Genomic DNA, 72089 nt, shown 5'->3' on the forward strand with positions numbered 1-72089 from the left:
TCAGTTGAGATATTAGTAGTTGGATTGTAAACAGGCCATAAGACTTAATGAGAGCAGAGTAATTCTCACCGTGACTCCCCAAGATGAGCAGTACTTCCCACGTTTTACAAAGAAAAGCCCGACACTCAGAGAGTGAGTAACCTTGGCCAAAGTCACATAGCAATTAGGGGGCAGAAGGAATAAGTGCGTCTTTGGGAAATATTCTCAGAGTATTCAGGTGTTTCCCCCAGCCTTCTCTAGACCATTGTTCTAAGGGATTCAGAGTCAAAATCTGTAGATGAGTTTCCTTCCTCAGAGTTTGGATTCAGGGTTTTCTATTCCTGAAGGGGTTTAGGGAGCTTTGTATTAGACTTGCCATAAATGATAACAAACGCTCCTTCACCAATCTCTCATGCAATATCCTCAGAACAACCCCATCTGAGGCCACTATTGCAGATCTGGGTCATTTTTATAAAAAGGTAGAGGAGATTCACGTGATTCCAGAGCCCTGGGGAGACACTGATAAATGTACTTCCTTCTTCATCCCAGAAAAGTGAAACTTCTTGTTTCTCAGCTGGCCACAGGGCATAAATGCCCACATATCTGTCGGGTAGTCTGACTGTGCCGGTAATTTATGGAGCATCTGTCCATAAAGGTGAGTGCTCAGAAGAACCAGCAGACATCATGAATGTCAACGTGCTGCTCAAAGTGTTGTTAAACTGTGCTGATGGCCTGAAAGTTCTCAGGGTTTAAAATCCTATGACAGCAACAGTGAATATTTACTGAGCATCTATTACAGGCTGGATACTCTGCTAGAAATGGGATTTAAGAGTAAATAATATAACATGTCTACCTTCAATGACCTTAAAACTAGAAGAAGCTTCTAAAAAATAAATAGAAAGATTTTGGGAGGTGGCATCCTAGAGACACTTGAAACAGGGACACACAGGAGGACACTGTGCTGCGGGGAGGGTCAGGCCAGGCTTCCCAGGGAGGTGCCATCTAAGCTGACATCTGCAAGGGTGAACTGAGGTGAGCCCAGTGAAGGGAGAGAGGCCCTAGGGAGTGTATTCTGTGCCACAGGCAGATCAGGCAAGGGCCAGTAGTAAGAATGATCGTGCTATTTTTAGGTACCTAAATGTACTAATAATTCATGTGGCTGAATCATACAGCCCCAGGGAAGAGGCAGGGGTGTATCATGAGAAGACAGCTCCTAATCTTTCTTTTCTAGAATGAGTAATTTAATGTTGACTTGAGGTTTCAGAGACAGAAGCTTTGTCAATGCTAAGAGAATATCGGAGTTGGCAGGGGCTTTACATCTAATCCAATCCTCTTATTTAGCAGATGAGGAGACTGAAGTTCAAAGAAGTTTGGTGACTTACCCAAGGTCTCCAGCAGCTTTGTACAAGTATATGACACCCCTGGATGGGAAGAATATTCATTGTCACTGAGAGTACTTTTTTCAGATCCAGGAATAGCATTCATGGGACACAAATTAAAGTGGCAAAAGGAATATTTATAAACAATTCAACAAATCACACCAGAAATCAGTGACCCTCAAGTGTTAGGGTTTTTTAGGGTAATTGTCTAGTTCAAAGTGCATTCTAGACAGAAAGGTAGACTAGTAAAGCACATACCATTTCCCCTAACACATGAGGTGCTTTTGTAGGTTATGGTCTGCTTTCCATGAGTGTAAGTTCATTTTAAGAACATGCTTTCAGAGGAAATGTTCTTAGCCTTAATACCATTCATCAGTGTGACAGGTATCCAGCAAGCCAGATGAAAGGTAAGCCTTGACATGACACCTGAAATGGAAGGGAACCAGCAAGGCCCTGTCGGTGCCTTCCTGAATGGAAGGGAACCAGCAAAGCCTTCCATGCTAGCCCGTACAGATACTTACCCTGTTACCCTCTCTTCCTCCCAACTGCAGTAAGAATTAATGATTATATACTATCTCTTATCCCCGGAGCTCTAAGGGATTTACTAACATTACAGTGCTTGCTTTGCTTGATTCCTTTCTAATTAGCCATGGAAAATGTCAGTTCTTATTGCTCAAGAAAATTACTGCCCTTCTCAATGTCAGGCCCCCCACACAGCTTAATTCATCATTCTCAAGCCAAGAGAGGGAGCTGCCTACATCAGAGGGGTGAACTGAGACAGAAACAAGGGAGGGACTTTGTCAGGCCCCCAGGACACTCTGTGGCTGAGTTGGCAATGTTTACAGAAGGCTCTGACTCCCCAGTGAGCAGCACGCTGCAAATGCTCCTGAGTTCAAGGAGGCTCACCCAGCAGCCTGCTGTCTCTGGCTGGCAGTGGTGTACTGTAGGTATTATAGCTTGAAATCATGAGTTTCCTGCAAACCACCTTGTGATGGTCCATGGGTGTCATGCTATAGGTCGTATGCACATGTGTGTGAAGTGCGTGTGTTGTTTAGCGTTAGTTAACAAGGCAAGTCAGCCAACAGAGGGATACCTCACTGTGATCTCACTTATAGGGTGTCCAAACAGTTAGAGAAAATAGATTACTTCTGTAGGAAAATCAGCATTTTCTACTCTACTCCATCATTTTCACAAGCATCTAGTTTTGGAGCTAAACTCAGACTGCCTCACATTCTAGGGAAAGGGGGTGAGATGGTACATTTTGAAGATAGAATTCTTAGGTTCAAAGTTCAGGTACTCCATTCTCTGGCTGTGTGACCTTGGATAATTAGTTAATTTTTCTCTACCAAACAGTTTTCCCATTGCTAAAATGTATATGGTCCCATGTCAAAGGGTTGTTGTGGGGATTAAATGAGATAATGAACACAAAAAAGTTTAGTAGTGTCCAGCACCCGCCATACAGATGGCAGCCTTTCCTATGCATACCCGGAAAGCCTTATACAGGCTTTAAAACTAATACCTGTTGCTGCTCTGTGCTTGCTCTGAGAGTTAAGCCAAGTAACTCTTTGAGTTTGTAAAAAGAACAGGATTTTTGTCTTTATTATGGTAATGAGGATTTTTTTTTTTTTTTTAGGGGACTTTTGACCTGGAGCCTGGCAAAAACAATATTTATTCTCTCAGGCCCTTTGCTACTAATAACTTCCCCCTTCCCTTGCTGCTTTTGTATTTCCTTTTTCTTTTCCTGATCTCTTTCAAGTAAGATATTTATATGATTATTTGTATCATATCAGTATCAGAGTTTCATGGAGAATCCCCATTAGCATTTGGTATCAAAACTAACATCTCCTTGTTCTATATAAAATATATTTATTATGTGACTAATACTTTTCAAGTGTTTTATAGGTGTTGACATATTTAATTTCTCACAACAATCATATGAAGTAGAAACAATGAATTCTCCCATTTTTCAGAGGAGAAAACAGACTCATTAATTAATTTGCTTCCATTATACCACCCTGTCTTTCCAGGTCAGAACCTATGGCAAGAACTAAGCTGTGAAGTGCTCTGTTTGGGAGACGTGGTGAGGTGAAGAGAGAGGCCAGGTTCAGCACATGTGGTCCCTGGGAACTTGACTTCTCTGGAATGCCTGCTAGGACAAGAGTGTGCTTTGGAGCTGACTGGAAGGAATGTCCATCTCTCATCCCCTGTTGGTTGAGGTGCCCTCTTCTCTCAAGAGCTCACTCCCCCTCATGGCCAGTTTTGTTACACAAGTTCCTCCACATGGAGGCTGCTCAGGAAGGCAACATGGTGCTACTCCATCCATGAGAAAATGTCGAGAGGCATCTTGGGGTAGGTGGGGTGCCACCATGCGGAGAAGAGGGCGGGTGAGAGGAAGTGAGAAGGCTGGCAAGGATTCCATGGATACCCTCAGCTGTCACTAGAAGGATGACTGTCCATGCATCACCCCCATGGGAGAACCCACTCAAACCCAGATCATTTTGTTTTGTAGGGATGCCATAACAAATTACCACAAACCTGGTGGCTTACAACATACATTTACCTGCTCACTGTTCTGGAGACTGGAAGTCCAAAATGAAAATGTTATTGAGTTCACACTTCTGCCAAAGGCTCGAGGCAAGAATCCTTCCTTGCCTCTTCCTGGCTCCTAGAAATCCTCAGAGTTCCTTGGCTTGTGGACACTCCCTCCAATCTCTGCCTCCCTCTTTATTTCATCCTTTCCTTTCTGTCCCTGTTCTGTTGTCCTCTCCTTTTATAAGGACACCTGTCATTGGCCCATAGGCCCAGCCTGAATCCGGGAGGATCTTGAGATTTCTTAACGAATTACATGTGCAAAGATCTTTATTCCAAACAAGATAACATTCTGAGTTTCTCAGAAATCTTGCAAGGACACTATTTAACCCACCACATGAGGCCTTAGGAAACCATCAGTAATATTGGCTATAGTGAAATAAACAGATTAAGTATGCTGTAGCTTCAGAGAGAACAATGACAATTTGGTGCCTCTGTAAGATATCGGATCAAAATTCTTAAAATCGAAATATCTCAGGATACATTAATAATTGATAATGTCAATAGCTACTAAAGACTGTGAATTATAGTGCATTTACCTGGGGATGTCCAACTGAAATTATCTGTCTGATCTAGCCATTCTGTCACAAAAATAGATACACATTGATGTAGAAGCCGTCTAAGTAGGTTACAGACACGTATGTACACACACATACACAGATCTGTAAAGAGAGAGAGAATAACTTCAATGCTTGATCGTAACCAAAAGGCTGAGAAGTGACTGAGAGAATAAGTTTTACATGATATTACTTATTATATTTATATTGCTGAAAAGACCAGAAGTTCTTTGCATTTTTGTGCAGTTGGAGGCTATTCTTTTGATGGCACTTATTGGTTACCTTGGTTTACAAAGCACAGCACTTTTTGCAGTTTTGCCTCTTCATGCCAGGAAATTCTACTTTTTCCCTAAAGCCATCTCATTTTACATTGTGCTACACAGTGTGCTGAGTGTGCTGTGCATTACTGTTCATTGTCTCTATAAAGTCAACAGCCAGAAGGCCATTTATTTCAATTCTTGCTTCTGTGCCTAACAAAACCATTTGCTAAGAGAAAATGTAAATTGAGAGAGGATAAGTGGAAAGTGCATTTACTTCATTGATGTGGGTCTATTTCAACGTATCGATGCAAGAAAACATTGATGCAACATCTGCAATCAATACACCAGTCCCTCTGTTGGGCTCTAGGGGTTATTGTGGTAAACCCAATGGTCACGTCACCTACTTTCAGAGGGCTTGTCATCTAGCTTAAAGCAGCTGCTTGGATATCCTGGGGTCAGCTGTCCACCAGTGATAATTCACAAAAACCATACTTTCTGAACTACATCTTGATCTGAATTTCATGCCTTGGGAGGCATCAAATAAACAGAATTCACCTCTTCCTCCTGAAGGTCTGTATTCATAGGTCAAAAGACTAAATGTGACCTCAGGGGTCATTTGGTCTAATTTCCTAATTTCAATCAAGGCACCTGACGAATATTTATTGAATGTACACAAAGTAACAGACACTACACTATGCCCTGAAGAAGAAACAGTGTGTACAATCAGGCGCAGGACTGGCCCTGATAGAACTTACAGTGCAGTGTGGGGAGTCAGCTGGTAGCCAACAACTACACAAATAAAGAATTGCGTTTGTGCTAAGGGCTATGAAGGAGGTCTCTGCTGTACCATGAGAGTGTGGGATAGGGATTTTCTGAGTCAGGGAGGTTAGGGAAACTTCCCCAGAACCTAGCTTGAAGCAAAGATATAACCCTAGCTTGAAGCAAAGAAGGGTTGTAGGGAGGAAGGAAGAGAACTTCCAGGCAGAAGAATCCAGCAAGTTCATTATGGACTTCTGTTTTCCAGGTGGTTTCTCTAGACCTACAATGGTCTAAGAATGGGAACCAACAGTCTGCACTTTATTTTTTCAAGCTTCTTAGGTGACTCTGATGCAATCTTGAGAGCACAAGGTTTGTATTCAAGCAGACCCTCTCCACCAGCTGGGTGACCTTGGGCAAGTTTCTCTCTAAGCATCAATTGACCTCATTTATAAAATTGGGCTGGCATGTCTTTCAAGGAATATAATGATGACATTCAATATAATGAGTGTGACAGTGTTTGCCATGTTTAGACATCCTGACATAACCATGCAGATTGGCCAGATCTCATTTTTCTTCCCTTAGGAAGATGTCCAGGAACAGGGAATTGTGTGGCTTCCTGGGAAGCCTGGCACTCACGTGGGGATAAATCAGAGGGATTCACGGTGTATGTGCAGGCTAATATTTACCTCAGACTTCCCGAAGGGAAAGGTTTGCAAAGGTGTTTGGACAGAATAGTGTGAGCATTGAGGGCAGAGAAATGGGGATTGGAAGCAGTGCTGGCCTCACGGTGAAGAAGCATGGGGCTGCTTCTCAACATCCCACAGCTGGGGAGGACATTCTTCTCCCCATGAGTAGCTGAGCACCACAATTAGCTGGAGACAAATGTCCAGTGCTGGGGACAGTACATTGTTTAGGACCTTCCCTATATCAAAATTAGCCAGTTATCCCCTATATCACTCAGGTCCTGGCAGGAAACAGGTGCATCTTTCGCAGCCGGAGAGAATTAATAAACAGAGGTATGAGCAGGGCTACCTGTGGACATCCCAAGCCAGCTACTCCTATGAACCACTGTGACAACACCCCTCTAGTCTTGAAGTGACAGGGTGAGGGAGTGAGGTTACAGGAACTCAGCAGAAACATTCGCCTTGGCAGAGGGACCAGCCAACACAAGCCAAGGTTCTAGGGACAGACACCTGGCCACTGTCAGCCAGGGCTTGGAAGGTAGGGTGCCAGGGAAATTCACATTTTGACCCCTCTCCTCTCATCTTTCCATATTCTGCTACTACCTTTCATTGGCCAAGGCAGTAATCAGAGGGCAAGAGAGCACACTAGGGGCGGGGCGCCTGTAGCTCACTGGTTAGGGCTGGTGGTTTCAAACCCAGCCCGGGCCTCCTAAACGAAAAAAAAAAAAAAAAAAAGAAAGAAAGAAAAAAAAAAGCTGGGCTTTGTGGTGGGCACCTGTAGTCCCAGCTGCTAGGTAGGCTGAGGCAAGAGAAAAGCTTGAGCCCAGGAGTTTGAGGTTGCTGTAAGCTAGACACCATGGCACTCTACCAGGGGCAACATACCCTGTCTTATTTTAAGGTGTGCTCCCAAAGACGCGCTAGGTCCTATTTTCAGGGGACGTCTTATCTTTCCGGTAAGTAGGTCTTATTTTCGGAGGATGTCTTATTTTCAGGGAAACGGGGTCGTTAGACTCTGTCTCAAAAAAAAAGAAAAAAAAGAGAGAGAGAAAGAGAGAGCACATTAGGGCAGTGCATAAAGCCTCCCAACACACAATGCAGGAAAGGGAAAAGGTCTGAAAAGTACATGGAAAATATGTAGCACATCATCTTGTAAAACAATGTCACATCGTTTTCAATCTGAGTTTCTGTTCTGCACACTTTACATTTAATTTTCATGCTGAAGGAATTGCAATGTGACTGTTTCATGCCTGTCTGTGTGAGTGCGCACATAACACACACACACACACACACGCGCGCGCACCCCTGCAGGGCTCTAGCTCCACCACAGCACAAACGCTGCAGCCCCACCTTACTGCTTCTGTTTCGGTGAAGCCGGCCCCCTGCCATAGAGAGCTGTATTATTTTGGTAGCTGTTAATATTGCAGCATTTAGAGAAGCTGGGGTCGAAAATAGCACTAATTAGTGTGCAGTGTGCTCAGCTCCAGGCTGCCACAGGGCGGGGAGGAAGGCCGAGCTGCCGCCCTTGCTGCGGTTCTCTGTTCTGCTCTGTCACTGTCAGTGTGGGCGGCTGTGGCAGGAGAAAGGAGGTGGGCTTGTTGAAAGTGGAGCGCTTGGCCACAGAGCTGGGGACATGGCAGCAGAGACATGCCTGCTTCTGCCTCAGATAGGGGAAGCATACAAAATCAGAAACATTCTCGGGAAATAAATGCACACCCAAGCCTGTGGTTCTGGGCATTGGTGTGCATGAAAGTCAGTCAGGAGGGCTTGTTTAAAAGGCAGGCTCCCAGGCCGCACCTCAGGATTCCACTCCGCGGGGCCGACGGGGCTCGGGAACCTGCCTGCAGCACACGCCTCTGTGACTGATGTAAGAGGTCTGTGGACCTCCAATGCATCAGACTTCTGAGTAGGCGTGTTTCCAGAGCTGGGAGAGACAGTAGGCTATTAGGTGATGAGTTCATCATCTGAAGCAACACAGAGTGATTGTTATCTTAGTTAAAGAGCAAGCCAGGGGTATTCAGAGGAAACAGCAAACAGAAACAGAGCTAGATGTTTTCAGTGTTTGTTGACCACTCTCCTGTCATCTTCAGAGAAATTTCTGTTCAAGTCTCTTGCCCATTTAGAAAAAGGGTCATTTGCTCTTTTCTGGTTGATTAGTTTGAGTTCTCTGTAGATTCTAATTATCATGCCTTTGTCAGATTCATAACATGCAAAAATGTTCTCCCATTCTGAAGGTACCCTTAGCTGTGCAAAAGCTTTTTAGCTTGATCAAATCCCAGCTATTTATTTTTGGTGTTGCTGCAATTGCCAGAAGGATCTTCCTTGTAAAATCTTTTCCCAGGCCAATATTTTCTTTTTTTTCTTTCTTTTTTTTTTCCAGGGCTGTGTTTGAACCCACCACCTCTGGCATATGAGACCAACGCCCTACTCCTTTGAGCCACTGGTTCCATCCCCCCAGGCCAATATTTTCAAGCATTTTCCCCACACTCTCTTCTAGAATTTTTATTGTTTCATGTCTTAAATGCTCATTGTCTTTAATCATTAGAGAAATGGAAGTCAAAAATCCTCTCAGATATTACCAAACTCCAGTAAGATTAACCCACATCACCAAGTCCTAAATCTGCAGATGCTGACATAGATGTGGAGAGAAGGGAACACTTGGATTGGGATCCAATCCAATCTTTGTGGAAAGAAGTATGGAGAATTCTCAAAGAACTGAAAGTTGACCTTCCATTTGATCCTGCAATCCCATTACTAGATATCTAACCAGAAGAATAAAAATTATTTTACCACAACAATATTTGCACCAGAATGTTTATTGCAGCTCAATTCACAATTGAAGCCAAGTCATGGAAGCAATCCAAATGCCCATCAACCCATGAATGGATTAACAAACTGTGACATATGTATACCATGGAATACTATTCAGCCATTAAAAAGATGGAGACTTTACATTTCTTATGTTTACCTGGATGGAGATGAAACACATTCTTCTCAGTAAAGTATCTCAGTAAAGGAAAAGAAAATCCAATGTACTCAATACCAATATGAAACCAATGTATAAACAATTATATACCCACATGAACAATAAAACACAAATATATTCTAGCAAGAGGGAAGGGTGAGGAAGAGGGAGGAGGGCTATCGGAGGAGGGAGGGAAATAGGCAGGATCTCACGTAATGTGCACAATTCAAGGATGTTCAGCACACCCCCTGGGTGAAGGGCTCTTCTACAACTTGAACTTTACCTTGAAAGTGAGAACAATATAACCTAAAAATTTGTACCCTCAAACTAATTTGAAATAAAAAAAAGAAATGGGGCTAGAAGACAATGCCAGCAGAGATGATGGAAACACTGTCTTCTCTGCAGGGGGAAGTTACTGTCAGAGAGACTACTCCTTCTGCTAAAGCCAGGCCTCTGACCTTGATCTCAGGATGGTTGGAGGGAAGGGATTGGCAATTATGTATGAACTGGCAAAGCATAGTAGAATGGGCCATCTTGCTTCCCAAAAGGAATTGTTCCTTACAGGACACGTTCACCAAATCACTTGATGCCAAACCCTCTAAGAAATCTGACAACACTCCCTGGAATTGACTGTCAGAGCAATGTGGGTGGTGCTTCAAGTTCCTTGATTTGGAACTGGGGGACATAGGCTCCCATTCAGGGTCTGGTATCGGATCTTTCTGTAACTTTGGACATCATTCTATCCCTCGAAGCCTCCATTTCCAAATTGCTAAAAATAGAGATAAGGAAGCCAGTGTTGCTATCTTTATCAATGCAAAGAAGGACTGAGATGTGCTGAAACCCTGCAAATGCAGAAGACTGGATATTTATCAAGTGCCTCTACCTGCAGACTGTGTGGTTTGTATACATCTTGCACAGTGGTGTGCAAATCACTTTTACCCATTTCGTAAATTTCAGGTTTAAGAACTTATAAAGCCAATTTCTTTCTTTTTTTTTTTTTTTACCAGAGTAATATATTTTTTTTTACTTTTTTTTTTCTTTTTCCATCTTTTTTTTTTTTTATTGTTGGGGATTCATTGAGGGTACAGTAAGCCAGGTTAGGAAATTGAGCTTGCAATTATATTGCTTAAGTGCTTTCTGATTAAATTTTTTTCTTTCTTTTCCCTCATGTGTATTCATATGTCCCCAATGGGGCCTTTTTTTTTTTTTTTTTGCAGTTTTGGCTGGGGTTGAACCCGCCACCCCCAGTATATGGGACCGGTGCCCTACTCCTTGAGCCACAGGTGCTGCCCTCCCAGTGGGACCTTTTATTTAGCATGTTCTCCAGTAGACCATGAGCTCCAGGTTGTAATAAGTATTCTGATCTCTGTTGAGCATATAATGTATTTACTAAAGCAATATTTCCAGCAATCTACGCTTACATTTCTGAGCTCCATTCATCCTCATAGGTCCCAGAACACTAATTAGGCACTGAGACCCATAAACTTCCTCCCATGATCGTCTGGGAGCTAGCCTGGCTTGGCACCACTGCCCCCACTCCTACCCAAGGCACAACCCTGGCTCCCATGCTCACAGAGGCCTCCTTCTCCACATGGCAACTCCTCCGTTTGCCTGCAGCTCTCAGCCTTTTGAATTCTTTTCCACTCTGCCTTTAGTGCTTAGCCTGTTATCCTGAGACTTCTTTCTACAAACTCACTCTCAGGGACCTCTGCCATCTACACTCATCCATGTGGTAATGGGACCCCGGAGAGTGGAGAAACCACATCCTCCCAGCTTTGTTCATTCCCTAACCCTCCAGTCATCATCTTCACAAGAATGCTCTTCTGCCCTGCAGAGCCCTGGGGGTGCTCATTACTCTGGATCGCCCCTCTAAGTCCAGTTGCTCATGTTTCTCTAAGGTTGCCAAGACAACCTACATTTGTATCAAGCTTTCCAAATTACAAAGGCTTTGCAAGATTATTATTTAAGATGATTCTCAGGACAATCTTATGGTGAGTGACAAGTATTATGATTATCTCCCATTTTTCAGATGATAAAATAGAGGCTATAGGTTTTGTCTAATTCAGTGGTCTCAACCAGAGATCTGCCCCGCCACCCCCAGGGGACATTTGGCAACATCTGGAACATTTTTGATTGTCATAATGAAGGGACAGAAGATCCTGATGGCATCAACCAGACAAAGGTCAGAAATTCTGATCGACACCATATAATAGACAGGACAGCCTCCACAGCTAAGAACTGTCTGACCCAAGACATCAATACTGCAGTGCCAAGGTTGAGAAACCCCAGTCTGAGGTCATTTAGCTTACTTGCATAACTAGGATTCTAACCCAGATATTTGGATGCCAGGAGTCCTTGCTCTTCTTGGGACCATCTGCCACTGCTCTGCCACCTTGCCATGACCATCAAGTCTCCTTTGTGTAAAAATTGGGGCACGCTACCAGTGATCTCTGAGCCTCATTTTCCTCATCCATAGAGTGGTTATCCTAAAACCGTTAGAAAATTATTTGGCCTGGGCAGCGCCTGTGGCTCAGTGAGTAGGGCGCCGGCCCCATATGCCGAGGGCGGAGGGTTCAAACCCAGCCCCAGCCAAACTGCAACAAAAAAATAGCCGGGTGCTGTGGTGGGTGCCTGTAGTCCCAGCTGCTCGGGAGGCTGAGGCAAGAGAATCGCTTAAGCCCATGAGTTGGAGGTTGCTGTGAGCTGTGTAAGGCCACGGCACTCTACCGAGGGCCATAAAGTGAGACTCTGTCTCTACAAAAAAAAAAAATAATAAATAAATAAATAAATAAATAAATAAAAGAAAATTATTTGGTCTTTCACATGTGAAGCACACATGAGAGTCCTAGCACACAGCAGGTGCACCTTCTACTCTTCCCAATCTTCTCTCTTCTCTTTCCTCAACTTGGACCCCTGCTCTTTCTCCTCTGCCTCCAATATAAGCACTTTTAACCTCACTGGTGGACATAGGGGCTAACCCCAAACAGCATAAGAGTGGGTTCCATTGAAGATCTTAGCACAGCAATGGATCGGGCAAAAGGCAGCAAGCTTGAGGAAGAGGAGGGCAGCCTGGGCAAGCTGAGAGTATTCAAGAGCTTTCTCAGTGAAACAGTGAAACTGGCAAATAGTCTTTTTGGAGGGAAACCATCAATGCTTCAGCAGACACTTGCTGGGGAGGTCATGACAGTATGTATGTCAAGGTTCTGTACTTTAGCCACACAGAGCCACAGCCACACCTCATTATACAAAAGAGGTAAAAGGGAAAAAAAAGACACTGTGCAGAAAAGAATCCTTCAGCAATTCCCGGTCTGTATTTTAGGCTAAGCATCCAGTCACGTGGGGGTACGAGCCAATCCAAGCACTAAAAGGAGCATTGCCCTCTGCTCTCTCAGCAGCTCTTCGTGGGACCCAGATCATATCCAGAACTCTCCAATAGATGCAGGTCTGTCCAGGGTGACCCCCCTGGGTCCATACCACTCCCTCTCAAATATACACGAGGAGCCACCTCAATGTGTAAAAGTAACTCTGAGGAATTAGTTGATTCTAAGGTCATTCTAGGGGCTCTCCATTAAAATTGAATAAAGCAGTATATTCAGAATCTCTCAAGAAGGGATTGTGTGTCTGAGAAAGCTACCAGATAGGAGTGGATCCATGTTGCAAGAGTGTCACCACCATGGCTGTGGATTTCCACACCCTTCAGAGGAACCCGGACTGAATAACAAGTGTTGGCGAAAAGATGGGGAAGATACTGGAACCCTCCTACATTGCAGGTGGGAGTATAAGATGGCAAAACTTCTTGGGAAACAGTTGGTATTTCATCAAAAGATGGAACATAGTTACCATAAAGCCCAGAAATTTCACTCCTGTGTATATACCCAAGAGAAATGAAATCATACACAAAAATTTGTACGTGATTGTTCGTAGCAATATTGCTCAGATAAGCTAAAAGGTGGAAACAACCCAAGTGCCTGTCAATTTATGATTGTATAAATAGAATGTGACATATTGTTAGACAATATAAAGAAATCAAGTTTGAATATATGATACATGCTAAAACGTGGACGTACCTTGAAAACATTACAGTAAGAAGCCAGTCACAAAAGATCGCATAGTGAATGATTACATTTGCGTGGAATGCCCAGAACAGACAAATCCGTGGAGACAGAAAATAAATTAATTTCTGTCTAGAGCTAAAGCATTGAAGGGAAATGAAAGTGACTGCGAATGTGCTCAGGGTTTCTTGTTGAGTCACTAAAATGTTCTAAAACTGATTGAGGTCTTAGTTGTATAACTCCGTGAATATACTAATTTAAGATACATATTTATTATATACCTTAAATCAGCAGTTCTCAACCTGTGGGTCATGACCCACAGGAACTGTATTAAAGGGCCGCGGCATTAGGAAGTTTGAGAACCACTGCCTTAGATGGTGGATTGTATGTATGGAATGACATCTCAATAAAGCTAAAGAAGAAGGAAGAGGAAGAGGAGGAGAGGAAGGAGAGAGAAAGAGAAAGAATAAGAGAAAGAAGGAAAAGAAGAATCATCCAGGCTTTTTAAGGCTCTTTGCCAAAGTCTCTCCAAAATATCTCAAGTCTGTTATCTACTAGGAGATGACAGAGCTCAGTGGTTTATCGTGTGACCTCCAGAATCAAAATTAGTGAGTTAAATAGGCTTCTTAATAAGTAACTCCTAGGATTTGGGTAGCGTGTTCTGAAGTATCAACCATGTAATAATTCTGACCTTGCTGTCAGGTCACCTGGAGGACTTGCTAAACCACACATTGCTGGGCCCCACCCAGAGTGTCTGATTCAGTGGAATGGGGCCAGAGGATTTGCATTTCTACAAGTCCCCAGGTGATCCTGATGCTTCTAGTCCCAGAACCACACTCTGAAGACCACTGTTCCAATGCTCAGTTCTTTCAACTCCCAAGGGCCTATCAAGCACACTTTGCAAATAAGTGATGTGTGCATGTTAATATAAATAACTTTATATATGTTATTATTTGGCAATGATTAATAAATGTTGAGTTAGAGTTAGTAACTGCAGTGTTGAAATGATGGAAGGGATTGCAGGATAGAAATCAGAAGATCTGGGGTCATATCCTTCCATCTGTAAGAATTTGGGCCCAAATGCTCCTTGACCACAGTGTCCTTGTCTGTGAAAAGTGAATCCCAATAGTGCCTCACTAATATATGTTATAAAACCATGAGGAGGACACATGGTAACCTAGTTGAAAACATTTGGTAAATGCATTACATGTACATACATACCTGTATGTACATGTAATGCCTGCTCTTAATGCCATTCTTAATGCCTGCTCATGGAAGCCATTGTCTGCCAGCCCACCCACAGCTCTCTGGAAGCTCTCAGCAGTTTCTGGGATCCCCCGAGACACTTTATGAGTAAGGTTACTTCCAGCTCTAAGTAACAGGAATCTATGCGCAAACTGGCCTACAGTATAAACACTTTTACTTTTGCTCATTAAAGGGAGTCCAGCTGTGGTAGCTGTAAGAACAGTGAGGTCTGCAGAAAATAGGGATCAGTCGGGGCCTGGAAATTGTTGGGAAATAAGTAAATAATAAAAATGATCTGCCTTGTCTCTAGGAGCTCTCTAATGTTTAAAAGTACCCGCAAGTCATGCCCAGAATTCAGGTGCAACTTATGAGCATGAGGATGATAAATTGAACAAAACTCTCGAGGGTATTGGTTCTCAGTCCCATCTACAGGTGAGAATTCTCTGCGGAAGTTTTAAGGGACCACCGTCGTCTGAGCCCTGCTCAGATGCTTCTGATCCTATTGGTCCAGACACTGGTGGTTTGCAAAATTCCCAGGTAATTCTTACATGCTAAAAATGTCGAAAACAATTGCTCCAGAATATCATAAATCAGAGCAATCACTCTAAACCGGGAACACTGGGAAGTTAGGGAGAGACCTGGTGGGAGAATATGGTGCTAAGTACAAAACTGAGACTCACATAGCTGTTCAGCCCACAACCTCTCTCTCTTTCTTCAGTAAACTTTATCATCAGAGCAAATCATATGCCCCAAACACACACTCACAGTTGCCTTATTCCCATGTGTCACTTTCTTTCTCCTTCTAGGCTGCCTTGATGTTCAGTCTAGACTTAATGCCATCTGGCAAATGTGCTTTAGGTTGGGCAAAGGATGGGATTTATAGTATGATTTTTCTCTGGCTCTGCAATCTTTGGAGAAGAGGCTCTCAAACATAGATATGAGTAAGAATCATCTGGAAAACTTTTTAAAATATAGATACCTGGGCACCCCCTGTGAGGTTATGATTTAGTAGATCTGAGATGGAGCCAATGAGTCTACATTCTAGCAAGTTTCACAGGGGGCTTCAGACATAATTGGTCTACAATCACAATTTTGAGAAACTAAGGCAGCTCTGATGAGAAATGAGAAATACTGTGTGCTTAAAAGATGCCCAAAGGTTTCAAAAGATTTGAATAACCAGATCACTAAAGAATACATTATGGGTAATAGACCTAGGAAAAGATGTTCAAAACGATTATGTATTAGGGAAATGAAAACCAAAGCTACATTGAAATATCAATACACATCTCTTAGAATGGCTAAAATTAAAATAAGAAACAGCAGTTTTCTGGCCAGGATACATGATGGTGCCACCACTTTGGAAATCAGTTGGGCAATTTCTTTTAAAGTGAAAAGAACATTATCATAGAATGCAACGATCCTGCTCCTAAGAATTCACCCAAAGGAAATAAAAATTTGATCATACAAAAACCTATATATAGACGTTTCTATCAAATTTATTCACACTTTTACAAAATTCATTATACACAGTGGATTTTCAAAAACTGAAAACAGCTCAATTGTCCTTCTACTGATAAATGTATACATAATCTGTGGGGCATCCATACTGTGGAATATTACTCAACAAGGAACAAGATATTGACACATACAACAACATGGATAAATCTCAAAAGCATTATGCTGAGTGAAAGAAGGACACAAAGGCTGCATGTCGTCTGATTTCATGTATTTAATGTTCTGGGGAAGGAAAAACCACAGGAACAGAAAGTAGATCAGTAACTACAGGGGTTGGGTGTTGTGGGTACCAGGTGAGGTTTGGGATTGATAGACACATTCTATGTCTCTTGGTTATGGTGCTGGTCACACTACTGCATGTTAACCATTTAAAAGGGTGGGTTTTATTATAGGTAAACTGTACTTCAACATGAAGGAAAAAGTACCAAAGGTCAAAAAGTGTGTTTATTCAGTGTATTAAACCCACTAACACTTTTGAGAGGAGAGCACAGTTTCTAGATGTGGCTCTTTCCAATTTCAGCATCTCAGGAGGATGCTGAAGTGTAGAGATAATGTCCGACTTACCTCTCCATGGGCCACTGCACTTCCCTATGCAACTTAAGAAGAGCCCCACACATTGGTACAACCATGCTTATACTCAAGGGTTAAAAGATGTTGGGCTGAGAAATGAAAAGAAACCAGACGTTCAGGCTTACAGAAATCTAAATGACTCTGTCCCTGCATTCTATGCTTTTGGTGTTTTGAAATCACTGTCTGGATATTTGCATGGCTCTGGAAGGCTAGTTTGGAGAATAAATATAGGGGTTTGCTCATAGTGGAGTGGAATGGGACAGAAAGGGGTGAGGCACGGAGATAAGGGAAAAATGTGCCACTAATCAGCTATTTCCAAGGGAATGTTTCTAAAGGAGCTGAAGCAGTTGACTTTTTTGCAACCTAGCTGCAAAGTGGTTCTTTCTCCAGGGAGTTGCTTCGACTTAACATGTTCTTTGCGTATTCCTAGAATTCCACCTTAAAACAAGCTGAACGTCCTTATGGTTGATATCTCAGCACGGAAAAAGTTTTGCTTAAGCAATGACACACTGCAGTTGGATCCTGCTCACCCACATCTGGAAGCCACATGTCAGAGGCAGTATAAAACAGTCAGCCCAGCAGGACATTTTTTGCCATAAGCCCAGGCAGCATGGACCTCACTCTTCTGTGGGTACTTCTGCCCCTGGTCACCGTGGCCTGGGGCCAGTACGGTGACTATGGGTACCCGTACCAGCAGTACCATGACTACAGCGATGACGGGTGGGTGAATCTGAACCGGCAGGGCTTCAGCTTCCAGTGTCCCCACGGGCAGGTGGTGGTGGCCGTGAGGAGTATCTTCAACAAGAAGGAAGGTTCTGACAGACAATGGAACTACGCCTGCATGCCCACGCCCCACACCCTCGGGGAACCCTCGGAGTGCTGGTGGGAGGAGATCAACCGTGCTGGCATGGAATGGTAAGAGCAGCCTCTCACTTGGGCTGGGAACTTCTCTGTGGATCCCTCCCTCTGGGGACCGCTTGACTCTCACAATATCAGCACCTAAAGCCTGGGCATATCCTACCCCAACCTTACCGTGGCATGCGTGTGGGGGTTGGGGGGAGGCAGGTCTGCTGCAGAGCCTATGATGTTACAGGACAAAATTCCAGACTGGGGAGGGTCCATGGAAGGTAGGCTTCTTTTTAGTTCTGTTCCTTCCAGAACCAAACCTACTTGCCCTCAGTTTGGGCAGGGTTTGGTGTGGGTCTGTGCCAAGTTTACTAGACTGCCAATAGGTAAGTCCAGAAATTGAAAGTAAGAAACTTTACAGCCATTGACTTTGCTGTGCCATTTGAGTGACATTTTCATTTCATGGCAATGTATTTTTACTGTTTTACAAATATATTGTCCCACAATAGTTTGGGGGGAAAAATGATCATTTGGGTCCTCAGCACATATAAGTTTGAGACATATTGATTTAGAGCAAAGTGAATGAGGGAGAGGGGACAAAGAAATTGAAGCAGAGGGAAATGAAATGAAATAGCTCTCGGCTTCCTGGATTAAATGTGTTTTCACCATTATGAGTACTGAGGTTCTTCTCTTCGTCTGAATTTAAAGTGGGTTTTGTGGCTGGAAAATATTTGACTGAAGGCTTTTAGAGAGGGGTGCTGTCCTCTTCTGACAGCACTCCGTCCTAGTCAGTGCATGGAATGGGTCATGGAATTGCTTTTCTCTGTGGGACGTGACTGATGCAGCAGTCCCAGCCCCAAGTCATGGTCAGGAGCCCATCCCAGTAGCCACTGACCACTAGGCCAGTTATTCATAGTAGCCTAGATGGAGCCAGACCAGGGGAGTCAACGGAGGGGGCAGTTGACCCCAGGGAAGGCAGGCCCAAGAGGGGCAGACCCAGCTGGCAGGCTGCCACATGTGTTCTGTGTAGAATGAGCCAGAAGACAGAGGCATTCCGCAGGCACTCAGTATACTGGAGTTAGGGAGTGGTCAAGCATAACCCCCCAGGTTCACACAACCAGATGATGATGAGAATCGAAAAGGAAAAGGTGCTGGTGGGTTGGGGAGACAGGCAAGAGAGGGGGCTGCCAGGTAACCAAGCAGCTGCCATTACTGAGCCCTGACTCTGGGCTGGGACCAAGCTCAGTGCTTTATGTGGATTATCTTATTTAATGCTCAAAACGAAACTACATGTCATTGTATAGGTAGATAAACTGGGGTCTAGAGACCAGATGCTTCCTTAGCCAGAAAACTGAGATTTGGGTCCAGAAAGGCTTTGCTCCAAAGAGTTTACAGTTAGCCACAGTGCTGTGCTCCTGAGTGCCTGCTGCCTCCACCCAGCATGGGTTCCCACCCCAAAGCCGAGCAGGGCCAGGACCACAGGACCAGACTCAGGACAGATCTTCATCAGGGACAGGGTGGGAATCTGCAAGATCACAACAGAAGACCAGCCCCGGGGACCAGCTTGGTTACAATGGCCGGGCTGGGGCCCAGCCAGCTGCTGGAAGGTATAGGGAGAGGACTCACATGGTTGCTGCAAGTGGGGGAACCAATGCTGTGGAGGCTGCTTGGACAGGAGGCCATTCTCACCCACCCCTCTGCCTCTGGCAAACAGATTTAATTATCCAAAACCCCTCCTGCCAGATGGCTGACTCCAAGACCAGGCTCACCTTGAGGACAGTCTCTGGTGACTCTGCATGGCTGGACCCATTGTCCAGCATGTAAGGTAGAAATGACCTGCTTATGACTGGTCCTCCAGTCCTCCCATCTCAGGGACCATCACATACATGGGTGGACTCCCCTTCTAACACCCCATTTTCAGAGCACAGTAAGATAGCACTCAGCAACTCTCAACAGCTAGAGGACAAGCCCTGGGGTCCTGGTTCTAATGACAACTTGTGGTATCCCTTTGGCCAAGGTGCTCAACCCTCCAGGCTCCTCCCTCATCTGGGAAATGAGCAAAGTGACATTTCACCCATGAAAACACACTTGGCTTTTCCTTATGTTCTGTTAATATTTGTGTTCATCCCTGCTAGGGAGGGAAGCCAGACGATGATGAGTTTTAAACTTGCCGACTTGTGATTGGTTGGTCATGAACTCCCAAACTACTTAGAGAAAAGCAAAAGATTCAGAAGAAGGTGAACTAACACAGTTTTGTTTGGTCCGTAAGAGTCAAGTGAAGAGCTGACAGGCAAGATGGCTCTTCCACCTCCTCTTTTTCTGCATTTTTGGAAATGAGCATCCAGTGTTTTTTTTTCCCTTTCATCCTTTATTGCCTCCTTCCTCCCCTCCACTTACCTCAGGCTTGAAAACTCAAAAATATGCAAACAGCTTCTTCACAATAGCACTCTCCTACCCCAGGACTGACCCCCATTACCCCAGATGCACTTTGGTTTTTTTTTTGTTTGTTTGTTTATTGTTGGGGATTCATTGAGGGTACAACAAACCAGATTACACTCATTGCATTTGTTAGGCAAAGTCCCTCTTGCAATCATGTCTTGCCCCCAAAAGGTGTGGCACACACCAAGGCCCCACCTCTCTCCCTCCTTCCCTCTCTCTGCTCTTCCTTTCTCCACCCCTCCCTCCTTTCTCTCGCTGCTCTCCCCTTCCCCCACCCCCACCATGACCTTAATTGTTATTAATTGTCCTCGTATCAAAATTGAGTACATAGGATTCATGCTTCTCCATTCTTGTGATGCTTTACTAAGAATAATGTCTTCCACTTCCATCCAGGTTAATACAAGGGATGTAAAGTCTCCCTTTTTTTAATGGCTGAATAGTATTCCATGGTATACATATACCACAGCTTGTTAATCCATTCCTGGGTTGGTGGGCATTTAGGCTGTTTCCACATTTTGGCGATTGTAAATTGAGCTGCAATAAACAGTCTAGTACAAGTGTCCTTATGATAAAAGGATGTTTTTCCTTCTGGGTAGATGCCCAGTAATGGGATTGCAGGATCAAATGGGAGGTCTAGCATGAGTTCTTTGAGGGTTCTCCATACTTCCTTCCAAAAAGGTTGTATTAGTTTGCAGTCCCACCAGCAGTGTAAAAGTGTTCCCTTCTCTCCACATCCATGCCAGCATCTGCAGTTTTGAGATTTTGTGATGTGGACCATTCTCTCTGGGGTTAGATGGTATCTCAGGGTGGTTTTGATTTGCATTTCTCTAATAGATAGGGATGATGAACATTTTTTCATATGTTACCCCAGATGCACTCTGTAATTAATTGTGACTTCGGACTCTAATCTCAGTGAAAAATCTTGAGGGAAAGAATTGTTCACAGGTCAGGGAATGATTACATCCTCCTGTTGGCTGCAGGCTGTTGTGGTATCCCTTTGGCCAAGGTGCTTGGCCAAAAGAGCTGTTGATATCTTGTGGGAAAGAGGGGGAAAGAGCTGTTGATATCTTGTGCAATTTGGCTGCCTTGTATAAACAAATTAGCTTTCAGATTTATTTTGAAAGAGGGGAGGAGCATTGAACACAGACTTGACAGCAGCATCTAGGATCTGCTGAAGAAACTTATAATTGAGGCATTGTCTTTAAAGGTGCTGCCATGATAACTGAGTGGCTTGTAATGCTGGGTATCACTGATTCTCCATTGAAAATTACCTCTTTGGGTGCCAGATTCTGAAGCATGCTGGCCTGAGCCACTGGGACTGTCAGGACGCTCTACCTGGGGCCCCAGGGAGTGGCATTTTGCCATGTCTGGCATATGTGGGTTGGCATAGGCTGCAGGACATTGGGTCCTGTGTGGAACAAGATGAAGCTGGAATTTTCTAGTGAGACTGAGCTGTGGTGTGCTGGAATCAGGAAACACGGGTTCACAGCTCCTGCATCTATCATGATGCTATGGGAGAAAGTGTAGGCAAGAGAACGCTAAAGCAAATTCAAGTCCACACCAAATGCCTGGTGCATCACGCGCAATCAGTAAAGGTTTAATGAACCTGGAACTGATGTGCCTTATATGGAGCAAGGCAGCTTTGCACAGTTTGAATTCAGAGGAAGAGTGTTCTGTTTATTGGCACCTGCTTTTCACCCTGGGCTTCAGACAATCCCAAGGAGACATTTTGTATTACACTGGCACTGATAAATTCACCCAGGACAAGCCATGTGATGGAAAAGAGGAGAAGGGAAAATTATGGCACAAGCCATGCTAGCAGCAAGGAAAATTCAAAGCTGCATAGGTTGGTTGGGAACTCAGTTTTCCATCATCTGAGTATTTCCAGAATCCACCCAAGACCACTCTGTAGAGTACAGAGCAATCATTCTGATCCATGCTTCTGAGTGTGTAGTGGGCACAGTGCCTACCTCCTCTGAGAGGCGTTCCAGGGCTACCTCCTCCAAACCAACATCTCCGTTCTCTCCTCTTCCAACCTGCCTTATTTCCTACAGCACACTGGTCACTGCCTGGTTTATATTTGTTTGTTGTTTGTCTCCCTCACCAAAATATAAACTGCAGTGGCTTTGTCTCACTCTCCACTGTCTGCCCGATGCCTGGACTAGTGCCGGCACATAGCAGACCCCCAATAAATATGTGGTGAAACATTAACTCAGACTAGTTAGTGCTATAGGCAGTCCAAATGCCAGCCCGTGTCCCCACCACCCTCAATAAAGAAGCCTACATATTTTCCCATGGGGGAAGCCATTTTGCTTACATCTTTAATTCTTAATATTTCAACAGCACATGTCATATGAGTTTGGGGTTTAACACTATTAGTCACATCTCATTTTGGTTGTGTTTACCAACACACAGCATGATCTTTATAGATTTCCTAAGGATCTCTAGGACATGCACAGGGGGTAGGTAGTGATGCATTTTTGTTACCAAAATGCATGAAGTCTATCAGGTTTCCATTCTCTCAGTAATTTTAATGCCTCAAATAAACTTAAGAGATTAAATGGTAAATTCTTTATTTCAAAAAACATGAGGACTAAATGCTACACATTATCTGGTTTGGATCCTAGAACAGAAAGAGAACAGTTGTGGAAAAAGTGATAAAATCCAAATAAAGTTTGTGGTTTAGTGATGTACCAATGTTACTTTCTTAGTGTCCATGAACATGCCTGAGTTATGAAACATTAGAGGAAGCTGGGTGAAGGGTATCCATGAATCTCAAGTATTTTCTTTACCATTCTTCTATAAATATAAAATCACTTTGAATTTAAAAGGTCAAGAAACAAACGTAGGAATGCAGGACAAACAGACCGTAACAGAATCCAAGAATCCCAGTACTGGAAGGATTCCCAGTGTAATCTAGAGCAAACTCCTGACATCGTAGTTTAGGAATTAAGGCCAAGAGAATGGAGCAATTAAAAAAAACTACAGAAATAATTGTAGTAATTATAGGTTCTATGACCTAACCTTAACTGAATTCATGAGGCGATTTATCATTTATAGTGTAGTCCTTATTTATACTTACAATTGCTCATTCATTCACTACCAAAAACCTATTATCACAAACTTTCCCAGACTCTTGGAATATAAAGAAGAATAGAATATTATCTATGCCCTTGAGTTACTCGAAGTCTAATCTTATCTGATCTTTGCTATAATCAGGTGTTAGCTGTTACCTCTTTCTTACATAAGGAGAATTGCCCACGCATTGCTGGTGGATGGCAGAGGCAGAACACAAGCCGGTCAGCCCGATGCCACAGTGCTGCAGGCGATATGAAATGTGGGTGACATTTTTGTTCTTAGAGAAGGCTGTAGTGATTGCTGACCTAAAGAAGATATCAGATCCACGTAAGAATGGCTTCTGAGGGCAAGAAGGCTGAGTGTGGGAGGACGCGGTTGTGGCAGATCTAGGACTCTCGCCAGCTTCCCCTCTAGACCACTCTCCTAAGTGCCAGGAATCAAGTGTCCAGGGGAACTTGCACTTTGCAAAAATGGCTGAGTTGTTTTCTAAAAATGGCAAAAGCTCATTCCTCCTGGCAGGGGATCTGCTTCTGTCTGGATACCTTTGTAATCAATAAGAGGTTCCCACAGAGTTAGGATATCTTCGTGTGTGTGTGTGTGTGTGTGTGTGTGTGTGTGTGTGTTTGAGTAATAAAGTTTATGAACTCTAGAGTCAGAATAATCCTAAAAATGCATTCCCACTACTATCTTTATACACATCCTCTCAACTCTCAAATCCTCAGTTTCTACATCTATGAAAATAATGTTCCAGAGCTGTTGTGAGATTAGATGAAATGATATATGTACATTACTTGCCTTATGTCCTCAGGAATTACATAACTTAACCTGTGTTACTTTATGTATAAAATGGTGATGGTGGTGAGAATTTGATTACTTGAGCCCATTTCATAGAATTGTTTTGATGATTAAAACAGTTAAGGTGTGGGCAGTGCTAAGCATAAGGCCTGGCGCATGGGAGGTCCTTGATAAAGGTTGTTTGTCATCACTTATTCATCACTACTCTGTGGAAACTGAGACTTCTGGAGGTAAATATCATACAGATGGTAAATTACAAAGGAGGAGATTAAAATCCAAACTGTTAGATTCCAGAACCTCTGATACGTATAATTTTGCTTTTGGAATATATAATTCATTTACAGTCTATAAATGTTACATGTATGTTGTGAATGTATTGAATACTTGTCACATTTTAATAGACACTGAGATAAGAGATGTGCGATCTCTTGGCTAAAAAATGTTGCAATAGCTGTCGTTCATGAACACACAACCAACGTGCCCTGATGCCCACACAGCTCACACAATCCCTGCTTGGCCTGGAATTGCTCTCAAGATATACTTACATCTCACAGGATAATCTGGATCTTCTCAGAGGCCTTTGGCGTAATCTCTTCTGCCTACATTATTCCAAAATGAGTAGCCCAAGAAGGAAGGGAGAGAGGAGATGGGGGGTGGGGAGGATGGTTGGAGGGAGGATGGTGGGACCACACCTACGGTGCATCTTACAAGGGTACATGTGAAATTTACTAAATGTAGAATATAAATGTCTTAACACAGTAACTAAGAAAATGCCATGAAGGTTATGTTAACCAATTTGATGGAAGTATTTCAAACTGTATATAAAACCAGCACATTGTACCCCATAATTGCATGAATGTACACAGCTATGATTTAATAAAAATGTTTTTAAAAAATGAGTAAAGAATTTGCATTTTGTAGAAGTGCTTTCCTTCTGTCCTGTGCTAGGTTTTTCTATCTAGAGAGGCTGTTCGGCAAGTCACGTCTGCCTCATCTTAAAGCTTTGCGGAGAGAATACCAGACTCACAACCTAGGAATGAAGAAAACAGCAGAATGTGACACAGATGCAGGCAGGAAGACAGCAGATCGCATGCACCTCAGCACTATTTAGAGACCATTCCTATCCCCACCACTGCGGCAGGAGGATTCCAGATCACGTTAGCACCTAGCATAGAGTAGGTTCTAATGAGTATTTGTTGAAAGACTTAATGAAGATTCTAAAATTCCATGGACCATGTTACACATGCTTGATAACAACTCAAAAATCATTCTGGGGGAATTAAATTAACAAAAGTCAATGCTTTATTATAAAAGAATGAAATTATTTCGGTACAGTGTTAAGTCCTCATCCATCTTTGGGGAAGGGAAATGAACTTGGGGGAGTTAAGAAACTATGCCACACAGAGTTAGCCACCGGTCTAGACCATGAGCAAAACTTCTCTTGGCTCATCTCTGCGGTGGAGTTGGAGACTGCATAATAGCTCTTGAAGCACACCTGTGTGTATGGAGCTGAGAAGAAAAAGACCAGCATAACCAACCCATCCATTATGTATTTAATGGAATTTTAAGAGCTCTTGACAGAAGAGGCACTGCCTCTCTTTACCCTATTCTACACCCAACTCAATCCCAACTCACTAAGAGTTTGGACTTTCCGTAAGTTTGGACAGAGACCAGCAGGGACTGCAAGGAGAAACTGAAACTTCATAGAGTTCACAAACAAAACCAGATGCTCACACACCTTCCAATTTTGGCTTCCGTCCTTCTGCCCATCCAACAGCTTTGGACTTGATGAAGAATAAAAACAACAACAGGGAGAACGCCTGGCTGGAGTATTGATCAGAGCTGAAGGAAAATCTCAGAGATTTATGTGCTCCCTAAGAGTCTTTGAAGCTTTGGCTTCAAATCTCAGTTGGGCTTCCAGCTCTTCCAGTTACTATCTTGGCCAAGAGGTTTTCAGGACTACTTCACTGAGTCCACACATGTCCTCATGACTTAGGCCAGGCTCCACAAAGCATAGTAAGGTCAGGTGTCTGCTGATCCCTCAATAAGGGCTCTACTTCCACCCCACCCTCAACCACATCCTGTTTCTTCTGTGTTTTGCCATTGCAGACACAGGAAAAGGTTTTCTGTATTTGCTTTCAGGGTGATGACCCTGAGAGAAATCATTTTCCAAAGTCTACTTTCTCAGAGAAGATTCATAAATGTTGTTGTTAGAGGAGGGATAACTGCCTTGTGATTTTCTTTCTGGAAAGTTTCTAGTGTCAGGGGGAGCAGGGCTAAGAGTGCTCCAGTTTGTGAAACTAAAATTGAGCCTCAGCCTTCAAAGAGATGATAAGAAAAAAGTATGTCTTCTCAGGTAGAAAGGAGAGAGTCTCTCAAGCAGGGTACTGGTGCCCTCATGTTCTAAGGAAATGTTTCCATGGTGTCTGTTCTGATGCCTCAGCTTGGGTCATGTCACACAGTTCGCCAGGAAACTCACCATCCATGGACCATTCAGGAATGACAACCTGGTGCTGTGAAGTGAGTCAGAGCCTCAGCCATGGTTTTTTACCACTAACTATCTCTTTTTAACTTGAGTTTGAGTGATTTTAGCAATGCAGGTCTTTCTAGCTTCCTCAATACCAACCCATTCAGAGGCTGCTTCTCTGCTCACCTGCCTGGCTCCTCCCACTGTGGGCCATGATTAAGTGAGTCTTATTAAATAAGAAGCTTCTTAAAAAGATAGTTAAAAATGAGATAAACAGAGAAGAGGAATGTTCAAAAGTGTATTCATTTTGCACTCTCCTCAGGGGGCGGCAATGTTCCAAGGGAGAAGGGGGAAGTAGGAAGATGGATCACTGACCCAAGTTCCACAAAAACTACATGGTGGGAGTTTCAGGGCCCTTCACAGATTTGAGAGATGGGTTCTTTAAAAGTTAATTCTGCCTCTGCTAATGAGAGTTTGGGGGGCCAGGCACTTGCTCATGTTTTCTTCCATTAAACATTTGCTGGACAACAGTGTCAGGCAGTGCAGGGAATACAAAATGAAGATTAAGTGATTCTTTTTCCCTCAAGGATTTTACCTCTTACCAGGAGTGCTAAGACAAAATAAACTACCTGTGCTACAACGTGGGTTGCTATGACAGCCAACCTCAGTGAGCTTTGTTTTGGGGAGATGACAGGTCAGGGAGTGCATGTGAATCACCCAGCCTTTCACTTACTGGAGGCAGGAGAGCCAAGGGGCAGCTCTCACAAAGTGTGCTCACAATTGCCATGTAGACTTAATGAAAGTGTAAGGATGACAATAAGGAATTAGACCACACCTATGGAGCACATTGCAAGTGCAGGTTGGATCTATCCTGTGTAGAACACAAATGTCCTAATGCTATAACTGGGTAAATGAGGTGAAAGCTATGTTGATTAGTATGATGTAAGCACTCCAATTTATACAAATAATCAACACATTGAAAATGGCATAAATGTATTTATGATCTATGTACAAAAGACTTAATAAAAAAATGAAAAAAGACTATTATAGGAATTTTATATGTGTTATCCTGTTTAGTCCTCACAATAAGTTTAATAATAAGTATATGCTATTCCCATTGTATAAATGAAGAAACTGAGGCCCTTAGAGGGTAGGAAGCCTGCCCAAGATGACACAGCTAAGAGCAGCGGAGCACCCATCCAGCAGCATAGTCCCTACTCTTAACCACTCTGCTGTCTGCTTCCCACAGTAGAAAAGCATACCCCTATAAAGATCCAGTTCTAGAAGGAATGATTTCATACTATCAAACTCCCAAGCAGGTTCACTCTACCAAAATGGGAAGGCGATCAAATCACAGCTGGAAGGAGAGAGTTATGCTTGGTTATCTAACTTTCATTGTATGTTCTTAGGCTCCGAGCCTGTAGGGCCCAAATAATCTTCACAGAGTGGCATTATCTGAGGTGGTGTATGTGAAAGTGACACACACATTTCCCATATGGGGGGCAGTGGGGCCAGCTGCTGGCCAAGAGCTGGCAGAGAATTCGTGGAACTTGGATGCCTTCAGAACTGGTACTCCATGAAACAGGTCAGCTTATCTTCCCACATTTATTTTTACTTAGGGAAACTTACCACCAGTGTACAAGACAAACCAAAACAGTGGAACAACAGCTCCAGGGAAACCACAGCCCTGCTCAGTGCTGAAAGAACTCCCATTTAGAGGAAGAAGGAATTTTAGTGATGGTGAGAGGGGAAGACACAGAGGGTACTAGCTTGCTGGTCCTTCTCTCTTTGGACCTGTATAAGCATTGCTTGTTGCTCTTAGAACTTCATACTAAAATTACCTCTCACCCACAATACTAGACATTGAGATATAATAGATCACTGTGGAAGATCGGCTCCCAAAGCCACCTTTCCACCATTCTATGACCCTAGTTCATTCTAGTTCTGTGTCTTCCTGAAATGTGCCAGGCATTTACAAAGTGGTAATACTCCTGATGAGAAGCAAACAAAGGTAAAGCAAAGAAGTTAGATCATCAAGGGCCAGAGGCCTCAATTTACATCTTAATTTGTACTATGCATCTCCTATAGCTGAGTTATAAGCCCTGAGAATAGAGAATTCAAGCTAATTTGGATAGTTGACTGAATCCAAGCCCACCGCTCAGTCCTTCTATCAACACAATAGCAAAGCAAGTGGTGCGGAAGAGTAGTGTAGTTGCTGAATAAATAAATACTTGCATATTTGCCAAATACATGCATGAATGAATAAATGAATAATAACTGGCTAAAAAGGATGAATGACTTCCAACCCAAGACATGAAGTGTATTTAATATCTCATTTTGTCAGATCCACAAGTTCATCTTCAGCCATGGAAAAGAATAAATGAAATCCAGTTGCTGATGGTATTATAGTTTGTGTATTAGCGAGTTCTCTTTTACCAGTTAGAAAGGTACTTGTTCTTATTTTATTCATTATATTTTCTAAACACTTACCTTTACTTGGAAAACAGAGTGTGTTCCTGTAGCGGCCAGGCTGAGTCACACAGACAACTGCTTTCTCTTCCCACTTATGACAGGGGCAGAGTCAAAGGCTGGGGCAGATTGGAACTGCAAAAAATAGAGATAGCTAAAGATCTATTCTGGAAGAGCCTCTAAAGATCTCATTCCACATAAGGTGAGAACCCACTGTGTCAGGTAGAAAACAGCATCCTCATCATCAAAGCAAAATACGGCAAGCCTGAAGGGACATGGGACCCTGGGCTTTGGGGCGGGAATGGGAGAACGTAGCACAAGACATGGAATACAAGAAGAAACAATTGTGCTGTTCTAAAGTAACGCTTAGGAATGAGCTGTGCAAACTGGCAACAGCAAAGGTCGGATGAAAGAGTAAAAGTTCTTTCTAGTTTGTGAACTAGAGTGGAGAAATTATTGTATTTGAAGAGTTCAGGTAAGACAGGAAAGGGACCCTGAAAGGGAGTAGAGGAGTTTGAGTGGCCTGTAGCAAATCTATAAGAAGTGCTGCCATGGTTGGGACCCTCCATCAGCAGTGGGAATGGAATGTTGAGAAAAACACACCCTGGTTTGTGGGGAGCTTAGGGCTGGATTCCTGGATAAGTAGTGAGAATCGGTGATGTGTTCCCAGCTTTCCCATTGGATTGCCTGAACGGATCATGGTACCCATTGGGACTCTGCGTGCTGTGTAGGGGCAGAACAAATGGTCCTCCTTATGTTCCATGTCCAAGGGCTCTGCTTTTAAGCAGAAGAAATGTTTATTTGAAGTCTGCCAATGTCTTGTATTTCTCTTCATCTTCTTTTTTTTAATTTTATTTTTATTTTGTATTAAGTCATAAACACAGAGATCACGTATACATTGATGCCTTTATGGGGTACAATGTGCTGATTTTATATACAATTAGGAATGCTTACATCAAACTAGTTAATATAGCTTTCACCTCATTTACTTAATTATTGTGTTAAGACATTTATACTCTATACATAATAGATTTGACATGTACCCTTGCAATATGAACCATAGGAATGGTCCTACTGTTTACCCTCCCTCCATCGAATCTGCCCCCTCCCCTCCATTTCCCTTTTCTTCCCTCCTTTATCTTGGGCTATAGTTGTGATTTATCTTTCTTATGAAAGTGTGAGTAGTTATAAATTGGTTTTATAATTCATCTATTTATTTTTAATTCAAGTAAAAATGAATGACATGATCTTTCATTTGAAATGTCATGAAGAATACCATCCTGTGTTTGTAAAATTTTACATGTAAAATTCTATATGCATCCATTCATTCATTCCTCCATCTAACTGTGTATCCATGGAGGTAAGTGAGGAGCAGGGTTCCCCAAACTTCCTTCAGTAGAAAGGTACTGAACCGTTTGGATTTCAATGGTGAGCATATGACATCTTTACAAATATAACAGAGACTTAATAATTTGCATAAAAATGGAATAATTTGTTAAGCGTTCAGTTCAGTGAAAGAATGTGAAACTGGCAGGAGGAGCCTTGGAAAAGGATCTGTTTATGTGTCATCGTCCCCAGGTTCCCAGGAGCTGTTCTCTTGTCCTCAGGTACCAGACGTGCTCCAACAATGGACTGGTGGCAGGGTTCCAGAGCCGCTACTTCGAGTCAGTGCTGGACCGGGAGTGGCAATTTTACTGCTGTCGCTACAGCAAGAGGTGCCCATATTCCTGCTGGTGAGTCTGGTGGCTGAACCCCATCGCTTGAGATTCCTGGGCTGGCGCGGAGCCTTAGGGAGTGACCTGGTCCACGTTTCTGGCTTCAGATAAGCCTGAGCTGTCACAGACAAGGCTGGAAGGCAGCAGCTAACCTACAGAAGAGAATGAGGAAACAGATGAGTTGTAAGAATGCTCACACTGAGAAGGCCCTTACACATTACCCAACCCAAAGCTCTCGTATTCTTTTGGCAAAAAAAGGAAACAAAACAATTAAGCGGGCAGTGAGTGATCAGCCCAAAGTCACCCCGCTATTTCAGGGAAGGCCAAGTCTTGAGCTGGGACCTGCGACTCCTCTCCCAGCTCTTTTCCTCTTCCTTCTCCCCTGCTACCTTCTCATCACATCCACAGCTGGCCCTATTCAGGAATCTATCTCCCTACCATCTCTCTTTGAGAGAAACGAATCCTGTCATGAGTCAGTATATATTAATACACAGAAAAAAAAAAAAAGATGTTGCTGTTTCCTGGATCGATTTGAAATTCCAGCTAGTAATAATTTGTTTCTTTCCCTCTCCCACGGTTGATGCCAAATATCTCCTGACCTAACCTGCCAGTTGGCTAAGAGAATGTGTATATACTATTTATTTACTTTGATAACTTACACTGAGCGTTGATAACACAACTTGTCCCAGGTTTTTTTGGTCTGTAAACCAACCAGGTGTTTCTGGGTTGGGCAGAGGAATCCAGAAGTCTCACTGGAAGGCTGGCTCAGGCACGTGACTTGTCTCTGTACAGTGGGGCTTGGAAGGACAGCCTGGGGGTTATGCTTACTCTCTGAAATTAGTGTTACTGCACAGATGCCCAAGTGTGGCATGACGTCTCTAGGGACAGACAGCTCCAAAAGCTTATCAGTTTTCTTTGGAAAAAAGAAGTCAGACATTATCTATAGCTGTGTGAGGGAGTAGGGACTTTCTTCTCAGCTCTTTAAAACTGTTCCCATAATCTTGGGGGTGGGACACAAGTATAACAGGGACTTGATCTAACAAATGCAATCAGTGCAACCTAATTCCTTGTACCCTCAATGAACCCCAAACAATAAATAAATATTAAAAAGAACAAAAAACCCTGCTTCCATAAGGCAGATCTTACTGTGCCCTGGCGAGTGAATAGGCCGGGCTAGGGTTCATAAAAAGATCTCCCATGATGAGGAAGATGGAAGGGACACTGGTATAGTCAACAAGAGGCAAGAAACTTGAGTTCCAGCCTCTGTGCTGGCCCCGCCTCACCTCCCTCTGCTCCTCTCCTCCTCTTCTGTCCCCTCCCTGCTGTCACTGTGCTGGCTCTAAGGAGTCACTTTATTTACTTCTCTGCAGAAACTGAAGTACATCACTTCAGTGATGGCCACCTTTTCTGAGTGAGTCTCCGAGGTTTTATAAATCTGACAAAAACACTAGACTTCATCATCACAGGGGAACTGTACTTAAACTTGTTTATACAAAAGTTTGCAGGGAATTTCACAAGTCCCTACACTCCCCAAAGGCTATTCACCGACACACTGCCAAGAACCCCTGGATCACAAGTTGAAACTCCCAGGAGTAGATCTTTGAGTTTCTCTTAACTCCAAAGGCACATTTGCAAAAGTCAATCAGATGCCAGAACTGTTTTCAAAGAGAAGATGAAGGTTCCAAGGAAGAGTGAACCCCCAGGGAAGGGGAGAGTAGGTAGGCACCTGCCTGCTGTGACTTGGGCTTGTCCCAGGCTTCCCTTCCCAGTCTGCTAACAGAAGGGCTTTTCCTACAAAGAAACCAGTCTCTCATTTTTTTTAAAGCCATTAAAAGCCAGTTAAAATGTAAATAAGTCAACTGAAAGAGCTAGTACTTGGTGAATCCATTTGCCACCTTAGCAAGACATTCCCTGCATCAGGCTCTGAAGGAACGCATGGGGCTGGGGTGTAGAGGAGTGTGTTCAGGGGCGGGAGAGGGAGTGGGCGCAAGTGGAGACAGCTTGAGAGGACCACAGCAGGCAGGGTGGGGAGGCTGGGCCCCCTGCAGGTGTTTGGCCTGTCCCCTGGCCCTTAGATGCCTCCGCTACAGTACTTGTGCTTCATTAGACTACCTGTGTACTGTTGTCCCACTCGCCCAGGACTGTGAGCATCTGGAGGATACAAAACTCATTCCCCTTTGGACCCCTGTCACTGGCATAGTGCTCAGAGCATAGCTGTCTTCTCAATAGCTGTTGCATGAATGCTCAAATGAGTGATTCTGGAGGGTGTGCAGAATAAAAGAAAATGCTCCAGAAAACATAATTTTCTTACTAAAAAAATGTTTTTAGGGGCAGTACCTGTGGCTCAAAGGAGTAGGGTGCCAGCCCCATATGCCAGAGGTGGCAGCCCCTACCAAACCCAGCCCCTACCAAATACTGCAAAAAAAAAAAAAAAAAAAATTGTTTTTAATCTCTCTCCACCAGCCTCACCCCTCTGCCTCTAAGCTATATCCACGCAGAGATCTTTGTACTGGTAAATGTCAAGCAATTTAAATAATGCTAGGCACACAGCAGGCACGCACTAACATTTGTTGGGTGAATGAATAACTTCAGCCGACTTCCCAACTTCCCGGTTCAGTTGTAAAGATGAAATAAGATAACACAGGCCTGGCAGGACCACTGGCTGATCACACAGAGCTGGCCCATCTAGAAGCTGAGTCCCCTTCACCCTCTTAGCTGCAGGACAAACTCAGTCTAGTCTCCTCACGAACTAACTGGCCTTTCAAAGGCAGACTCTGCCCAAGGTCAACCCATCATGGGTCAGATAGCCTTGTAGGCAGCAGAACTTGAAACTGGAGTTTGTTACACTGAGGAATAAGACACAGGCAATCTCTTGGGGGTGCACTGAATCATTCTTCCCACTAAAGGAGGAGTGAAGAGGACAGCTATGTTCTTTATTACAGCCAGGCCAGGGGGCTCTGGAGGACAGCCTCCCACGTCTGCGGCTGTGCCAGGTCATGGCTGGCCACCAGACTTCTGTTTGTCTTTTCTCCAAACAGGGAAAGGACAGGGAGTGGGCTTAGGGCCTAAGACTTTAGGGGACAAGGCAGGCAAGAAACTGAGGCTCATGGGTTTTAGAAAAGTTGTCAAACAGCAGAGATAGGGGTAGAATAAAAGGGAAAACATCTAAATCTTGCATATACCCTGGATTTCTGTGATCCATGTCAACACTCAGAGCATCACTGCTTGAAGCCTATCCTGTTTACTTGGATGCCAAGGGCTGAAAAAGACAGAATATTTGTGTCTCAAGTTCCACTGCTGTTCCAATGATGTCCCAGCCGTCCAGTGGTCACACAGGAGCTGGTTCCAGGCTACTTCCCCACAAATGCTGAATATCCTCACACTCACATACTTCAAAAATGACTTCTCAAGTTCCCTTTGATGCAGCTCACCAACCTAAGATGCTAAGAATTCAATGATAATGGTAATCTCCAGATAGGAATAATGTCCCAAGGTTAAAGATTGACAAGTAAAGATCAGCAAATTTTCTTGAGTTGCTGGAGACATCCGGGCTCTAGTAGCAAAATTTACCCCAAGTCTTGGTCTGCAATGGTCTCCCCACACCCACTGGCACTTCCACCCACATGCTCCTCACCCCTCTTCACCCCATCCCACCATTCAGACACAGTGCAGCGGTCAGTGGAACCAAGTAGGGCAAGGGAAGAAAACTACTCAGAAAGACATGGCAAGTTGACTTTGAAGCAAGTCTTGCTGAAGTATACTGGCTCTATGTCCGAGAGAGTGCTGAGAGCTACAGTGGTTATCAGAAGAAATGCTACTTTTTCAAAGAAAACCTTGGGGAAGCAGCAAAATGAGATTGCAGTATGCATCAGGGCACACGATGTATGAATCACTATCCCACTGTGTGTCTAGACATTTTAGTAGCATCTCTAAATTGCCTGAGTCATGACATAATATTATATGTCTTTCTACCTTGAACAAAGTTTTTAGAGCAGTGTTTTTCGATCTTTTTTATCTCTTGGCACACTTGAATCTGTAGTTAAACTTCCACAGTGCACTTAAACTATGTTCATAAAAAAAAGAGAGAGCAAAAAACACATATATACTTACTGTGCTTTGAACTTCTTTTGAAAATTATTTACTTAATGATCTTTAAAATTTTTCACAACACACCTGAGATCCACTCACAGCTCACCAGTTGAAAAGTCACTGTTCTTAGAGTGTCAAGTAGGTCTTATTTCTTTAGCCGCTTAAGCCTGGCACAGAGCAGATGCTTAATAAATTTGTCGAATCAGTAACTGAGTATTGAAGGCCCCTAGGAACAGTAATGATGGTGAACACTGACGTGGATGTGATGAAGTTTTACAGTGGACAAAGACTTTCTTCATGGCTTGCTCTATTTTATTCACTTCTTTTAACAGCCCTGCAGAGTGAAGTGAGAACTGTTTTCCCACACCTTCCCACAGTGAAATGCTGATAACCCTCCTTCAAAACCTTCCCTTGCTTCACCTTAAGTAGCTTGAATTACCTTCTGAGAAGCTGGACGTTTGTGGGTGGGGACCACAGTCCTCCCTTCCCACTTTGAAAGCTGTTCTGCAATACGGAGCCTGACTCTGTTTTGAACTAGCTGAGTGATCACCTAGCATCTCTGTGCTTAAGAGTGTTTAGGGATTCAGAAATACGACCACTCTCGACTGGAAAAATCAAATCTTCTAGCCAATTCCCCAAGGACTGTGGGATTTATTTGTTTGGTGGAAACCAAGGTGCAGCTTTGATTTCATTTTGTGCAGTTTCTTGTTGCAGATTACAGCATCCCTGAACTCTGGCAAGAAAACAAATTCCTGATAGATGTGGACATGTCTGTTACAAAATAGTCCCCACTGGATGGGATGAATATATAAATTTGACACATGTTTATTTGTATGTGAGGGTTTGAGTTCTTGATCTAGTGGTCCGCAAACCACAAACACATGTCACTGAAGTAGCCGCAACTCTTCAGAGACTGTTTGTAATAATTCCCTCCACTCCAAACAGCTCACAGATGCACGCTGCACACAAGTCTCCTGTCCACACACAGACTACGTGTCCCAGGCGGAGCTAATGGTTTTGAGTTGAGCAACTACAACAGGACCTCCATGGTGACCACCTCCCTACACTGACCACCTCCTTAAGTTGACCTAATTTCCATGGTCCACACATGCACCACATGTATGTATCAGTACAGCAGGCCTCGTTTCTGATGTTGACTACCTCTGTATGTTGACCAGTTGGTGACAGTCCCTTGGGTGGTTCCGTGATCTTTCCTTTTCTAAATAATTGTTCTGTAGATCCATGGCCTTTCATTAGCTTCAGTAGATAACATGAATATATTTGGACCAGAAACATAAAGAATCGACTTAGATGACTTTTCTGTTATCTTCCACCCTAAGATTCTATGATGCTCAGACTTTGCCCTCTTCACTGCCTACCTCCCACTCCTGTGCTCCAATCATAAGCCTGAGAGTGGTTTTTCTTCATTTTTGGTTAGCTCTAGTTAACAACAACAACAGTATTAGTTAGTGAGAACTTTCTTTTCCTCTCACCAAACACCCAGACAAAGCTAATCTTTAACTCCTGTTCTCATTTTTCAGATTTTAATGCAAAGTGGGGAGTGCTAGCATGACTACTTCCCATAATGTTGTGTCAGGGGCAGGAACAAGCTCACGGGGCCCTGCGTTGCCCGAGTCTGTCCCGTGCCACCCCTGCATGGATGGCCTCCTGCAGCACAGCGCCCAGAGGTCTGGCAAGATGGGCAGCTTCTCTCTGAGCAAACTGGAAACCATTGTTATACTAGGACTGCATGTTACATTTTAAAACCCTTCCCAATCCAATTTTTCTGCCACCCACATACTCTCCAATGCTTATTTATTTGGGCGGGAATGAGATTGGTGGATTACTTGTCATCATCCTACAGTGTTAAAAGGGAAAAACATAAATAAGAACTCACTTGATGATTTTATTATCTCTTTCAGGCTATCTACAATAATGAAAGTGTTTTCATTTATTTTTGTTTATAATTTTTTTGAGTGTGACACTTCATGAAGCAGTCTCCAGGATGAAGGCCAGACTTCCTCTTGCCTGTCTCACAGTAGAAAACGGTTTCTCTCCTTCCAGCTTTCTCATTTATTCTGCTGTGAACCATGTAATCCTTGGTTGATTTTTTTTTTTTTTTTTTTTGCAGTTTTTGGCTGGGGCTGGGTTTGAACCCACCACCTCCAGCATATGGGACCAGTGCCCTACTCCTTTGAGCCACAGGCACCGCCCTGATTTTTTTTTTTCATTTTGCGTTATAAAATGCATCTGTCATTTCTTCAGGTGTCAGAAGATGACAGTCTTCCCCTCTTTCTTGCATTTCTGTTCCTCACATTGTTCACAAGCTGAATGATGAGATTTCTCCTCTAAGAAAGGTGTGTCTGCGCCTTCTCCCCACTCTCCTCATCTAATGAGTAAAGGATGAAGCAGTTCATAACTGCAACATCCATCAGCCAAGCCAGGAGAATAATTTTTTCCACCATTGGTAGGACCTCCTTGTAAATCAGTACTGATCAGCTCTGTCCACTCTTTCCATAACAGCAGCTGTGACTCCCTTTACGTAATCCTAAAATAACTGTCGGGTTTTCAAATTGAACAGGCTGTTTCTTCCTATAACCAGTGATCAACACTGTTTGAGGGCCAAAGAATGTGCTCAGCATTGTCACTACCTCTTGTCACAGAATGAGAGGCACATAAAAAGAGAAAGAAATGCATTGGATATCTTCTGATATCACAGTGGAAGGAATGACTCATTCCTTATGGAAAATCATTATGTCAGATGAGGTCTGACAGGATTGGTCTTGCATTGGCTTTAGATGCTTCTGTGATCAACCAACAACCATTGCCTTGTATTACATGACACAGAAATCCCTCCTTTTGGCAAAGAGCAGCCCCTCTGAACTTCAGCAAAATCAATCATGCTTTTCATCAACTGGAGTGGCTGTTGTAATTACTGTGCCCTATTTATATGTAATTTACACATTTATGGCAGGTCTTCCATATCTGCAGTTTCCTCATCTGAGAGTTCAACCAATGATGGGTAGAAAATATTTTGGGAAAAAAACACAACAATAAAAAAATACAATATGCCAAGTGATTACATAACATGTACATTGTATGAGTAATCTAGAAGTGTTTTAAAACATACGAGAGGATATGTGCAAGTCATCGGCAAATACTACGCCATTTTTTATAAGGAACTTGAACGTCTGCAGACTTGGGTATTCCTGGAACCAATACTTTATGGAAACTATTGGACAACTATATTTATTACCTGCATAAGGGGGATTCCTTCCTCCCTGTGCTAAAAACTTCAAAAGCAGAAATTTCAACAACGTGGCTGGTTGTCTGACTATTAGTTAACCCAAGACCAGACTATACTAACTACCTAAAACAAAAGTACACCACTCAATTCCAGACAAGATCTGTTGCTTCATTCAATCTAATCTGCTTTCCTCTATTGGATTCTACAGGCAATCATTCAGTCCTTCATTCATTAATTCATTTAATCAGTCACTCAGTCGGTGATACAAATGAATGTAAGTACACAATTCATAGATTTCAGTTCTTGATGATGATGAAATTTGTTTCTTGACACCTGCTACCCACTCATTTAATATTCAAACACAGAAGTTATGTTACTATTACACAGGTGAGGAGCTGTGACTTCCTTTAAAGTTCCAAACATATCTGCATTCCCCAAATCCCATGCTCTTTCCACAGGACTGAGCTGTCTCTCTGTCTAGGTGAGAAAATAAGACTTGAATGGGTGAAGCATTAGATAGCAGTACGGTAGCACCCAGCAGCTAAAACAGAGAAGAAAGCTAGTTGGTGAGGAGATCCAAAGGTGGCGTCATCCCACAGCCATGCAGGCAGAGGGTGATCATCAAGTAACAGAGCTGGTGAAAGCCAACAGGAGTCAAACCCTAGGCTTGGATTGGAGACTCAGTTCCAAGAGAACAATTTGAAAAATCTCCAGGGACTTTCCTCTTCTAATTTAAGCCACAGATATCCTTGAAACTTTTGTGGTGTTGTGGTACATATCTGAAGTGTTTGAAATATAAACCCCCAAATGGCACAAGAAGACAGTTGGCATGAGTATTTGGCATTCTTTCTCACACCCCCAAAAGCCCCAGGACTCAGGCCCTCTATGCAGAGAAGGGCACTTGGGTGATTACAGAGGTCCCGCTTGGGCATTCCCCAGCTTGTGGGGGAAGACACCAGGGTGTCCGTCATAACTGCATTGGGAAGTTATTTTTCTGTCTTTGCAAAACTAACGCAAACAGGGTTTTTTTTTCTTTTTTTTAATTTTTATTAAATCATAGCTGTGTACATTAATATGATCATGGGGCACCATACACTTGGTTCATAGATCGTTTGACACATTTTCATCACACTAGTTAACATAGCTTTCATAGCATTTTCTTAGTTATTTTGCTGAGACCTTTACATTCCACATTTACTAGGATTCACATATACCCTTGTAAGATGCACCGCAGGTGTAATCCCATTAATCCCCCTCCCTCTACCTACCTCCCCCCTCCCTCCCCTCCCTTTCCCCCTTCTCCCTATTCTTAGGTTGTAACTGGGTTATAGCTTTCATGTGAAGGTCCTACATTAGTTTCATAATAAGGGTGAGTACATTGGGTACTTTTTCTTCCGTTCTTGAGACACTTTACTAAGATGCAGAACCTGTTAACAATGTCAGGACATTGGCCAAGTAATCTAATCTGAAATATTCTCATTTCTTGTAGTTTACCTAGGAAAGCATTATGCAAAGAGAATGGTCATGAACAGACTGGGTTAATTTAAGAAACATCTCGACCATTTGTCAGTAAGAAAGGAATATCATCTTTTTGGCTAAATATGGAATGTAAGACAACCTCAATACATCAAGTCTGCAAATGCTGAGTCTCTGCCTGCTGCCCATTTCTGAACTAGATCATTGAAGGCATAGTCTATGCCATGTGCCAACTAGCCCTCAAAAGGCTCTCTGTATTTGCCATTGCAGTAAAATAAGATGTTAAACAGCCTTCTCTTATTTTAATCAAAACCTAAATATGTAGTGCTGACATGTAATAGTATGTCAGAATAGGATGTCTCTAGAATAAGGTGTTAATTGGGTAGAAAAAATGAGAGTAAAGCAGAATTAGGTATAGAACCACCAGAAGCTTCTCTAAGATGTTGTCTGAGCATGGGCTGAGCTCTAAAGAATGATGTGGAAGACATTCAAATTTTATTCTTATTTGGAAAAAGCTAAAATATGGCTTCCTCAGGGACTCCACTTTGCTCTGTTAACGTCTAAGTGCTCGAGTTTTCCTCCAGTTTTTATGGTACAGTCTGTGGCTTATGCTTTTTCTGGTGCCTCCACAAAGTGAGATAAGGTGACACTTGATGACTTGGGGCCATGAGCCAAAGCTGCATTTGTCCTTGAGCACACCAGCAGGAGCAAAAGCCCTGAAAATGATCCTCCAAGAGGATGCCAAATAATCCAGTTGTCCTAATTGCCTGCAAGTGAGACCGAGACGTAACAAACAGATCTTGGTGCTATGGAGTCTGACTGTGTCCAACTGCTTAGTGATTAATAAGGCCTAGCAGAGGTGGGTTTTCACAGAATCTTATACTGAGTCACTTCAGTTGAGAAATGAGTCAAACCTTCTCATTTAACTATTAAAAACCTAGTCAGTTCTCAGTCAAACCTCCAACAAGAAGTAAAATTGACCACCTTACGTAACTAAATTGTATCCCCTTTTGAAAATGGATGCAATAGCATGGATCTGGGCTCAGCTCTGTGACATCTGTCAGGAGCAGCTCAGTCTGGGCTACTGTATTGGTCAGTAAACCTTCCCTGAGTCTAATTGGATCCTCTGATCATTACAGTGCTTTAAGAATCTTGGATGAGCAAACAGTATATCAATCTTATAAGTCTCTTTAGTTTAAACTGGTTTTCTTCAGATTATAACTAAGATTTTTTTTTCCATTACATTCAATCTCAGTTGACCCAAGAAGCTGCTCAAGTGGCTTTATGTCATCAACTTTTTACTTAGCTTTGCAACAACTCTCTCTCTCTTCTTGACAGCAGAAAGGGTTTTGTGATGGGAGAAATTGTAACCCAATGGTCATTCATCCAAAAGTGACAGGAGGAATGAGCCAGCGCATGCACACACATACATACAGAGGAGTTTTTTGAAAGGGGATTATAAAATCCTTCTAGAAACACTTTAAAAACCTCATTACAGGGCAGCGCCTGTGGCTCAGAGGAGTAGGGTGCCGGCCCCATGTACCAGAGGTGGCGGGTTCAAACCCAGCCCAGGCCAAAAACAAACAAACAAAAAAACTCATTTCAAGGAATTGAATAAACGTGCCTTCCTGACCTGCCCTCCCCTTCTTCTTTCCAAGCTGAAGGCTGTTTGAGCAATCCAATTGGTCTAAGAATGTGTGGCAATGCTCAGTATGAAGGGTGCTTTGCCAAAAAGCTGCTTGAAGTGACCCAGTAATTCACAAGGAAGCTGGAACTACACTAAACTTCCCCCACCTGGCCTCAGAAAGCCCAGAGCCGCAGCTTATGGAGCCCTGATTACTCTCTTTCCTCTTTTAGTTTCCTGAGAAGTCCCTATGCCCCTAGCTCAATGGGTTTACTTCTGAAAGTTCAAATTATTGTTTTCTCTCTGACTAGCTGTTACTGGGGCTGTCATTTATTAAGACATTTTGTGTGATTGCATGTATGAGTGTGTATGTGAGAGTGTGTGTGTGTGAGTGTGTGTGTGAGTGCATGTGTGAGTGTATGTGAGAGTGTGTGTGTGTGAGTGTGTGTCAGAATGCATGTGTGAGTGTGTGTGTGAGGGGGTATGTCATCAAGACTTAAATGCAGCCCCATCTATCTGGTTCTCAAATACAATGAATTCTGGGCCCAAATGACACAGTAATTTTCACTATGGATAGTGTTTGGGTGGTTGACTCTCTACCAGTAATTGGAGCCATTTCTCTCTCCGTATTTTTAGTTTCCCAAAGTAGGGGAGATTTCCATCAAGATCCAACCTCTTTCCCTATACCCCTTAATTCAGAGTTCTGTAAGAAAGTTTCTCAAGGCTCTATAACTTAATCTCATGGTTTATAACAAAAATAAAAAAAAAAAAAACTACAACAATCAAAATCAAACAAAACCAAACTTGGCTTGGACCAAGATGAAAATTAAAACCTGGGCATGTACTTTCCTGCTCCAGGACATTCTAGAAATTTACCAAACAGCAGTCCTCCACAAAAAGGCTTCCCAGACAATGTGTCCAGTTGAGTAGGTAGCCTCTGTCTGGTAACTACCAAAAATAAAGCAATAGTTAAAGAAAGCATTAGATAACCTTTTCCTTCTCTGAAGCTCAAAAATTCTTAAATTTTTTTTGCAAACGTTTCTTTCCCACTTTATTCCAAATGTATTTGACTATCCAAGCATTCTGAAGGCAGACAAGACTAGTCAATAAAAACTTAAAAAGTAAAAATGTAGCCTGAATATTTCCAAACAGTTTGGGAGATAGGATTTAGCCTAATGTAATAGTGCTATATAAGATTCTGCCTTAGCAGAAATAAAAACATTTGGTACCCTCCATTCCACTCAATCTCTTGTGATCCTAATTTGTGTTATTCATTTCCTCGTCACATTTCTCTTTCCTCCAGTAAACTTCATTAGTACATTTCTTATTAAAATCCTCATGGACCACGAATAAGTGGGATTCAAATGAGGCCCTATTGGGTCCATTTATGAGACATTTACCTAACCTTTTTATTAGAAAGAGGAAGTCCCGCTTCTGCATCTCTTTAGCAGCACAAAATAGGTTTCTAAAATATCAGAGCCTATTTCACCTCAAAAAAAACATTAAGCAAAAATGCATACATGCAGCATGCTCAAGGTTAAGCTTGGCATCCTGATAGAGCATAATAATGTCTTAAGACAAGGTAAGTTAGGGCCAGGCCAAGTGAATAATGTGGGAAAAGGAATGGTCATGAGCCAAGTGGTCTAACCACAGATCTTTCTGCATGTAAGAACTGAGATCCTTTGAGGGGACCTTCCTATTTATTAATCAACCTTTTCAAGATTTCATGACAATCTTAAGAGAAAGATCATCCGTCTGCAGAGGGGGAAGATCTTTCTAACATCAATATACAATGACCTGGTAAATCCAGATCAGGCAAAATTACGGGCACTCACTAACTGGTTGTTTCCAGAGACACCTTAGGGTGCAAGTAAAGACTTGGATGACCTATTTGGTGATGAAAGGACTATTTCAATCCAGAAGATCTCTAGTGGCAAAGCTCTGTGAACACTGGGAAATTCTAGATTTCTCCTAGGGTAGACCACAGTGCATTTACTCACATGGAGACCCAGGATTGATTCACTCTTTGGAGAGACAGAATAAAAAGGAGGAGAAGAAACAAAATATCTCCTAATGATTCGACACCTGCCATGTATCAGTATGTCACACATGTTTTTATTACTTCCAAGGACAAACCTGTAGATAGCTTTTATTCTTCTGTACATCAGGAAACTGAGATTAAGTGACTCTCCACTATTTATTAATTCTTCAAGTATTTATTATGTATCAAGAACTATTTTAGGTACCAGTAAACAATGGAAAACAAGGCAAAAACTCTACATTTTAATTTAATATTTTTAGGCACTTTAAAAATTGTGACTCACCAGAAGAAGTATTTATTAAACTAATGCACAGTATGTACAGTTTATAAATACATACACATATATATTGTATTTAAAACAAGATAAATTATACACATAAATTATCCTTATTGCATGTATTACACACTCTGATATTTTCCTTTCTATTTTTTATGTTTCCTTTATAAAACCTGATCATAACCAGTTAAACTGATTTTACGATTTACTTATGAGTCATAATGCAAGGTTTGAAAACATTTTCTTAGTTGAGTTGAATGAAATGGGACTAATATTGATATTAGTCAATATCAAGAACTCCAATGTTATTTTCAAAACTCCAAAGCCTGGGGAGTTATCTACATCCTTTTAGGGAAGATTCTCATCTTTGGAAGGAGAGCTATCTGTCTCTTCACAGCCTGGAATGCTTAGGTAGAGGCCACATAACTTCAGTTTGGAGATGTTCAAACTCCATCTCTTCTTCGTAGCATGTCTTCTATTTGCTTCCAGAAATGACAATGTATTTTATTATTTTCTTTTCTAAATTTTTCCCTTTGTTCTCCCCACATAGGCTGACAACAGAATATCCAGGCCACTATGGTGAGGAAATGGACATGGTTTCCTATAATTATGATTACTATATGCGAGGAGCAACAACCACTTTCTCTGCAGTGGAAAGGTGAGAGGGGCAACCCCTTCCCCACAGGCTAGGAGTTAGAGGAGGTAGGGACTAACACTGCCCAAGGATTCTATCTGCCAGAGTTTTGATCTGAGATTTTCCCTATTTTAGTTTCCTTCTTGGTCAAGGATTAACTGAGAGTCTGGCTGGTCAACAGGAAGCAATGGGAAGTAAGCTGTTCCCATGAAGTCACCACATGAAACAGCTCACCCTTGGATATAAAGACAAATTCAAGCCTGCCCCAGAACAGAGAGTCCCAGACTTGGTATTTCTTGATGTCCTAAAATCTCCCCTCACTTAATATCACAGAGCACCTTTCCTCACCAAACATCAGGAGGAGAGGGCAAATGTGTTTGGAGGACTATGCACTATCAAAGTAGACCCTCTTCCATTCCAAATTCCATGCTTCTAAGGACCCCCACTTTGCATTGTAAAAAGGGAGACAAGGGGAGGAGACTGGACAGAAGGGACACACAAAATCTACTCACTCAGTTTGGGCAACTATAAAACGATACTTTAGATTGGGTAATTTATGAATAATAGAAATTTACCATTCACAGTTCTAGAAGCTGGAAAGTCCAAGATCCAGGTGCCAATAAACTAAGTATCTAACGAGGATTTGTTGTTCTTTCAGACAGGGCACTTTCCTGTGAGGTCCTCACATGGCAGAAGGGGCAAGCCTCCCTTTGACCTCTTTTACAAGGGCACTAACCCCATGCACAAGGACAGAGCCCTCATAACTTTACTACTTCCCAAAAGGCCCCACCTCTTAACACCATCACATTGGGTATTAGGTTCCAACACGTAAATTTTGGGGGAACATCAACATTCAGATGATAACATTTACAAACCATATTTAGAAATGAAAGAAGAAGAAGACTACCTCTATAAAAACCTGAAAAAAAATTAATGAAAGAAGAGAATTTAAATAACATAAAGAAAAAAAGCACAGAATTAACTTTTTTCCTCACCTTTCTCTCATAATCGGCTTCCCAACCCTATCTCAACTACAGCAAACTAAACCAAAACAATAAAAAGAAAACAAGAATTCTTCCCCCTGTTACTATAGATAGACATGTGGGTAAATTCAGGTGTTAAAGGTTGATCTGACCTATTTTTGGTCAGGTGGTAATCACTTTACACAGAAATAAATTCCCAAAAACTTAGCAATAAATTATTTGCAAACCAAATAAAACTTATGTTAACTCATTAGATAATGTTATACGATGAATTTAAGTGTAATGAGTCTCACTATGTCACCGTCAGTAGAGTACCGTGGCATCATGGCTCACAGCAAACTCAAACTCTTGTGCTCAAATGATTCTCTTGCCTCAGCCTCCCAAGTAGCTGGGACTACAGGCACCTGCCAATTTAATGTCCTGCTATTTTTAGAGATGGGGGTCTTGCTCTTGCTTAGGCTGGTCTTGAACTCCTGAGCTCAAGTGATCTACCCACCTCAAGCTCCCAGGCATGAGGATTACAGGCATGAGCCATGTGCCTGGCATAAATTTGCATCTTACTTAACTGACATTAACTTATTTAATGTGGTCTAAAATGTAAAAAAAAAAAAAAAAACAACCATGAAGTAGGCTGTTGGAAAGGCATGATGAATGTACAAAAGTTCTTATGTTTATGCATAAGAGAACTCCTCAGCTCTCAGATGTTACTTATTTTTGTTTTAGACACATGTTTAACTGGCTTAGTTAGGAATGAAACTCATTTCACCAGTGAGAAGAAATCATTGAGTGACATGACACAACCCAACAAATGTATTTAAGAAAAAGAAAGAAAAAAACCATGAACTCAAAGAACATGGAAACCTGGTGTCAGTTAGCAGAAGTGTGTAACCCAAAGTGCAAAACTGAGTTACAGTATCACAGAGGACTCGATATTCCTAATGATAACTCCAGTTCAACAAGAAAGTAAGTTCTCTATTCCCTGTTTAAGAAGGCTGAAAAGAATGCAACAAAGAAAGAGTGACATCAAAGCTTATTATGAAATAAATATACTTTGAACAGTTAAAATGCCTAATTCCTATTGGCTTGGGTTATGGGGACTACCCAGTATCATGAAAACTGAGATATTATCTCATTGCATTGGTTGAAAATTAATATCTTCCCCAAAATAAAGTAAAATAAAATAAAATAGATACATACTCATGTAATTTTTCTGCTATCACTACAAATCAGTGGCTTAAAGATCCACAACCTGAGTTTCTTCACTTCTGCTAAAGACTTGAGGCCCCCACTTTGGAGAAGTATTGTCACTCCCTTCTGTATGCAGGTCACTCTGGTTTCCTCCCGGAATGGAGTTTCTCAACCTGCATGCTGTTGACATCTGGGGGCGGATAACTCTTTGCTGTAGGGGTCTATTCTGTACATTCTAGATGGTTAGCCTACCCATGGTACTAGATGCCACTAGTACCCCACCACCAGTTGTGACAACCCAAAACACTTACAGTCATTGACAAATATCTCCTGGGGAGTGTACCTGCACCTAGTTAAAAAACCACTATCCTGGAGGGAAACCAGAGATTGAGCCTCGCTGAATCCCTTGGACCTCATAAGACCAAGTCTAAATTTTGCTTAGTATCAACTAACAGCCTCTTAAAAGAATAGTATGAGCGCCTGGCCATAAGATCTTGTTTATCTGGGGGTTTTGGTACACAGATAGATAAGAACTGGCTACAGTAATTAAATGCACTTGGTAAACCTGCATGCTACCAGTTTACCAATCTCCATCTAAAACAGTGTTTTTCATTTTTTTTTATCTTATAGCACCCTTAAGCCTGTAGTTAAACATCAGTGGCACACTTTAATTATGGTGACAAAAAAAAAAAAAAACAGTAAAAAAAGTATACTCACTATGCTTTGAACTTCTTTTGAAAGTAATTTAATTAATGATCTTTAAAATTTTTTGTGTCATACTTAAGATCCCCACACAGCACACCAGTTGAAAATTGCTGATTTAAAACAAGCTGTGTCCTCTGCTGACTATTACAGGAACAAATACCTAGAGTTGATCGCCTAGGTCTCAAAGACTTATGTTTGGGGACTGTACTCCCAAGGGCTCTAAACAAACAACCTAGCACACCAAACTCAGAGCTAGAAATCTGCCAGAGGCCTTTGGAGCGGAGCGTACCTCCCAGAACCGACAGCAGCCAGGCTCACTCTATAGTTCAGGAGCTGGGTGGAGGCCGTGTCGGTCGTGGTGTTAGGACACACTGAGCTGGAAAGGGCCTCGCAGATAGAAAAGGGAGAATGACGATGCTAAGGTTCCACTGTGTTTTGGAAGGATTAGCATGATCAAGCATGGAAAGTCTCTTAATTGTTGCCCTTAATCAGGACTGTGTGAAGGGGATGGCAGAAATGACCTCTGCTGGGGTTAAGGGTACCTAGCCATGGTGACAGTGTGGCATAAAAGAAAGACCAAGATTCAAGTCCAACCAACCTGGGATCTGAAATTGTCATCTGCTACCTGCCACTTGGATTATCTTAAAACGAGTCACTTATTTCTCCTTCTTCACCTAAACACTGAATTGCTGTGAGGATTATAAGAGAAAACACATAGAACATTTAGTACCATGCCAGGTATATTAGAGGTGCTCAGAAAATAGTAGCCACAATTTTCATTATCATCATTAAAAGATATTAGGCCACAGGAGAGCCACACAATGAGCGCACTCTGTACATCTGTTGTTAAATGGATGCACAAAGAATGTTAACTCGCCCTGAAGTAAAGTACATCCCTTAACAAAATTCCACATCATGTTTTTCAAAATTGAGCAATTTTATGTACTCTCAGACCCATCGCAACCATAAGTCAGCAGTTCAATTTCTGTTATGCCAGAGTGGTAGACCTTTTCTTTATCACTTTAAGGGGCTTTCCAGATTTTTTTCTTCATTTCTCCATGATGAGTACTCACTAAAGGAAAGAATCAATAAGAAAATAGATGGACATTTTAAAAGAAGATTCTTTACAATAAAATGGAGATGGCATTAAATAAATGCTTTTATTCCAAGCTGGTAACCTGTAAATTCTTGAGGCATCTCGGGGCAGCCGGGGTGAGCTGACCACCAGTGATGAAGGGAGCCTCCGCACAGCCAGCAACCTACTTAGTCCTGTTCGAGGGGTAGCCTGGCCCAACAGATTTGTGTGTTCTCTGGAGACTTCACAGAGATGTCTCCTAAGAGCAAAGTGAGGTTACATTTCAATTCAGTCCCTAGATCTTCCAAAAGTTCATTGCTTTTTCCCGGCAGGGATTGTTCTGTGGGTATCTTTTCTCACTGACATTAGTTTTCTGACTCTCCCCCTCACAGGGATCGCCAGTGGAAGTTCATAATGTGCCGGATGACTGATTACAACTGTGAATTTGCAAGTGTTTAGATTTGCCGCATGCCAAATCTGGGTGGAGAGATAAGGGCCAGGAGGGCCTGAGGGCGTCCACACATGTTAGCATGGGTTGGAATGCCTGTGGCTGTTTCTGCTGCTCTCTTTCCTTCTCCCTGAGCCAGTAGCTGCAGCACCAGCTTCCTGGCCCTTTCTGACTCGTATCACACTTATAATGAAATCCACAAGTAAACCATGCTTCTCACTTTGAACACATTCCCTAGCAACTGTTTTATATGACAGGCAATGGCTTCTTTGCACGCCGCAGATATCTTGTGCCTGCTTACAGCCTGGCTCCTGGGCGCCCCCTGCAGCCTGGCTACTGCTTTGACTGCAAAATGAGCTGCAAACTCAACACAGGAAGACAGCGGTGGGGCTGGAGAGGAAGGGCAACAAAGGGTCCCCACAGCTAAGTCTGGATGACATACAGGGCCTCCACTAAACGCAGGCCTTCTGTCCTGCGAAGGCAGTCTTCCACTCTCCTGCTCCACACGAGCCATGCGTGCTGAGAAGTCCAAGTGCACAGCTCTCCACTCCGAGAGTGAGGGGCCTGGAGGTGAAAAGGGGAAGAGGGTGGTAAAAGTGGAAGAGGAATGTTAGCATGCTCGGTAATGACAATGAACGCAGGGGCCAGGAGAACCTGGGAGCGTCAGTCTCAAGGAAGATGAAAAAAAGGAGGAGAGCAGGTCAGAGAATGGGACTCATATCATAAAGTTGGAGGTGGAGGGGATGAGAGTGGCCAGATTGCTTTGGGAAATGGAAATTGAGTCACTGACACCTAGAAGTCAGCCCAGGAGTCCTAGGAAGGCCGACCTGAGCCCTGGAGCCAGGGGCAGCTGCGGGCAAACTCCTCTGTAATGGTCCTGACTTTCTGGGTGGGAAAGGCTGCCCTGGGGACCCACTTCCCTTCTATGTGTAGCTAAGAGGTGTCTTCTGCAGAAGTGTCACCTTCTTTCCTCCTCCTGTGGAATCTCTGTCCCCAGCTCTTTGTACTCATTTTCACAAAAGTAATAAAAATATTAACATTCACTATGCTGCAGACATGTAGGGACAGATTTGTTCTCTATCCTTCCCCTTTGCAATGATCCAGCCATCCATTTGGAAAGTGTGGCTTAGCATTATGAATTGTGCCAAGCAGCGTGCAAGGTGCCAGGAACACAATGATGACAATGACAGAGTGTGGCTGGGGCATCAGATCATTAAAACAGAGTGCTGAGTGCTGAACTTAAGGATTGAACAATGGATGGAGCCATATGTCTTTGCTTCTGAGTCCAGCCTGGGTTTCCCCTGTGTCCGTCAACCTCTCCTCGCCCCAACCTGTCAAATGCATCTTTAACCACAGGAAGCCCCTATTTCCTTTATCCACACAGTTTGCCTTTTCTTTTCTGTTCTGAGCTGCTCTTCCCTCATCCTCTCCCCCAAGGTACCCAGTAGGGAACCACAGGGGCCATCTGCCTCATCATACACCCCACCTGGGTGGTCAGGATGATGACTCTCAGCTGCCGGGTACCGCACTTCCTGCTGCAAGATCCCCGCACAGCGATGGGGAAGGGTGTCCTTCTCTGTCTTAATTCTGAAATAATTTTCATATTATGGTTTTATTTTATTTCCTTTATTTCATTGCTTCTGCCTCTCTATCAATTTTAATTTACAATAAGAAGCTTCCTGGTGTTATTTTTCACAAAGTGAGCCATTAATATTTCAGAAATTGCAGCACTGGCTCAGGATGGCGATCAGAAAATGGCCTTGGTGGTGTGTGTGGAGCACAGCTGGAAGGCAGATAAACCTTGGCATCCAGGAGAAAACAGGGGCTGGGGAGAGGAGACGGGATGGGAGAGAGGGCCGCAGTGGGGAGGAGCCTCCAGGAAACTGCAAGAGAACAGGAGCCAAGGGGAAAACTCCTGTAAGACAATTCAAGAAGAAGTACTTGTGTCAAATAGAGTAAACTGAGACGTTTTTACTAAGAGAAAAACTATCCTTTGCATATAGGTCAAGGACAATAGCAGGAAAGACATTGTCAACTTGGTTTGAATCTGGATTGTCTATACTTTAGGTTAGCATCATTCACTAAGAACTGTGCGTCAGAGTGAGGACAAAATCCCAGGTCTTCTGGCTGTGAGTTCTCATTCTCTGTTCTCTCATTACTCCAGTCTTTCTACTAACTTGTTCCACAGTCTTGACTAAGTCACCTCTCCTTCCCAGGCCTACTGTCGAAACTGAAGACATTTATCTATGGATTTATTGCGATTTCTTGCAATTCCAGAATCCCGTATACTCAGTCATCTGCCCTGAGTTGTTTATGAAGGGATTTGCTAAGGTGTTTTCTTCCAAGGAAGGAGCCTGGAACCAGTAGGACTAGATCTCTGACAGAGGGTGGCTGTGTAAGATTAGACAAATCCTCATGCCACCATTCTCTCATCTGCTCAGTGCAAGCAGGAATCCCTTTGCCAACAACTTCACATGATGGTGTCACATACCATGAGGTGGGAGGAAGAAGGAACATGATTCCGTTTCACAAGGTCTACAGCCTGATGGTGAGATAATTAAATAGACATGACAATGAGTGAAGGACGTTTCCCTGGGAAAGCTAAGTCTTTGCGTGGCCTTTAAGGATGAGTAGAACTGCTGTGGTGAGCAGAAAAGACTGTGTTCTCTGCATTCAGACTGCATGAGCACAAATCCTGGCTCTGTCACTTCTCAGCTTCATGACCTTGGCCAAGTGGTCTACCTCTCCTGAGACTCTATTTCCTTACCTGTAGAAATAACAGTACTACCTATATCATGGGGTTGTCACGAATTTTGCACCTAGTAAGCATCCAATAAATGTAGTAAGCGAAGGAGAATAGTATTAGTATATATTAGAAATAAAGTTGCTTGGGTAAGCTGGATTGTAGTATAGATCAATGATAGGAGAAATTCCTAAAATAGGGAAATTCAGGTTTGGCTTTCATTCATTTCAATTTTTCAATCAAGGAATCAATAAAATTTTAAATGCTTATTACATATCAATTGCTATCCTAGCAATTGCACAATTTCTGCATTCATGAGGATTATAAACTAAAGGAATCAGATAAGCAAACTGTTGTAGTACAGTTCGGTAAGTCAAGAACAGGTGACATTTCAACAGAGAGTGGTGAGAAATCAGGGTGGGAAAGGGGATGGTGGAGGGAATGGAAGCAATATGATGGAAGGCATGAAACAACATATGGGTTTAAGAAAGTTTCCCCAGAAAATTCTGTCCTCACCAAGGAGGATTGGGAAGCTGCAGTCATAATGCCTCAAGGAGAGATTGGGTCTTTAAGCACATGTATGTCTTTTTGCTTGACAGTATCGACCCAGATGCAAAACCCAACACTTTCTTAAGTTCTTTCTGAAGAATGCATTCTCACAAAAGCTTTAGTAAATGTACAAAAATTTTTTTCAATTAAATTACCTGGTCCCACATCTAGTTGCAAGCCTACTTGGCCCTCTTATTAACCAAAGAAAATATTGTTCAATATAGTCCATGCCCAACACAGGCGTACCCACCATGGTGGCTAACAGAACAGAGGCATATTGTCAATAGCATCCACTCTCCTTATAAAGTCACAATTGAATTTAATTAAGTCATTCTTGTTTAGTTCTGTTTAATTATATCACATTGTTAAAGGTAAGTTCAGGTACTAGGTTGCCATCCTGGGACCTGAACTCAGTGAGGCCAGGTAAGCAGAACCCTTCACAACTTGGGGCCTGGACCTACATGGTGTGTTATCCCTTACCCACTAACTTGTTGAGACTCTGTTATTCAACTTATTCCTTTGCAAAGTGAGGATCACAAAACATTCTTACTTCAAAAGGAATAATAATAACAATATATTTATTACACATAGCTTATTTTTTTGCGATGCTTACAACTTTTTATAGAATGGAATATTCCTAAAAACTGAAAACCAACAAAACTCCCTACTAATTTTAAAACCTATTTATTAGGTGCCACTGTGCCTTACAAAGCACTTAAATCTACCGTTAGTGACCTCCTCTTTCTCCTCACCCTAGTGCAGGCCTAAGCACCCGTCAGCAGCCCAGTCATCAATGTGACTCAATGACTTTCTGTATCAGTGGAAAATACTAGATAGGAATATTCCAAACTGCAAATTATGATAGTGTCTGGATTGTAGCCTTACTGTTTATTTCTTGTTCTTTACATGTTTACACCTTCCTTTAACACATAACAGCAATGATAATTTACTGTGTTTATAATCAAAAAGGAAGAGTAAGATTATGGAACAGAAACAATACCTGGCTGCCAAGCAGTTCAGCCCTAGGACAGTGTTCCAGCTGAAAGGTGACCGACCATATGGTTACTTCATGGAAACAACGAGATTATAAAGCCAGACCCTTTCATCTAACCGGCCGCCTGATGGGTTATAATTTAATATGTAGAATCACCTGCTCTTTCCAACGTCTCTCTCCTCCCCAGAGATAATGGAACAGATGTTCAGCCTGTCATATGGCCAATAGGAAACTAAAATTCACAACAGTAGGGGGAAATATCCCTACCTCTTCTATTCACTGAGTCAGGGCCAAACACAGAGTTGCCATTCTCAGGAATGTTTCCCGAGCCTTCCACGACCGAGTTCTTTTCCAGCTCTGTCAGCATTCTATGTCTTCATTCCCATTTCCCTGGGATGGGGATTCTGTCTCTCTTGTTCAGTATTAGATTCCCCGTGCCCAGCTAGATGGCTTTGCACACAGTAATCACCCAAGACATCTATTTTAAAAGTAATCTGGATTTCTAGTTGGCTTTCAGCTTTTATTGGGAAGATCTATCAGAGCTCTAAGTCATCAATTATTGAAAAGGCACTTTGGAAATCATGAAGTTCTATTAAAAGGCAAGATATTATGATGGTCCTATAGGCTTGATGATGCTATGTCTTGCACTCTTTATCCAGCATCATCAGGTAAGCATTGATTTCATCCATTTAAGAGCTATTCACAAATGATCAGTCAGTTGGAAAACACTAGTCATCATTGTCACTACCCATTCAGAAAGTGTACATCACCATCCTAGGTAACTATGAACCATATTACAATCAATGACTAAGCAACTAGCCTGGTAGTAGGCCCTTGGTGGACACAGGATGAGCCTTGTTGACTACTTCCTGCATAGACTGGGGACAGAGAGGCAAAGGGGCTCAGGCTGGTAAAAATAGGTGTGAGCCCCAGATTCTGCTTTCCAGTCTTAGATCAGCATCTCATTGGAGGGGAAGAGTGGGCAGGGATTTTTGTCTGATATATCCCTTATACCTAGTACAGGTACTTACCCATAGTAGGCATTCAACAAATATTTGGCAAAAATATAAAAAGTACAGCCCTAAGATAAAGCTCATACAAATTATGATGTTATGAATAAATATAAACTTTATAACTCTTTTTCTTGTTACTTCCCTTGAGAGTTTACTGGTGAGATTAGCTTGTGATGAGGCAGACCTAAGCAGTAACGCAGATTCCTCAGCATTACCTGGCTTCCATTTCATATGGCCGCCTGGCAGGCCCTCCCAGGCTGTTCTGGTGTTGGGCATCTTCCCTCTCTTTGACAAGTGGATTTCAGCTGACTTGGATGTCTCCATGGGCCTCTTGTTGGCAGACTCCAAGTTGAGCTCATTAGACATTACACCATGGAAAGATGTTCTGGGAAGTCAGACATGCTCTGAGTCACAACTGCCTGCTGCCTGGCCCGACACTACATGTCATGCAGATTGGTTCTGCCAGTGGGCATCCAGGATAAAGGATCTGAAGATCCCCTGCTCAGCTTGAGTTGGAGGAGAATTTCACACCATAAAAATTCACAGCGAAGACAGGCTCTTAGTTCTCCCACTGCATAAGAAAGCCTCATGAAAACTCTCTCGCCCATCTCTGAAAGGGGATAGAAAAAGCAGAAAGAGGCAGACAAGTGTACTGTGTTGGGCAGGGAAACAATACTCAACAAAAACTGTTGCTTGTTCTAAATTGATAATCTCGTGTGGCTGTGCTTTTGTACACATAATGTTGACTGTTACTCTAATGAGGTGTCATTAATCATGTGCTTTGTTCCTCATCGAAACTGAAGGAGGCCAAGAAGCATTAAATATTCTCTTTTCTCAGATAGATTTTATTTTGTTCTAGATAAGGAAACAAGAAGTAAAAACTGAAAGGTTAATGAGTGGAAGAAGGCTGCTTGCCATCAAGCACACAGGGCGGGCCACGCAGAGGAAATCTGATGCTATTTCAGAGGTGGGAGAATCACTATGGGCTGATGAAATAGAAGACATTGAAACAGGTAAAAGAAGAGGATTCATGGCAGCAGCAGAGGCTGCCTGAGCAAACCCCTAGAAGTAAGGATGGGCTTCAAGGAGATGAGAAAAATCCTGGGGCTAGTGAATCTGATCTCAGGCAGGAGCTTAGAAAAGTAAATGACTTGCTCGAAGACATCCCATGAGTAAGAGAAAGAGATAGATCTGGAATTTCAGACTCCAGGATCTTAGATTGATGATACACGCTGCCAGCCCCTGTGTAGTGGTGTAGTGAGGTGAAGGAAAAGGGAGAGAAGGTGTCTGTATGGATGGGCTTTCCCGTGTAAAACTCACAGCTACTGCAGATAAGCATGCATCATTACTGACATTTTATACCTGGGTTCAACATCTCCAGAATAGTAGGTAGCTTACCCAAGGTCACAGAGCTAATGGAAATGGACTTTGCACCCAAGTCTAGCTGTTTACAAAGCCCAGGCTTGTCTGCTATGTCAACGTGGAATCAAGGGTTTCCATTGCTAGGAAGGAGATATAACATTTTTCAACTCTGCTTTTCATAGTTCCCTGGCTGAATAATGTGCAATATAAAGAAATGATTCACAGATTGATTCCAATATTTTAAGTATTGTCCCTGGAGTGAGAGATGGCATTGGAGGTCTGAGAAGACCTTGAGAATGGTGTTGGCAGTCCAAGAAGCCAAAGGAGCAGTCTGAAAGCAACAATGTTGCTATTCTACTTTTTAAAATATTCATGTAGATCTTTCCCATCATAATAAAATCAGACACAGATTCAACCTCTCCTTCAGTTACAATAACTCTTGTTTTTTAAAATGACTCCTAAATAACCAACCTTTCATAAACTCAATCTAACCCAAATAAGCAGAATTGCTCTGACAACTGAGACAAGAATTGTTCGGTCTCTCAGGGGCCTTCACAGTTCCAGCTGTCCATGAGCGTGGCCATCTGGTTTATCTTTGCCGTGTGTGCTCTGGAAAGTGCCCGCCTTGAAAACTGGCACATTCAATAAGCGCCACTCTTCTCTTCGATTGATTGAAACACCAGGATTCTCAGTCCCTTAGCAGAAATGTGTCAGGCTGTTAAGGTTCTAGCCCATCTCATCTCACAACGCTCTGTTCCAACACTATCTTAGTGTGCAGGTTTCCTGCATCATAAGACAAACTGGTCGTTACATTCTAGACACATACATTATTTTCCGGTAGCTTTAAATTCCTAATAAAGGAATTTGGACACCTAATCTCACCTAACATAAGGAAGTAACATTATGTGGTCCAGGTCTACTAGACATGGTCAAGATCTCACTTACCAAAAGAAAAGTAGAAAGGTAAGCACATTCACAGTAGTGGCAACCTTGAGGCCCTTGCACGTGAAAGGAGCGGCCTTTGCATGGCTTTGGGCCACATTAGCCTCTGTGCATTCAGAGCAGGTCTCCGTCTCCTGAAGATTCTGGTCTGGTTCTTCTGTGGCTCTAAATATAAACAATCAATTATTCTGGTGCATACTCTGAGCCAGACCCTTCCTCAGCCCTAGAGTGCACCTCATTTGAATACTCATTGTAGACCTATAAGGTGGCTATCGTCATCTTCATTTTCCAAATGAGAAAACTGAAACTCAGAGAGATTGGGTGACCTTCTCAGGGACCCACGTCCTGTACATTGGAGCAGAATTCACTCAGACGCAGGCCCGGGCGTGTACAGAACCTGAGTATTCCAGTATACTCTATACCATCCTGACACTCCAGTGCAGACTGTGCTATGCTGCCTTCCATCGGCATGCCATGGACTGTTAACGTCCCCACCCAGGGCTCAAGCAGCAGGAGCCCCACATCAACTTAACATCAAAGCTCATTTGAGACCTTGTGATGAGTCCAGTTCTTTCCCCACAAGAGTGGTTCATTGCTATATCTCAACACACAGAAGACTGCTTAGAACATCATTGTTCTTAATAATAAATACTACCTTTATCATAAATAAATGAACAAAATCCACAATAAATACATGAAATATAAATATATGTATAATGTAGACAACTAAATAAAACATAAATACACAGAATAAACTCAGTAGGTGAATATTTGCTGCGTAAACGAATGGCTGGATCAGTTGATTATTCTTTGTTTTAATCTTAAAGTGACAGCCCTTTAACTCATGTATTTCTCCACCACACACACTCTTTGTATATTCTTTCACTGTTCTCATCCTCAGATCCCCAAACATTTGGGCAATCCCCAAACATTTGGGCATTTTGTGCCCTTAAAACTTCTATCTTTTGGCTCAAAGGAAAAAAACATGACCACCTTTTCACAGACTTATGCCTCACCTCCTCACCCTACCTGAACCCTGGCTCCCCCTGTGGCCCTGAGTGGGCACTGTGCACATGGGCTCTGAGTCCTGTGGAATGGCCAACTATGATTGTCATGCGTTTCTGGATTTGAGTTCTTTTATATATTCTTCAGCTAGTGCCCTAATTCAGACCCTTATTCTTGCTTTTCTGTCTCCTTAGCACCAGTCTTCCTGCTGGGAGAAGATCTTTCCAAAACAAAAACCTAATAGGTTGTGTCTTAACTTACTTTATTTTTTTTTTTTTTGCATGATTCCTAAACATTCTCACCCCACCTAGTACATTCTTTTCAATAGCGTAATACCCATCACCCTCCACCTTTACCCATGCCGTGCCCGTGCTGCAGGCACACAGAATTTAGCCAGTTGGTCCCATTTCCCTAAAAAAATTCTGCCCCTTTGTGCTCCTATGACTTTGCACACACAGTTGCCCATGCCTAGATGCCTGCAACTTCTCTCCCAGGCAGACAGCCAGTGCTCACTTCCTGGATAAATTAATAGTCCCTCTCTGGCGCTCCCACACACCTGATTATGCCTACTTCACAGCCCTCATCACACTTTTGTATTTTCCTGTTTTGACAGTGATAAATGTAGCCTTTGTCCCTTTGTACCCAGTGCCTAGCATGCAGTAGGTATTTATTAACTAGTATCAATATCAATATTTGAAGAGTGAAAGAATGCCTTTCAACACCTGAAAGTCTGTAGTTCCATGTAAAATAACTGCAAATAGAATTTATATCTTTTCCCCAGACCATAGCAGCAGCTTCCTATCTAGTCTCCTGTCTCCACTCTTGACGTCCCCTCCAGTCAATCCCACTGACACATGGCTGTCATGGAAATCTTTGACTCTAACGCATATACTTTCCGCAAAGCTTTAAGTTCAACTACTCAACAAGACACAAATGTCTTCCATGAAATAGTGTCTGCCTCTCATCTCCTCATTCCTTGCCTTCCTGGATCCCTCTCAGGCTGGGGTAGGAGGCTTTCTAGGGAATCCCACAATACTGTTTACAGAATACCATCATCACTGCCTTTGCCACAGTGCTTCATGGTAAATATTTAAAATTATGCTCCCTTCTCCAGAGAGTAAATTCCTTGAGGACAACAATTATGCTGTATTTATCTCTGAAATCCTATTAGCTAGCAAAGTTTCTGACCCACAGCCGGGGCTCATTAATAGGAATGAATTAATGGTATCTAACAATAGACTTGGCAGTGAGTTGGCATAAAAAATATTACAATGTGTTGCAAAGGCAAAGCAAACTTTTGGACAAAGATTAGGCCTTCCAGGAGATCCTAAGCTCCATGTACCCCAGAATAACAGAGGACTTAGATTTCTCATTAAAGTTTTCAAGTGAGGGTAATGTTTCATGAATACTCTTTGGTACAAATCAAAATCTGATATCATAAAAGATATGCTGAAAATAAAAATGCAAATAGTCTTCATAAAATGCAGCTAATTTCATAACGAATGAAGTTTTCAACATGCATTTTTAAAACTATTGATACACAACAGAACACCATTGCGTGTGTTGAGTGTAGTACACAACAGCTGATTGCACTCCATTCCACGTCCCCTCTCACTGTCAGTGACCACGTGATGCCTCCTATCTTCAGGCAAGGTTTCAGCAAATTGGTCAGCAGTATTTGTAAAAACATCTTACAGCAGTGTTTTTCGATCTTTTTTATCTCATGGCACACTTGAACCTATAGTTAAACTTCCATGGCACACTTAAAGTAGGTTGATCAAAAAAGGGGGGGGGGAATATACTTACTGTGCTTTAAACTTCTTTCAAAAATAATTTAGTTAACCAGTTTTAAATGTTTTTCATGGCACATCAGTGTGCCACAGCACACTGGCTGAAAATCACTCTCTAATGGGGGTAGCACCATATTGGTCACAGTAGGTTATGACAGGACAACAGACTTCTGACACCCAAACAGTTTGCAAATTGTTTTAGTGAGAACAAAGAGATCCCCAAGAGCAATAAAAGATAATCTAAAATGGTGGCACCTGTGGCTCAAAGGGGTAGGGTGCCAACCCCATATACTGGAGGTGGTGGGTTTAAACTGGCTGGTTTTTGCCAGCCCCGGCCAAAAACAAAAAACAAAAGACAATCTAAAAATAATAAACTGTCCTCAGAGGAAGGCATTCTGCACATGATTATTGCCAGTAAATACAAATGCAATGAACAAAGGCATTGTTCTCTTCCTCTCCTTTGAGGGAGACATTTTACAAGTGACAAAGTGGTCCCCAAAGATTGTGACCTGTCTGAGCTTATGTAGGCATGAGAGACTTGAACTCAAATCTTGTCCCCCAAACTGAACCTCTTTCCAGAATGTACAAGAGGCAAGTGCCAAATTTTGCAGAAAAGTATTATTAGGCCTTGCCCGTTCCCTCCAGCCTGGGATTTTGTAGACTAGCTCTGTTAAAGGAGATTTGGTTACATGCATTTAAGCAGTCCACAATGCGTCTTCTGATCTGAAAAGCATATAATCCTCTTTAGTTTGTATTTATAGGCACCATCAATTTGGCCATAGTTCAGCCACTATGACTGAATTGCTTCATCAGGAACCAAGCAGGGCAATAAGGAAATAAGCAATACATCCGACCGACTTAGCTCAACGACTTCAGCACAATGAGTAAAGCAAAGCCAAAGTCTTTGCCAAGCTTGCAGTTACCTCATTCCTCATTGTCACCATATTTGATATGATGAATCCCAGTTTATAAACAGCAGCATGCCTTCATTAAAACTTCATTTTGGATAGTAGAGTTTCTATCATAATAAAAGTTACTTTGATGACAACTATTCATTAGTCTCGTCTGGCTTCCTGCATATCTTCATACTCTTACACAATACCCTAGTGTTTATTTTTTAAGTTTGCATTAAATTACTGAGTGTAATTTATGCCAATATTATTGCTATGATTTGAGCTTCACACACGTTGCATGTCCATGGGATTCTCTATGTTCCTATGACACGCTAAAGTGTGCCAAACTATTTCTTTTTAATTTCAGATTAAGATGAGGATACAAACATTAGGTTAAATGTTTGCTGTTTGTGTTTGTTAGGTAAGGTCCCTGCTGTAGTTGTACCCTTCACCCAGGAGGTGTGCCTTGTGCCCTTACATTGTACCCATTAGGTGGGAGCATTCCAATTCTCCCCCCTCCTCCCAACTTGAATTAAATTGAGTTTTCTCTTCTGAGGGTGTGTATTAGTTTGTCTACTGGCTTCATATTAGCAATGAAGACATTGGATACTTGCTTCTCCATTATTGTAATATTTTACCAAAGAGAATGTTCTTCAACTCTATCCAGGTTAATACAAAAGATGTAAAGTCTCCATCTTTTTATGGATGAATAGTATTCCATATTATATACCACAGTTTGTCTGAATCACTGTGAAGAGAAACTTTGAAGACCTTTTGGAGATGTTTGAGATAAATTTTCAGCTCACCTCCAACTCCCATATGGTCATTCTTTTTCCCCAGGGTGAATCCTGAGAAGCCAGGGACTGTGACTTGCTTCCTCAAATGGGAATTGTTTTAAAGTATCACAAGAGACACTTCCTAGGGCAGCCCCAGGATATTAACCTCTGCCTTGCTCTTGGACTTTGTGTTGGGCTTTGCAAGGCCCATCCTGCAGGTGCCAGCTGCACTCCACCTAGACCTGATTTCCAAGCCTGGGCACTTGGCGTAACTGCTAACTTCCTAGGCAAATATATTTTCTGAAGGACAACATTTTAGCTTAAAATGCAAACAACCTGGTCCTAACCAGCATCTTACACAAATGTAATTCAGCAAGACACACACACAAAAAAAAAGGGGGGGGGGAGAAATGTTTTACATGGCTTCTAGGGGCAAAATATGACACCTCACACCTTCGATCAAGTATATACAATTACAGAGGAAGTTTTGTAAAAAATTATGTTACTAACTGAGTTGGGAAGATAGCAGCAAAGCCCTATTGGGAATGTGTGGTAGCTGGAGTCAGATGACCTGACCCTCATCCTGCCCCTGCCATGTCCAGTCTGCACAGCTTTGGGCAGGTGACTTCATCCTCATGAAGTTGACTCTTTACCTGGGAAATGAAGGTAATTAGAAAAATTCTTCCCACCTCAGTGAGTTGTTGTGAGGATCAGTTGATATTAATAAAACACATTTTAAGCTCTATATTCTAATTCCTTACTAGTTTAATTCCACATTCTCACCTGCCATTTTAGATTGCCTGAACAAATGCTGATGTTCAGACTCCCTAAATGCCTTCAGCTTTGAATTAGGAAGGAATCTGCAAATGAGAGTTCATTGAACACAGAATGTGAGTCCCATATTCCATGAAGAGCGACAAAGGTTAATTTAACAATAATAAAGAAAATATATATAAAATGGCTCCAGTCCCTGAGAACCTTAAAGTCTAGTCATGAATGATATATACACAAAAGAAACCAATCCTGGAAAAAAATCAGGGCAATGTCAATTTAAGGCCTGATGGGTAGAGTCAACGCTCGTCTCCGCAAGAGGGTAAGACCTCATGCAGAGGTGCCTGAGTTGCAGACTGCTGTGGACTCCTGGAGACACTGAGCTCTTAGTTGAGCTTCTCCTGAGCTTGGGCCAGAAAAGCATGCCAATGATTGAAGAGAAAAAAAAAGGCAGACTCCAAAATTTAGATCTCATAGCCAGGATCCATATCTTCCTAGAAATAAGGTGGAATGTCAGAAAATGTCTAAGGAAACCCTTTCATTGCAGTTGACTATAAGACTGGATAAGGAAATTCAAATTCTCCGTGCTCTGATCAACAAGCTTGGTCAAGAGGAGAAACTCCTGGAGTGACCCCCAAATATGACGAAACACTCCTGTGTGTGATTGTACCACGTGAGAAAAATGTTTTACTAGACGATTATACTTCATGTGTTCCAGGATCCGTATCTTTTTAAAAATGAAGATTTTTTGAGTATGTGTCACACATGCAAGTTTCTGTACTAAGGTCTTTGCACATATTATCTAATTTAATATGACTACCCTATATGCTAAGTATTTTTATATGCCCATTTTAAAGATTGCAAAATCAGAGCTAGAGATCAATAGACTGACATGCCCATGTCAGTGGCATAGGTAGGACTCTAAGAGGCATAGTTTCAATCACCTTAATAAGTGTTTCACACCTTTTTTTAATTTTCAACAGCTAATTTATCATTCAGACATTGAACGGTTGCAAAACATTTAAGGGAGAAACAGCTCAACTCAGATACTGGTTCTGTAATTTTGTTTCCTCATGTTTCCTCTACAAATTGGGATGTAACCTCCATCACTCTATTTTAGGGGCAGGCCACTTTAGCAGAGTGTGGAACGTGTTCTGTGGGAGCTTGGTTTGAAATTTTCTAAGCAAATAAAAGCTTGGAGAAGGACAGAATGGAGTACCCTTGCCTGTCATTGAACATGTTCTGGCAGCAAATTAATTGATTTTCTTTACAATATTTTGCAATGCCCAAGGCAGGGAGCCCAGACAGCACCAAGCAAAGAACTGCTGGGCTTTGTGAGATCCAGTCACCACTAAAGACAGCTGGGTAAAATATGGTTTTAACAATCCCAACTTTTTTAAACACTGCCCTGAGTTCCAGCTGGCAAGTCTGGGTGTTTCTGCCTCTGTTCTCACCCCTAAACTGAAAATCTTCCAGTGTCAAAGAAAAACCATTGGGCCCTCAGACTCTTCCTCCTCCTGAAAGTTGTGTGCACCTGTGTTCACCTGAGCAGCACATGGAGTGGAGAAAAGGGAGGCCCTAATCTGTAAGGCTTGCTAAGCAAAGTCTTTTCTTTCAATTTGATCAGATTTAATTTTTCACTCTGTGGGTCCTGTTGTGATCTAGAAATGTGTCCATGGGCCATGGCACAATTCAGTGAGGCTGAAATATTATCCAAGAAATACACACAGGTGGCGCCCATAGCTCAGTGGGTAGGGTGCCAGCCACACACACCACGGCTAACGGGTTCAAACCCGGCCCAGGCCAACTAAAACAACAACAACAACTACAACAACAACAAAAAAAAAATAGCCTGGCATTGTGGGGGGTGTTTGCAGTCCCAGCTACTTGGAAGGCTGAGGCAAGAGAATCACTTAAGCCCAAGAGTTTAAGGTTCCTGTGAGCTGTGACACCACAGCCCTCTACCGAGGGTGACATAGTGAGACTCTGTTTCAAAAAAAGAGAAGAATAAAAAGAAAGAAACACATACAGACTTTTTCATTGTTGCCTTGTTTTTGTAGAAGTATTTAAAACTTTGCAGAAATTTTGGGTTTTGCCAGTGAGCACATTTATAAATGAACAACCCAGAAAAATGAGGAAATTCAGACAGCAGGTCATTAAGGCAATCTTTGTTGCCCAAGACAAGATCAGTGCAGATACTGAATTTTTAAAAGTCATAAAAGAAAATTAACCTCCTCAGAAGTCCTCATTCAGGCTTTTTGTTTGTTTGTTTCTCTGTGAGTAAGGCCTTTTCCCAGAGGCACCCCCAGGAAAATGGGCACATGAGGCAAAATTTGAGCCCCTCACTCATCTGGGTAGAAGATTCTGGTGCTCCAACACTGCCTGTGGATTGAGCACCTGCAGTAGGTTGAAGGCTAGTTAGCGGAGAAAAGTGAGTAATCACTACAGGTAAAAATAAGGAGAAATGGAGGAAGGAAAAGATGAACAGACATGCTAAACATGTATTAACTACATCCTGCACTGAAACAGCTGACCAGGTGGTCACAAAGCACACTCCATTCTGGCTCTGGCCTCTGCATGGAGGAAGAGGATTTGGAATTCATCAGTAACGAAGTAAGGGGAAGCTCATCTTAGAGACAAGTAGCAAGGAACTCTTGTTGTAGGCAGACCATTGAGAAGCAATTCCTTAAAAGGTGCAGGGAAGCAAACAACAGCAAAGATGATTCTTAGACTTCTAGCCAGAGCCCCTTACACTCAGTGACACTTCAGAGAGCGGGTTTTGTAGAGACTTCCGCATTGCCGTCAACTAGAGCATTTTATAGAATGCTCAGGCTCAGAAAGACCAGCAATTTCCTTTGCATGTATCCAAACGTACGGAAGGGGCAAGAACCCAGTTATTCTTGGCTCACATCCATTCTAGTTGTGAGCCTGGTTTCAAGTTAACAACGATAATCAGCCTCTTTGTCTAGGTTGCCCAGATAATTACCTCAATTTTTCCTTCCTGATGAGATGCTCTCTATCAAACAGTGGTTTTTCTTACTTTTTCACTAAAACGAAGGGCCAGCTTAAAGTATGCTAGTGGAGGTGTATGGGAGAGGGAGGAAGGGAGTGGAGAAAGAAAGCTATTCCCCGGGAAACCCATTGCAGATCTTGGTAAGCAGAGATGGTTATGACAGATGTAGAAGTGGGATATGGGCATCTGACAATGTATATTTATACCAGGTTAACAGCACCAATCCTTTTGGAGTCTAGGAACCTCTTTATGAAGATCAACCCCTCTAGTTTGCCAAGGATTATCCCAGTTTTAGCAGTAAAAGTTTCATCTGTCCAGAATCCTTCCCTGAGATTCATAAAGGTCCTGATAGCAGCATTTATGGTCCTTTAGGGTAAAAGAACAAACCCCATACAATTCACTCCCTGCCTAAAATATAAGCACTAAAAGCAGCACTGCCAACATGACTCAGATTATCAGCCCTCTGTGGAGGCCATTGCTGTTTGTTTGTTGTTTCCCGTGATCACTGATGTTGGCAACCCTATTGAGACAATGCTACTTTAGTTTTAAAACATTTTGACCATGTTTTCTCAGAGTTCAGGTAATGAATAAAACAATAATTACAATACCTGCAGCGGCATGACTTGGACATCTGCAAAAAAGAAAGATAAATGAGTGTGTTATTTTAATGATAAATGAGGGCACATACAACTGGGTTAGGGAAGTAAGTAACCAAAACAGAACACATTTCGCAATCTGCAGGAAAGAGTTTGGGTTGGACCTGATGAAGAGGCAATTAGGATGAAAGGACTGTCTTGGAAACTGAATCTCAAGTCCACCATGAGCCAGGCAAGTATTTCCAATCCAATGAAAAGTTTTGTGTCTCTTAAAAGGGCCCCAGTGATCTGCTGACTTAGCGTGGGCATACCACACAAATGAACATGCATTGTCACCTGTCCCCAGATTTCCCTATGAAATCAAATGAAGATATGTTTCCCACCCCGGAGGTGACAACTAAAATGCCTATTGATGAACTGATGGAGGAATTTGGATAATAGATATGCTGATCTTATGGTGTAGAGTTGATTCTATCAGACCTTAGCTATGAGCATGCTTTCTAGTCCTTATTAAGTGATACAGGGAGCCAAGACAGCAAAAAACAGTCCCCCAGTTCTTCTGTACTTTGATTTGAAAAATGGAGTTTTAAATCTTGAACTTTTTGAAGATTTTAATGAAACCACAGAAAACATACGAAAGATTCTTGATATCTTGTCCAAATACAAACTTGACTTTGCTCAACTGTCTACATATTTAGCAGACAGTGAAATGTAAATTTTGGCAAATTCCATTCAGGGGTGTCCAACCTAAGGGCGAGCACGCGCACACACACACACAGCATGGGCCACATGCTGATTTTGTGAGGACTTTTTTTTTTTCTTTTTTGGCTTATCTGTGGTATCAGACATCACCAAGAGTATACACAGATCTCTTTTCTTTCTTTTCTTTTTTTTTCTTTTTCTTTTTTTTTTTTTCCTGCTAATCAGTTTTCATTAGTGTTTGTGTATTTACTGTGTGGCCCAAGACAACTCCTATTCTTCCAATCTGTGGCAGAAAAGAAAAAAGGTTGGACACCTGTATTTGCTGAAGAAACTGAAAGTATCTCACTCACTAAATGGCTGCACATCTTGTACACAACACAGTTAAAAATATGTGTGATTTGCTTACCTCTGAAATTGAAGCTCTTATTTGATTGGTTCACTCACCTCAAAATGCAGAAGCACTTAATGAGACATTTTGGCTTATAAAAATAGAAGTATATAGCCTCCTAGGAGTGTGACTCGAAGATGAGCCAGAGAAAAATATTTTATGGCTGCCCAATATTTTAACAATTTTGTTATAGTCTACTTTCACCAGAGGAAGTGGATGCAGTTGTTTAAAAAATATGTCCAAAAAATCTTTGCTACTCTTCCTTTTAAGAAATGGAGATTAATTGTGCCCATTTAAGTGTGGACTGGACTGACTTCTAATGAATAAAATATAGCAGGGTAGAGGAAGAATGTGTGACTTTCATTTCAGGTGCTGTCTTGCTTTTCCCTTTTGGATCAATCATGCTGGAGGAAGCCTGCTGCCATGCTGGGAGGGCTCTCAGGCCGAATATAAAGAAGTCCACGAGGTAAGAAACTCCCCAGCTACCATGTGAGTGAACTTGAATGTGAACTTTGAGATGATTGCAGCCCCACTGACAACCTGACTGCTGTCTTAGGAGAGACCCTGAACCAGAGGCACCCAGCTAAGCTGTGCCAGGTTCCTGACCCACAGACACTGTCAGATAATACATATTCAGTTTCCAACCACTACGTCGCGGTAACTTGCTACATAGCAGTAAAGAGCAAATACAACAGACTTCTTCCTCTAAGTCTTCCTGTAGCAACCTGCACACTTGCTGGTGTTTGCAATCCATCATTTGCTCTTTCCTCTTGTCACACAGAGTAAACATGCAACTTGTGTAAGGCTAATTATCTCGTCAAAACTCTGAATCCGTCTCTTACCAATTAGTTATTACCTTTGTTCTGAATTGTTAGCATCTCCCTCCCAATGCTGGAAGGCTGTTCAAAACCTTCCCAAAATGACCCCATCCTCCACTGACATTTCTCTCTTCTGACTTCTCCATTGTATCTCTTGCTTTTCAAAGTTGAACTTCTGAAAGTAATTATCTTCATTTCCTCAACTTCCATTTACAATCATATCTCCTCTGTATGACAGAAGTTGGGTTCATCCTGCCTGAACTCCGTAAACTTGACTCCAGTGGCTTACAGAGCATCTGCCATTGGACACCCTACATTTGCTTAAAACTCAAACGTTCAACACTAAAATCATTTTCTTTCACAAACCTGGCATTCCTCTTATTTCTATCTCAGGAATGGCCCCACCATTTCCAGTGTCTGAAGACTTGCTGTCATTCTCTACTATTGTATGGGCTACTCTGTGCCCTACAATCACCATGCTGAGCCTCAGCCTCCTCTTTACCATCTGGGGCCTATGTCACACCCAGGACTCAAGCCTATGGTGCTACTCACAGTCCCTTAAACAAACTCTTCACCCCCTCTTCTTCTGGGGCTTTATCCTTTCTCCTCTCTTCCCCCCATCCCCTTCACCAGCTAACTCCTGGCATTCTAAGTGGTCTTCCCTAAGCAGTCTGGACTGGGCTGAGTGCCCTTCTCTGCATCCCTCTACAGATGCTTGGAATTGTCTTCATTGTAGAGCTTATCATGCTATCACAATGTGTGGACATGTGCCTTTCACAAAGAGCAGTCACACAATAACTGTTTATTTCTATGTCTGAATAAAAAATAAAATACAAATTTGTACAAGTAAGCAGTGTAAGATTATAAGTTTGTTTATTAAGGCTTCCTTAACAAATTGCCACATGCTTGTTTGTTTAGAACAATAGAAATTTGTTCTCACACAGTTCTGGAGGCCTGAAATCAAGGCCTCAGTGGGACTCTGCTCACTCTGAAGACCCTTCCTCGACTCCTCCAGCCTCTGGTGGCTCCTGATGTTTCTTGGTTTATGGCAGCATAACTCTGATCTCTGCGTCCAGCTTCACGTGCCTTCTTCTGTCTCTCCTCCTTTTCTGTCTCTTAGAAGGACACTTGACACTGGATATAGGACCTACCCTAATTCAGGATGATCCCATTTATCTCAATTCCATCAGCAAATACCTTCTGTTGTCAAAGATTTTAGCAAAAAACTCATTGTTGCTTGTCTCTGTATCCAACCTGTAAAGTCCAACCTGTTTATATATAAACAAATTCTATATATATGGTGTTTATGAAGCTAATTAACACCTACCCAGTTGACTTTGCTTGGTACACCCACCCCAAAATGCCACAAAAGACCCATTACTTTAAGCGTTTCCTTTCAGTCATGATTGCTAAATAATTTGCATATTTCAAAGAGAGTATTATATATCATAGTTTTTTATCAAATGAACTAAGAAGGGTCTGGGATTGTACCCAATGAGTGTATTATTTATTTTTCTGGGATTTGGGGGTAGAGAAGTCTATAAAGTGGTTGGGGGAGTTCCTCCATGTTGTACACGGCATAGTTCTCCTTCTCCTCCAGCCCTCAGAATGACCATCCAGACACTCTGACACAAGAAAGATGTCCCACATCCTGATCATAGCAAGATTCAGCTTCCCTTAAAGGAGAATTCTGTGTTTGTGGAAAATAATGAAGAAAGAACACTTGAATCTCTTTTTCCCTTCCCCTTCCCCTTCCCCTGACCGAACTTCAGCATTACCATGTTTTTTTACCTAATTCTTTTCTCAAGAAAACTTCAACTTCATGGACATGCAGAGGAGGATATGTGAACATTTTAGATAAAGCACTTGAGAACTATAAGAACTATAGAAATGCTTTTTCTCAATTTTAAAGACTGGCAATTCCAAAGTCAGAAATGTAATCAAGATATACGTTACCTTTGATGCAATTTTCAGTGTGATTGCATTCAGTCACATTATATAAGGGGAATCGGCTTCCCTTTGTAGTTTCTTGCTTTTCTTTGATAAGGTCCTTTGAGGTGACTTACTTAGAGGCATCAAAAATAAAGGCTATAAATAGCAATCACTGCAGAAGAGAAGACTGCTAGGCTTAAGGCCTTGGGAATAATGCCACCAAGTCTCCAAGTCCTTCATCTCAGTGTCTTTGGGTGGCATCTAGCCATCACTGGCAGCATGCAAAGGCACAGCCCCTTGTCCTTTAACCATTCAGAGGATTATTGAAACCTTTTACAAGGGATTTATGTACTAAACACTACTGTTTGATGACCTTAATACAAATGTAATGTTGGGATGAGCCAAGGATCAAGAAATCTTAAATTACAAGGCAACTTTACAAGCATTGAGGCTAGTGTCTTAGCCAATGAGAAATATGTTCCATAGTATGTGTGTTAAGAAATATGTTCAAGGAATTGTTCTTATAAGCAGCAGCTAATAGCTGTGATGGCTATCATTTGTGGAGTGCTTCTCATATAAACCAGGGAATGGGTCCTCACCAAAATCTTTTGAGAAAGTAAGTTTACTGTCTCCATTTTAAAAGTGAGAGTCTTAGAGGTTGGAAAAGCTAAGTAATTTACCAGAAATCTCAGAATACCTAGGTTAGTCCCTTTTGCATTGCTAAAAAGGCAATACCTGAGACTGGGCAATTTGTAGAGAAGGAGGGGTGTTTAGCTTATAAGTTATGCAGATTGTACAAGAAGTGTTACAGCATTTGCTTCTGCTGAGGGCTCTGGGGAGCTTTGAATCCAGGCAGAAGACAAAGGGGGAGTTGGCTGTCACACCACCAGAGAAGGAACAGAGAAGGAGGAGGAGGGGATGAGCTCTTTTAAACAACCAGCTCTCCACTGAACTGATAGAACTCATTCAGACGGCAGAGAGGACACCATGCCATTCAAGTTGAAGCCACTCCCATGACAAAAACATCTCCCATTAGGACCCACCTCCAACACTTGCAATAAAATTTCAACATGAGGTTTGGAGGAGCCAAATATCCAAACCATATCAGTACGTACAACTAACTCTAGCATTTTCCAAATTTCATGATCATAAACTCTAATTTCCATTACCCCAATAGGTAACCCTACAGTGTTGGGTGTGACATAATGAAACTTTTTAAGAAGATGGCTTTAATAGCACAGAAACAAAAGAGTTCATTAAAAATCAGAGAAAAAAAAAAAAGTCAGAGAGACCCCTGATGTTAAAAAAGGAAGAAGAGGGTGGCACCTGTGGCTCAAAGGAGTAGGGTGCCAGCCCCATATGCAGGAGGTGGTGGGTTCAAACCCAGCCCTGGCCAAAAAACTGCAAAAAAAAGGAAGAAGTAGAAGTAAAGCATCATATCAAAATTTAGGTGAGAAATGAATTAGAAAATAAGATTTTCACAAAATCTCAAGGTTCAACAATAGGAAAAGGGAGATATAACTGAAATATATGTAATTAATTATCATAATTCTTATGCCTGCTTATTTTGCCTTAACATCATTCCCTTACCTGATATAAATACAAATATCTGATGTATTTCTCTATAAAAAAGATTCTGTGCTTCTCAGTGCAGGGACTGTGTCTTGTCATTCTTGTTCATTGCTGCAAACTCAATGTTTGGCATATACCTGAGTGAGACAGACACTAAAACATAGTTAGTGGATAAATGATTCAAAGAGTGGCCACTCAGTTCTCTATAAACAGTTTAACTACAGTCACCACACTATGCAATAGAACACCAGAACTTACTCCCATCTAACTGTCCTGTACTGATTGACCAGCCTATCCACATCCCACATGTTTCTCTCCCCTCCCAGCCTCCTATAACCACTACTACTTTCTAGTTCTATGAGATCAACTTTTTTAGATTCCACATATGAGTGAGATAATGTAGTATTAGCCTAGTTTATTTTACTAATGTCTTCCAGATTTATCCATATTGCTGAAAATGACAGGATTTTATTCTTTTTATAGTTGAATAGTATTCTATTGTGTAAATACTTCACTTTTTAAAACCATTTATCCATTGATAAACACTTGGCTTGATTCTATATTGTGGCTATTAAAAATAGTGCTTCCATAAATATAAGGGTGAAGATGTCTCTTTGATATACAGACATATCTCTAAGATATTGGGTCATTTACAAAAATTTCGAGATATACTAATACCGAGAAATCTAAAATCCACAGAGGGAAGCAAAGTCCTTCCAGCAACATCAATAACCCAAGAAACTTGAAACAGATGCACAGGTCAATCAGAAAAGATGCTGTTGACTGAGTTTCTTGGAAACAAAATAATGGACCATAACACCGTCTATCTCAAAACTTTTGTACTGACCCAAATGTCACTATAAAGCAAGTTACATGAATTTTTCCATTTCATAGAACACACAAAGGTTATATTTAAACTATATTGTAGTCCAATAAGTGCACAATAGCATGATGTCTTAAAAAGCAATGTACGTACTTTAACTAAAAAACATTATTACTATGCTGCTTCAGCAGCACATATACTAAAATTGGAAAAACATTATTACTGAAAAATGCTAACAATCATCTGGGCTCAGCTGTAATTGTTTTGCTCATTGAGGGTCATTCTTTGATGTTGATGGCTGCTGACTAAACAGGCTGGTGGTTGTTGAAAGTTGGGGTGGGAAGGTGGCAATTTCTTGAAATAAGACAAACAATGAGATTACTGCATAGTTTCACTCCTCTCTGACAAAAGATTTCTCTGTCGCATGCAATGCTTTTTGATAGCATTTTAGCCACAGTAGAACTTTTTCCAAAATTGTAGTCAATCTACTCAAACTTTGCTGCTACTTTATCAACTAAATTTAGGTAATATTCTAAATCCTTTGTTGTCATTTCTACAAAGTTTACAGCATCTTCACCAGGAGTAGACACCATTAAGAGATGAACTCTTGGTCATCCATAAGAAGCAACTCCTCTGTTCAAGTTTTACCATGAGTGGTATCAATTCAGTCATGTCTTTGGGCTACACTTTTAATTATAGTTCTCTTGTTTTTTCCACCACATTCACAGTGACTTATTCCACTGAAACTTTCCCCTCAAAGGCATCAATGATGGTTGGAATCAACGTTTTCCAAATTCCTATTAATGTTGACACGTATTTTGACCTCCTCGCATGAGTCATAAATGTTCTTTACGGGATTTAGAATGGTGAATCCTTTCTAGAAGGTTTTCAAATTACTTCATCCAGATCTATTAGGGAGATTACCATTTATAGCAGCTATGAGCTTACAAATGTGTTTTTTAAATAATAAGACCTGAAAGTCAAAATAACTTCTTAATCCATGGGCTGCAGAATTTCTGTTGTGTTAGCATACATGAAAACAACATTAATCTCCTTGTATGTCTTTATCAGACCTCTCGGTTGAGGGCGTGCATTGTCAATGAGCAGTAATATTTTGACAGAAACATTTTTTTTTCTGAGCAGTAGATCTCAACAATGGGCTTAAAATATTTAGTAAATCATATTATAAACAGATGTGCTGTCTTCCACACTTTGTTTTTCTACTTATAGAGCACAGGCAGAGTAAATTTATCATAATTCT

General features: G+C 42.1%; 1 protein-coding gene across 1 annotated transcript; it reads left to right on the top strand.

The window, feature by feature from the left end:
* The first annotated feature begins 17109 nt into the window (after positions 1-17109).
* DPT (dermatopontin) lies at positions 17110-49189 on the top strand. Its single transcript, XM_053606899.1, has 4 exons — positions 17110-17465; positions 30252-30377; positions 43664-43771; positions 48091-49189. Exons 1-4 carry the CDS (start codon positions 17161-17163, stop codon positions 48155-48157), a joined length of 606 nt encoding a protein of 201 aa, XP_053462874.1. The 5' UTR covers positions 17110-17160; the 3' UTR covers positions 48158-49189.
* The last annotated feature ends 22900 nt before the right edge of the window (positions 49190-72089 follow it).

The sequence above is a fragment of the Nycticebus coucang genome, chromosome 10, assembly GCF_027406575.1.
Source record: "Nycticebus coucang isolate mNycCou1 chromosome 10, mNycCou1.pri, whole genome shotgun sequence".
Classification (NCBI taxonomy): Eukaryota; Metazoa; Chordata; class Mammalia; order Primates; family Lorisidae; genus Nycticebus; species Nycticebus coucang.

Bases quoted from the DNA above. Each gene is read 5' to 3' on its own strand.
- DPT (XM_053606899.1), top strand. From the start codon at position 17,161: ATGGACCTCACTCTTCTGTGGGTACTTCTGCCCCTGGTCACCGTGGCC. The intron at 17,466-30,251 runs GTAAGAGCAGCC...TCTTGTCCTCAG, and splicing joins AACCGTGCTGGCATGGAATG to GTACCAGACGTGCTCCAACA. The intron at 43,772-48,090 runs GTGAGAGGGGCA...TCCCCCTCACAG, and splicing joins ACTTTCTCTGCAGTGGAAAG to GGATCGCCAGTGGAAGTTCA.